The sequence below is a fragment of the Hypomesus transpacificus genome, chromosome 9 (assembly GCF_021917145.1).
Source record: "Hypomesus transpacificus isolate Combined female chromosome 9, fHypTra1, whole genome shotgun sequence".
Taxonomy (NCBI): domain Eukaryota; kingdom Metazoa; phylum Chordata; class Actinopteri; order Osmeriformes; family Osmeridae; genus Hypomesus; species Hypomesus transpacificus.
This window is the reverse complement of record NC_061068.1, coordinates 1,146,081-1,213,454: the sequence shown is the minus strand read 5'-3', so window position 1 is coordinate 1,213,454 and position 67,374 is coordinate 1,146,081. Positions and strand designations below refer to the sequence as shown.

The 67,374-nt window shown below is 45.5% G+C and overlaps 8 protein-coding genes and 1 long non-coding RNA gene across 17 annotated transcripts; 6 read left to right on the top strand and 3 right to left on the bottom strand.

Moving 5' to 3' along the window:
• Nucleotides 1–13,991: 13,991 nt before the first annotated feature.
• On the bottom strand, nt 13,992–19,622 carry LOC124470698 (proline-rich transmembrane protein 3-like). 2 transcript variants are annotated; one of them, XM_047024685.1, is made up of 4 exons: nt 19,537–19,622; nt 16,193–16,598; nt 15,968–16,048; nt 13,992–15,874 (listed from the first exon to the last, which is right to left on the bottom strand). In XM_047024685.1, the coding sequence occupies exons 2-4, from the start codon at nt 16,557–16,559 to the stop codon at nt 14,199–14,201; spliced, it is 2,124 nt and encodes a 707-aa protein (XP_046880641.1). In that variant the 5' UTR covers nt 16,560–16,598; nt 19,537–19,622; the 3' UTR covers nt 13,992–14,198. The 2 variants fall into 2 exon arrangements, with proteins under 2 accessions (XP_046880641.1, XP_046880643.1); XM_047024687.1 differs by having other exon boundaries at nt 19,549–19,617.
• LOC124470697 (transcriptional regulator QRICH1-like) lies at nt 19,587–26,548 on the top strand. 2 transcript variants are annotated; one of them, XM_047024683.1, is made up of 13 exons: nt 19,588–19,830; nt 20,814–21,091; nt 21,284–21,343; nt 21,430–21,570; nt 21,900–22,952; nt 23,161–23,314; nt 23,559–23,713; nt 23,946–24,060; nt 24,186–24,294; nt 24,770–24,921; nt 25,402–25,492; nt 25,592–25,775; nt 25,811–26,548. In XM_047024683.1, the coding sequence occupies exons 2-12, from the start codon at nt 20,843–20,845 to the stop codon at nt 25,773–25,775; spliced, it is 2,463 nt and encodes an 820-aa protein (XP_046880639.1). In that variant the 5' UTR covers nt 19,588–19,830; nt 20,814–20,842; the 3' UTR covers nt 25,811–26,548. The 2 variants fall into 2 exon arrangements, with proteins under 2 accessions (XP_046880640.1, XP_046880639.1); XM_047024684.1 differs by lacking the exons at nt 25,402–25,492; nt 25,592–25,775; nt 25,811–26,548 and adding an exon at nt 25,078–25,303 and having other exon boundaries at nt 19,587–19,830.
• Nucleotides 26,549–26,685: 137 nt separating this feature from the next.
• On the bottom strand, nt 26,686–29,378 carry LOC124470699 (mitochondrial RNA pseudouridine synthase rpusd4-like). The gene is made up of 6 exons (XM_047024688.1): nt 28,880–29,378; nt 28,573–28,777; nt 28,362–28,455; nt 27,780–27,930; nt 27,443–27,540; nt 26,686–27,239 (listed from the first exon to the last, which is right to left on the bottom strand). Exons 1-6 carry the CDS (start codon nt 29,283–29,285, stop codon nt 27,027–27,029), a joined length of 1,167 nt encoding a protein of 388 aa, XP_046880644.1. The 5' UTR covers nt 29,286–29,378; the 3' UTR covers nt 26,686–27,026.
• On the top strand, nt 28,685–32,139 carry LOC124470701 (WD repeat-containing protein 82-like). 2 transcript variants are annotated; one of them, XM_047024692.1, is made up of 9 exons: nt 28,685–28,823; nt 29,921–30,021; nt 30,175–30,241; nt 30,356–30,455; nt 30,543–30,659; nt 30,791–30,946; nt 31,135–31,204; nt 31,440–31,582; nt 31,755–32,139. In XM_047024692.1, exons 1-9 carry the CDS (start codon nt 28,753–28,755, stop codon nt 31,782–31,784), a joined length of 855 nt encoding a protein of 284 aa, XP_046880648.1. In that variant the 5' UTR covers nt 28,685–28,752; the 3' UTR covers nt 31,785–32,139. The 2 variants fall into 2 exon arrangements, with proteins under 2 accessions (XP_046880648.1, XP_046880647.1); XM_047024691.1 differs by lacking the exon at nt 28,685–28,823 and adding an exon at nt 29,430–29,795 and having other exon boundaries at nt 31,755–32,138.
• On the top strand, nt 31,817–37,279 carry LOC124470700 (twinfilin-2-like). 2 transcript variants are annotated; one of them, XM_047024689.1, is made up of 11 exons: nt 31,817–31,898; nt 34,381–34,458; nt 34,595–34,773; nt 34,985–35,080; nt 35,227–35,331; nt 35,606–35,620; nt 35,734–35,775; nt 35,873–35,998; nt 36,110–36,260; nt 36,401–36,522; nt 36,968–37,279. In XM_047024689.1, the coding sequence occupies exons 1-11, from the start codon at nt 31,817–31,819 to the stop codon at nt 37,133–37,135; spliced, it is 1,164 nt and encodes a 387-aa protein (XP_046880645.1). In that variant the 3' UTR covers nt 37,136–37,279. The 2 variants fall into 2 exon arrangements, with proteins under 2 accessions (XP_046880645.1, XP_046880646.1); XM_047024690.1 differs by lacking the exon at nt 31,817–31,898 and adding an exon at nt 32,281–33,437.
• Nucleotides 37,280–38,029: 750 nt separating this feature from the next.
• Nucleotides 38,030–40,866, top strand: LOC124470702 (cytokine-inducible SH2-containing protein-like). The gene is made up of 3 exons (XM_047024693.1): nt 38,030–38,634; nt 39,090–39,256; nt 39,550–40,866. Exons 1-3 carry the CDS (start codon nt 38,561–38,563, stop codon nt 40,062–40,064), a joined length of 756 nt encoding a protein of 251 aa, XP_046880649.1. The 5' UTR covers nt 38,030–38,560; the 3' UTR covers nt 40,065–40,866.
• A 1,543-nt stretch (nt 40,867–42,409) lies between these two features.
• LOC124471938 (transforming protein RhoA-like) lies at nt 42,410–45,075 on the top strand. Its single transcript, XM_047026608.1, has 5 exons — nt 42,410–42,575; nt 43,321–43,478; nt 43,604–43,724; nt 43,997–44,127; nt 44,417–45,075. Exons 2-5 carry the CDS (start codon nt 43,323–43,325, stop codon nt 44,588–44,590), a joined length of 582 nt encoding a protein of 193 aa, XP_046882564.1. The 5' UTR covers nt 42,410–42,575; nt 43,321–43,322; the 3' UTR covers nt 44,591–45,075.
• A 91-nt stretch (nt 45,076–45,166) lies between these two features.
• Nucleotides 45,167–49,916, bottom strand: LOC124471932 (transmembrane protein 43). Its single transcript, XM_047026601.1, has 12 exons — nt 49,633–49,916; nt 49,094–49,243; nt 48,710–48,844; nt 48,482–48,576; nt 48,181–48,230; nt 47,868–47,937; nt 47,661–47,731; nt 47,390–47,517; nt 47,168–47,242; nt 46,701–46,802; nt 46,434–46,551; nt 45,167–45,735 (listed from the first exon to the last, which is right to left on the bottom strand). Exons 1-12 carry the CDS (start codon nt 49,642–49,644, stop codon nt 45,533–45,535), a joined length of 1,209 nt encoding a protein of 402 aa, XP_046882557.1. The 5' UTR covers nt 49,645–49,916; the 3' UTR covers nt 45,167–45,532.
• A 6,591-nt stretch (nt 49,917–56,507) lies between these two features.
• On the top strand, nt 56,508–64,998 carry LOC124471944. 5 transcript variants are annotated; one of them, XR_006956576.1, is made up of 3 exons: nt 56,508–57,172; nt 60,192–60,598; nt 64,083–64,998. It is a non-coding gene; the product is annotated as an uncharacterized LOC124471944 (long non-coding RNA). The 5 variants fall into 5 exon arrangements; XR_006956574.1 differs by lacking the exon at nt 56,508–57,172 and adding an exon at nt 57,665–57,915; XR_006956575.1 differs by lacking the exon at nt 56,508–57,172 and adding an exon at nt 57,665–57,915 and having other exon boundaries at nt 60,192–60,795.
• The last annotated feature ends 2,376 nt before the right edge of the window (nt 64,999–67,374 follow it).

Below are 67,374 nucleotides of genomic sequence, written 5' to 3'. Positions count from 1 at the left end.
CTGTGGATCTGAAGGTTCAGCCCTTGTGGCGGTTGTTGGGGACGGTCTGGGGTACCCAAGGTACGGAGGGAACCATGGGAAAGGAGGCGGGTCTGCAGCAGTCTTGGTGGTTGGCATCTGGGGATTTAAAAGTGCAGCTCCTGTAGTGGCAGATGGAAGGGACCCAGGGTACCCTGGAAACTGGAGGTATGGAGGGGATCCGGGGGACCCTGGACCCTGAGGGTATGGCGGGGAGCCGGGGGACCCTGGAACCTGAGGGTATGGCGGGGAGCCGGGGAATCCTGGACCCTGAGGGTATGGAGGGGAGCCGGGGGACCCTGGAACATGAGGGTATGGAGGGGAGCCGGGGAACCCTGGAACCTGAGGGTATGGAGGGGAGCCGGGGGACCCTGGAACATGAGGGTATGGAGGGGAGCCGGGGAATCCTGGACCCTGAGGGTATCGAGGGGAGCCGGGGAACCCTGGAACATGAGGGTATGGAGGGGAGCCGGGGGACCCTGGAACCTGAGGGTATGGAGGGGAGCCGGGGAACCCTGGAACCTGAGGGTATGGAGGGGAGCCGGGGAACCCTGGAACATGAGGGTATGGAGGGGAGCCGGGGAACCCTGGAACATGAGGGTATGGAGGGGAGCTGGGGAACCCTGGACCCTGGGGGTATGGAGGGGAGCCGGGGAACCCTGGAACCTGAGGGTATGGAGGGGAGCCGGGGAACACAGGCAGCTCCATTGACTCAGAATCAAGAGGGTCTTCAGCAGTCTTGGTGGTTGTTATCTGGGGATTTACAGGTGCAGCTCCTGTAGTGGCAGATGGAAGGGACCCGGGGTACCCTGGAAACTGGAGGTATATAGGGGAGCCGGGGTACCCTGGAACCTGAGGGTATGGAGGGGAGCCGAGGAACCCTGAAACCTGAGGGTATGGAGGGGAGCCAGGAAACACTGGAACCTGAGGGTATGGAGGGGAGCCTGGGGACACTGGAACCTGAGGGTATGGAGGGGAGCCGGGGAACCCTGGAACCTGAGGGTATGGAGGGGAGCCTGGAACATGACTGTATGGAGGGGACCCGGGGTACCCTGGAACCTGAGTGTATGAAAGGGACCCGGGGGACCCTCGGTAGAGAGGCAGCTCCACTGACCCTGAATCAAGACGGTCTGCAGCAGTCTTGGTGGTTGGCATCTGGGGATTTAAAGGTGTAACTCCTGTAGTGGCAGATGGAGGGGAGCTGGGGTACCCTGGAACCTGAGGGTATGGAGGGGAGCCAGGGGACACTGGAACCTGAGGGTATGGAGTGGAGCCGGGGAACCCTGAAACCTGAGGGTATGGAGAGGAGCCAGGGGACACTGGAACCTGAGGGTATGGAGGGGAGCCTGGGGACACTGGAACCTGAGGGTATGGAGGGGAGCCAGGGGACACTGGAACCTGAGGGTATGGAGGAGAGCCTGGAACCTGAGGGTATGGAGGGGAGCCAGGGAACCCAGGGTAGAGAGGCACCTCCACTGACTCAGAATCAAGAGGGTCTGCAGCCGTCTTGTTGGTTGGCATCTGGGGATTTAAAGGTGCAGCTCCTGTAGTGGCAGATGGAAGGGACCCGGGGTACCCTGGAACCTGAGGGTATGGAGGGGAGCCGGGGAACCCTGGAACCTGAGGGTATGGAGAGGAGCCGGGGGACACTGGAAGCTGAGGGTATGGAGGGGATTCGGGGTACCCTGGAACCTGAGGGTATGGAGGGGAGCCTGGAACATGAGTGTATGGAGGGGACCCGGGGTACCCTGGAACCTGAGTGTATGAAAGGGACCCGGGGGACCCTCGGTAGAGAGGCAGCTCCACTGACCCTGAATCAAGACGGTCTGCAGCAGTCTTGGTGGTTGGCATCTGGGGATTTAAAGGTGCAACTCCTGTAGTGGCAGATGGAGAGGAGCTGGGGTACCCTGGAACCTGAGGGTATGGAGGGGAGCCAGGGGACACTGGAACCTGAGGGTATGGAGGGGAGCCGGGGAACCCTGAAACCTGAGGGTATGGAGAGGAGCCAGGGGACACTGGAACCTGAGGGTATGGAGGGGAGCCTGGGGACACTGGAACCTGAGGGTATGGAGGGGAGCCAGGGGACACTGGAACCTGAGGGTATGGAGGGGAGCCGGGGGACCCTGGACCCTGAGGGTATGGAGGGGAGCCGGGGGACCCTGGACCCTGAGGGTATGGAGGGGAGCCTTGAACCTGAGGGTATGGAGGGGAGCCTGGGGACACTGGAACCTGAGGGTATGGAGGGGAGCCTTGAACCTGAGGGTATGGAGGGGAGCCTGTGGACACTGGAACCTGAGGGTATGGAGGGGAGCCAGGGGACACTGGAACCTGAGGGTATGGAGGGGAGCCTGGAACCTGAGGGTATGGAGGGGAGCCGGGGGACCCAGGGTAGAGAGGCAGCTCCACTGACTCAGAATCAAGAGGGCCTGCAGCCGTCTTGGTGGTTGGCATCTGGGGATTTAAAGGTGCAGCTCCTGTAGTGGCAGATGGAGGGGAGCTGGGGTACCCTGGAACCTGAGGGTATGGAGGGGAGCCAGGGGACACTGGAAGCTGAGGGTATGGAGCGAAGCCAGGGGACACTGGAAGCTGAGGGTATGGAGCGAAACCTGGGAACGAAGGGAACCCAGCTGACTCTGGATCGGTAGATTCTGCACTACTGGGCATCCAGGGATCAGTGGATTCATCACTTGTATCATTCATTGGGAATGATCCATGGAACCCAGGGTATGAAGGGAACCTAGCTGACTCTGGATCAGTAAGGTCTGCAGTACTGGCCATCTGGGGATCAGTAGATTTATAACTTGTAGCAGTCTTTGGGAACGGTCCAGGGAACCCAGGGTGTAAAGGGAAACGGGGGTATGAAGGGTAACTGGGGTACGAATTCAGCTCTGCCAACTGGGAATCGGAAGATTCTGCAGAGGTTTGTGCAGACATTGCGGTCATTATGCTGGGATACACAGGGGCCATTGGCAGAGCGGCATTTGGGCCGCACAGGCAGGATACTGCAAACTCTTGTCCATTCACCAGCAGGACAAGGATGTACGTATTATCCTATAAAGAAATGCAAGAAAGCATTAGAGAACCCAAATACGCACATGAAAAAATTCTCATGTGAGCAGAAGCGACTGTACCTCCTTCATGATGCAGGGTTCTTTGTACGGAGCACTGATCAATCCTCTAGAGTGTGATTGTGACACCACAGTAAATCCACAAAGTTCTCCGGATGACAGCAGGGGCTCCCATAAGTTAGAGACTAAATATAATAATTGTAGACATTACTCGGTCACATACAAAATGAAAACTGTTCCAACATCACAATACTGGTTGTCAAATTAAACAAATGGATTGTTCAACTCTTTAAATTGCAATGCTTGAATTCATGAGCCATCAACATCAACTGCTTTAAATTTACCTTTCACATTGAATGCCTCTGCCTCAATAGTATCCATGTTTAACACCATGCCATTCTTAAAGCAGGAGACAGAAGGGGGAGGAGGTGCCAGGGGACAATACATTTTCATGGATTCCCCCCACAGCTTTAGATGCAGTACATGATACCCATCCTGTTGGATGAGCATTTTGATTAACATTCAATGACTACAGAGGGGCCGTTTAAAAAGGTAGCAATCAGCCACATTACAAATCACCTGCTCAATAACATGGCAGCCTTTGTATGGAGCTACAAAGAGCACATCTTTGTGAGACCTTCTCACAGAGAATCCACACCGAGAAGGCATCCGAGTCAAGGGAATGAGAGACCCCTCACCTAGAAGGCAGAACCTCAGATTAAACTATACAATTTCCCTAGAAATCCACAGGATTGTGTCGTTAATCTCACCATTGTCAACCAGAAAATGGGGAGTCTTTACGCCCTTCACCCGCAAGGTCATAGCATCATCTGTACACTGCACCAAAGGTCCCATGCGTTTGAGTTTGGCATTCATCAACAGGTGCCAAGCTAAAAAAAAACACATTTATATACAAGAGAAAAGGTAAATGTCGTATTCTGTCATTTATCAAACATTTAAATATTTGAGCGACTAGTAAAACACGTTGGTAAAATTGACTACTCACAATTCAATCTCGTCGTTTGGTTATACTCTTTATAATCTGAATCAAAGGCAATCGATCCGTTTCGCGTAATGACGCCAGCAGTGGCTGCATACTCTTTTGCGTCACTAAGACCTTTTTTATACGTAGCCCCGTATTCCCTCGGATCGATCTCTTCATTTGTTTCCTTATATGTGGTCGTATTCATCAAACTTCCAGATGAAACTGCAAAATAATGTCAAAATTGCCAGGAACAAGGAGCACACTGCATAATTCCAAAGCATCATGTTGAAATGTCTTTCAACGCAAATACCACTGACATTTACCAAAAATACACAGCTTTAAACTGGTTGCTCCAATTACACGACCAATCACATTTGAGGAAGGCTAATAATGTAAACGCACCTGAAGTGCATTTCATTTTTCCAATTTCGGCGTGTTCACGTATCGGAATGTGCTGGCCTAAACATAGACGCTAACTAGCCTCGTGTTGGATTAGGTTGTTCATAGTGCTAAAAAAGAACACATTAGGGCCAATATTAAGAATCTTCTAGGGTATTTTCAGTTTTAAAATATGGGAAGAATTGTCAATTTTATTTGAGTTGTACAATTCTATTAAAAATAGGCCTATTTGTTTTTAGGTTTAGGATGTTTAGTTTTACGGTTCAATAGTGAACGATACAAGTTAGTGGAATTTGTTAGAACAATTTTATATGCAATGCACTACTAAAACACGCTGGGAAAAATGAGTAAAATTGACTACTCACAATTCAATCTGGCCGTTTGGTTATACTCGATATAATCTGAATCAAAGGCAATAGATCCGTTTCGAGTAATGACGCCAGCAGTAGCTACATACTGTTTTGCGTCACTAAGACCTTCTCTTTTATACGTGGCCCCGTATTCCCTCGGATCGATCTCTTCATTTGTTTGCTTATATGTGGACGTATTCATCAAACGTCCAAATGAAACTGCAAAATAAAATGTCAAAGTCGCCAGGAACAAGGCGCACACTAAAGGATAATTCCACGGCACCATGTTGAAATGTCTTTCAACGCTAAAACCACCCTGACATTGACCAAAAATGTACACAGCTTTAAACTGTTTGCTCCAATTACACGACCAATCACATTTGAGGAAGGCTATAGGCTAATCATGTAAACGCGTTTACATGCGTTTTTCTGATTTCGTCGTGTTCATGTGTCGTGTGTGTCCGAGTGTGTTGGCCTAAACATACGCTATAAACTTAGCCTTTCTAAAGTGTTGGATGTGGTTGTTCATAGTGCTAAAAAGAATAATATTGGCATTAGTGCCAATATTAAGAATCTTCTAGTTTTTTAAATTTGGGAAGAATTGTCAATTTTATCTGAGTTGTACAATTTTATTTAAAAAAACAAGCTTATTTGTTTACAATTTTTAGTTTTACGGTTCAATAGTGAACTATATAAGTTTGTGGAATTTGATTAAAAAAATGGCTACGCACAGTGCCCAGGATGATATAATTGACAGATTTCTGGAATTATAGATTCACAATTGAAATTCTCTGTCATCTCTGAAGTACTTGTTCAACCTACAAATACATCTATTCTAGTCACTTGTGCACGTCAAAATACATGTCCCATTATTTTAAACATATTGCCAATGCTGTGGTACATTCATGCAAATTATTTTGTAGCCTTCATTTGTCTGCTGTTTCCTACATCACTTGTAAATAACGAAACGGAATTTATTTTACTTACTACGAACTCCGGTGCATTAAGCACAGTACATATGCGTGTGTGTACATGTTTCATATATAACATTTTGTGTTCCATGATAGTTTATTATATATTTGGCTACATGTCTTTTGCACTCCCTCTCCTTTCACTTAAAACTATCCAATAAAGCATGAAAGATGCCCCCAAGTACACTGCTCAAAAAAAGTAAAGGAACAGTTTTTTGTCAGGGTAGGCTATGGCATTCAATAAATTGCTCTTCTCTGATAGTGATCTGGGCTGCGTATCCCAACGATGGAATAACGATCCATCGTTATTTATTACGTGCGTTTCCCAAACATGCTCGTAAGGAGAACCATCGTACGTGTCTTTTAAGTTGCAACAACACGCTGTCTATTGTACTGAAATGTGATTCTTCTGACGCAACTTTGAGACTTTAAAATTAAAACGTTAACCAAAATATTTGACGAATTACGGTACACAAAAAATATTTTCTGTCGCTGCAGAAAACTTTACATTCATTATAGGCTACTTATTTGAGTACTTTTCAATGTACATGATGCTACATGAAGGTAAAGACAATAAGGTGAACGTGCAAACTATTCTGCATCTGAGTTTTACACCGGTGTTAGGACCCTGCAATCAGCGACACAGGATGCTAAATACCAATAGGAGGTCTTGGAAATTAAGTGGGCTTGTCTCCAAATTGAGGTGAGGAAGCTCTTGTTTGAAGAAATGAAGTTCAGACGGCCCTCCATTTCTGTGCCTATTCTTCTGCCCAATCAAAAAGGTTGTGTCAAATTTAGGTTACCTTATGGCCTAAGCACACAATGTGTATTCAAAATAAGTAAAGGCTGAATTGTGTATTGTATGATATATTCAGTGTTGCCTGTCCAAACCTTACATGTTTACCTTATAGATCCATGTGAGGAGCAGGAGCAGGGAGAACAAACTCCCATAAAACAACTATTTCTCAAATTACTTGTGCCTTGGTTTGTAACTCTTCTTGGTACTCCACTTTCCATAGGCAAATATATATATATACATATGAGTCCTATATTTACTACTTGATTGAACTACAAGGTTAAAAACCATGCATATAAATGGTATCACACATGACATGTCCCAGCTAGCAGCCTAAATAATTCAATGTACAAATGCAAGCATCTCGATCCAACATGTTTACTGTCTTATTTTCTAGTGCTGACTATATCTACAATCTTGCATAGGCCAACAGCTTTCCAAGACCATGTTTGCAATCTCATAATTCTCACATATTGGCCACTGCATTGACATTGTGACAAATGACAAACACATAAGTAATGAATACCCCATGTCTTTAACATGGAATCATTGTTTCTGACATGAATAATCAACTCTACTTTAATTGATGGCTGATCAATTATACTCATTGTGAGTGTAAGATATGTCAGATGACATCATGATATCATGATGCTCCTGAACCACATAGAAGCAGACCAGGAGGTCCTTTGCACTAACCCCTGCAACCCAACTACTGGAAGTGTTAAGGCTAACTTTCAGCATTAGTCTAATGTAGTTTTCATGGTCGGCCTACGTGTGTCTCCACTGAGTCTCTGTGCTACGATGCATTTAGCGATCTACGGCTGGTCTGGAGCTCTCGATAATCTACGAGGATTTTTAAGTGCCTCTTTAGCTACGATGGTTACGGGAAACGGCCCGTAGAACTAAGATCCATCGTACGATGGACTCTACGATCAGTTTAGGCTTACGATGCTTTCAGGAAACGCAGTCCTAGTCAGTTAAGTAGCAGAGGGGGTTGTTAATCAGTTTCCGCTGCATTGGTGTTGATGGAATAAACAACAGGTGCACAAGCTCTTCTCCTGCCTGGCCCCCCAATGGTGGAACCAGCTCCCCACCTCCATCAGGGACACTGACTGTCTCCCCACCTCCATCAGGGACACTGACTGTCTCCCCACCTCCATCAGGGACACTGACTGTCTCCCCACCTCCATCAGGGACACTGACTGTCTCCCCACCTCCATCAGGGACACTGACTGTCTCCCCACCTCCAAGAAAAGGCTCAAGACGCACTTGTTCCAGGAGTACAACCGCACTTAGGAATGCTTGGCTGGACCTGTTGTTAGTTTCCTCCAGGATCACAATGACTCTTATTGTGTGACTTGTTGCTCTTGTAGGTTAGTTATAACGAAGTTAAGTCTTGACCCTCGCTGTGAAATATTTTACTATTGATTGTTCTTCTACAGGTACAGTACTGCACTTTTTTGTGGTTCATGTTGTTTTAATTTGTAACTTTCATAACTGCATGCTCTTATGGGTCTTCCCTTTTGGCACTTGTTTAGTTTTTTCACAATGTATGCTTCACGTTTTGGCTGCTTGCAATGTTTGGGACTACCTCGTTTTTACGATCGGTGACCTATGCTCTTTTGTAAAGCTCTCTCTTGGAAGTCGCTTTGGATAAAAGCGTCTGCTGAATGCATAAATGTAATGTAAATGTAAATGTAGTGGGGCAACAATGAATCAACCCCAAAACAGGACTGGTTTTGCAGGTGGAGGCCATTTCAAGTTTCTCCCTCTTGATCTCTTTGACTGGTTTTCCACTAGTGTTGGCTTTAGCTAGAGTCATTATCACTACTGGGAGCATGAGGCCATTTCTTAACCCTACAGAAGTTGCACAGATGTCAGATGTCCAACTCCTCCAGGATGGCACATCCACACATGCCGTTGCAAGGAGATTTGATGTATCTCCCGGCACAATCTCCAGAACATGGAGGAAATTCCAGGAAACAGGCAGTTACTCAACAATAAGTATAAAGAGTTCTTTCCCCTGGAGCACACTTCATGTTCCAACCGAGGGAAGCTGTCACTGTCTTGGTGTGTGGGGCTGCATCAAATACCCCCTTTTTTGCTCTGTTAATTTGCTGCACTAGTCCACACTTGACTGGTGGGGATCTCATTCTATTATGACTGTAACTGTTAGCTGCTCCTGGCATTCTCTAATCCCTGCTCCCCCCCCCCCCCCCCCCCCCCCTCACAGATCCCTTATGTTGTGGGGATTTGAGATGTAAGCACCTGCCTGGTCGTCGGTCTGCCAATGCTGGAACTGGTCGTCAACTGGAAACCAGTCTCCATGACGGCCAACAGCGAGTCTCCCGGTCCTGTCCTACATCTATAAAGTTCAACAATGGATTTTGGTGTTTCAAAACCCATTGACACTGTAAGACTGTGTAGCCTGTGTTCTGCTCCTTTCTGTCACCAACCGTCTCTGGAGGAGGGGATCCCTCTCTGAATTGCTCCTCCCAAGGTTTCTTCCAATTTTACTCCTGTTGGGAGTTTTTCCTTGTACATTTGATTGAATTTAGGAGAGCTGCACAGGGCCGTAGAAGGTCCTCAACCCATCAGCAGGACCGATATCTGCTGCTTCGTGCAAGGAGGAACAGGTTGAGCACTGCCCGAGCCCTACAGAATGACCTCCAGCAGGCCACTGGTGTGAATGTCTCAGCGTAAACAATCAGAAACAGACTTCATAAGGGTGACCTCAGGGTGCGACATCCTGTGGTGTGCCCTGTGCTCACTGCCCAGCACCGTGGAGCTCACTTGGCATTTGCTATAGAACACCAGAACTGGCATGTCTGCTCCAGGCGCCCTGTGCTTTTCACAAATGAGAGCAGGTTCAACCTGAGCACCTGTGATTGACGTAAAAGGGTCTGGAGAAGCCAAAGAGAATGCTATGCTGCCTGCAACATCGCTCAGCATTACTGGTTTGGTGGTGGGTCAGTGACGGTCTGGGGAAGCATATCCATGGAGGGACACACAGGCCTTTTTTTTTTTTTTACAGAGACCGTTTCTACAGTGTAAAGTCAAGTGTGCAGATAACCTTCTTGTAAGAGAAGAGCATTATACATCTATATGCAATCTCATCTTCAATTAATCTTTAGTTAGTCTAGAAAATGCATTCAATAAGGCAGTGCAAGTTGAAATCATAAACCTGAAGACAAGGAACATAGACTTCCTTTCAGGTTAGTAGAGATCTTCAGTGAGAGAGTCTGCATCAACCATGTCACCATTTTCTTCCAATAAGGGGAAATCCTGTTAATTTACAGACTGGGGCGTCAATTCCTAACAAGTCAACTACAGTGCAAATATCAATGTCAAACAAGACAAGTTTTTAATATGCATCTCCTGATTTTTAAAAGCAAAAACAGCATTGCCTTCTTCCTCAAATGTTTCCAACAAGTAAAACACTCAAATACAAGTACAAGGGATTCTTTATTTACATTTTCAAGTCTCATTGAAAAAAGAAGACAAGTGGGTTAAAAAAGAAGAATCGTTAAGAAAGTTTAGGGTATTTGGCTAAGAGTCCTTAAGGGCAGGTGGAGGAGGGAGAGTACCCTCGCTGTGAGGACCAAACCCAGGGATCCTACTCTGGTCCTCAGGACTAGTAGCAGTGGAATACATGGGGGTAGCCTCTGGAGCCTGTATAACACTGGACTGAGGGGAAGGATCATCTTGGTACAAGACATCATACATTTTAACAGGAGGCGCCATAATCTGACCCCACTTGCGCTTTGAAGGACGGTAGAGGGCTTTGAGACACCCAGGAGCTGCGGCAGAGGTGGGCACAAATCTTTTAGGGGCAGGTGTTGGGAACGGTCCAGGGAACCAAGGAAACATTGGGTACAAAGGGATACCTGGGAACCCAGGGTATGAAGGAAACCCAGGGTATGAAGGGAACCCAGGGTATGAAGGGAACCCAGGGTATAAAGGGAACCCAGGGTATGAAGGGAACCCAGGGTATGAAGGGAACCCAGGGTAGGAAGGGAACCCAGGGTATTCAGGGGGCTTGGGCGACTCTGGATCGGTAAGGCCTGCAGTAGTGGGGTTCTGTGGAGCTAAAGGTTCAGCCCTTGTGGCGGTTGTTGGGGACGGTCTGGGGTACCAAGGGTAAGGAGGCAGCCCTGCTGGGTCAGGATCAGAAGGGTCTACATTGGTATTAGTGGTTGGCATCTGGGGATTTACGGGTGCAGCTCCTGTAGTGGCAGATGGAGGGGACACGGGGGACCCTGGAACCTGAGGGTATGGAGGGAAGCTAGGGTACCCTGGAAACTGAGGGTATGGAGGGGAGCCTGGAAACTGGTGGTATGGAGGGGACCCGGGGTATCCTGGAAACAGGGGGAATGGAGGGGACCCTGGAAACTGAGGGTATAGCGGGGAGCCGGGGAACCCAGGATAGAGAGGCAGCTCCACTGACTCAGAATCAACAGGGTCTGTAGCAGTCTTGGTGGTTGAAATCTGGGGATTTACAGGTGCAGCTCCTGTAGTGAGAGATGGAGCGGACCAGGGGTACCCTGGAAGCTGGAAGTATGAAGGGGACCCGGGGTACCCTGGATCCTGAATGTATGGAGGGGACCCTGGGGAACCTGGAACCTGAGGGTATGGAGGGAGCCCTGGGGAACCTGGAACCTGAGGGTATGGAGGGGACCCGGGGGACCCTGGAAAGTGAGGGTATGGAGGGGAGCCGGGGAACCCTGGAACCTGGGGGTATGGAGGGGAGCCGGGGAACCCTGGAACCTGGGGGTATGGAGGGGAGCCGGACAACCCTGGAACCTGAGGGTATGGAGGGGAGCCTGGAATCTGGGGGAACCTGATTCCTGCAGTGGTTGGTGCAGCAGTTGTTCTGGTTGGTATCCAGAGATCCGCAGGTGCTGTTGGCAGAGCAGCATTTGGAGCGGACGAGCAGGATACTGCGAACTCTTGTCTATTCGCCAGCAAGACAAGGACGTAGTCATCATCCTATAAAAACGCAAGACGGCGTTAGAGAATCCAAATATGCCATTTTGATTTGTGACCAAAAGCTGGAACTGTAAACCAAACCTCTCTCTTAATGCAGGGCTCTTTGTACGGAACGCTGATCATCAATCCTCTAGAGATTGATTGTGACACCACAGTAAATCCACAAAGTTCTCCGGATGACAGCAGGGGCTCCCATAAGTTAGAGACTAAATATAATTGTAGACATTACTCGGTCACATACAAAATGGAAAATGCTTCAACACCACAATACTGCTTAACCTAAAGATGGTCACGTTTGAATGCTCATGAGCCATTAACATCAACTGCTTTAAATTTACCTTTCACTTTGAATGCCTCTGCTGCAATTTTACCCATGTTTAACACCATGCCATTCATGAAGCAGGAGACAGAAGGGGGAGGAGATGCCAGGGGACAAGACATTTTCATGGATTCCCCCCACAGCTTTAGATGCAGTACATGATCCCCACCCTGTTGGATGAGCATTTTGATTAACATTCAATGACTACAGAGGGGCTGTTTGAAACGGTCATCAGCCACATTATGAATTACCTGCTCAGTAACATGGCAGCCTTGGTATGGAGCTACAAACAGCACATCTCTGCGTGACCTTCTCACAGAGAATCCACACCGAGAAGGCATCCGAGTCAAGGGAATGAGAGACCCCTCACCTACAGAAGGCAGAACCTCAGATTAAACTACACAACTTCCCTACAAATCCACAGGATTGTGTCATTAATCTCACCATTGTCAACCAGAAAATGGGGAGTCTTTACGCCCTTCACTCGCAAGGTCATAGCATCATCTGTACACCGCACCAAAGGTCCTATGCGTTTGAGTTTGGCATTCATCAACAAGTGCAGAGCTAAAAATATTACATATGCATTTATATGAGAAAAGGTAAACGTGAAGGTCATATTCTGTCATTTATTAAAAGGTCAATATATCAGCGACTACTAAAACACGTTGGTAAAATTGAGGGCAATTGACTACTTACAATTCAATCTAGCCGTTTGGTTATACTCGATATAATCTGAATCAAAGGCAATAGATCCGTTTCGAGCAATAACGCCAGCAGTGGCTACATACTCTTTTGAGTAATTAAGACCTTCTCTTCTAAACGTGGCCCCGTATTCCCTCGGATCGGTCTCTTTGTTTTGCTTAAATACATTGGCATCTCTTAAACTTCCAGATGTAGGCCTAACTGCTAAACAATATGTCAAAGTCACCAGGAAAAAAGAGCACACTTCAGGATAATTCGAAGGCACCATGTCTTTCACCGCCAATTCCCCTATGACATTCACACCGCAGCAGAACTACACATTTTGCTGCTTTTAACTGCTCGCTCCTATTACACGACCAATCAAATTCGTGATTGGCCAGTATAGGCTAATAATGTAGCCTGAACTCAACTGAAGTGCATTAAAATCACCGGTATGTGAATACCCTGCATTAGTTCTAGTAACTCTATAGGTTAACGTTCGGTGGATTTGTTATTGTAAAAAATGTATATAAGCTTCCTCTTCAGTCAAAAACACAAGTAGAATTCAGAAATGTACAAATGCTAATTTGACTGTGACTCAATTGTTTATGATGTTTTGAAATGTGTGTTTCTGTACTTGTTGCTTGTAAAATATATATGCAGCCACTTTAGGCTACAACCTTTAATTATAGCTCTGGAAATTGTAAAGATTGCTGTCAGGATATAAAAAATGAAAAGTAACGATCGATTAGGACGTTACAATTCTATATTGTCCCCAAATTCAGGATAATCTTATGATCCAATTTTAAGAACATTCAGTCTGGTAATGGGACAGCAAGTCTACTATTAATATGGAGAACGTATGTAATAATTTGAGTCAGTCAGTAGGCCTATCAAAGCAAAAGTGTATTTGTACAGTATAGGTTCATGTTAGGGTTGTGCATTTTCCATAAACGATAGTTGAACACGTCAACAATCAATTCGATTAATCACAGGGCTCTCAAGTCTCAAGCATTCGCCATGAGACTCATGCATTTCAGACATTTCACACGCTGAGAAATAATGGATACTTGTCCCGCTACAATTCATGGACGAGGCGCAGGCATACTGAGATGATGGTTGTTTTAAAAAGTAAAAAAACAACCAGAAAACATCACCAACGTAACTGCCTAATGTTAGACATTTTGGATAAATATAGCGGAAACACTGTGGCGTAATTACTGCAATTTCTAGGCTAAAAATGGAGACGGCAAACTCAATACAGTCACCGGTAAAATTATTTCCTGCAATTAATCTATTAATGATTAATATCTAGCCTACTAGATACAAAACATGTTCATTACAGGTACATTCAAGTGTATTCCTTAATAGTTTATTAGCTTGTAAATATTATCATACATTAAAAGTAAACATCTGTTTAGGAAAACTTACAAACCAAAGCAATTTCTCAAGTTTTTCTAATAGTTGGCTACCATACGGATTTTAAAAGAACAAATGCATGACTTCATTCCAATGCAATCAATAATTGTTGAGCAGTGGTACATTTCCTGGGTCAACTCTGGAGTCAAGCCATGACTGCTGACTGTGAAAAGAGATATGGCTTTGTTCAAAGCTTCCACAGCTTAAAGGTCTGTGATGTCATCAGTACTTCCCATACTAGACCAGCCATTCTCCTGAGAGACGGCCCAGACCCCTGACATGTTGGACCTGGGTTCGTCCTCTCCCGGGGGCTCCAAGTCAGGGCAGGGTGATAGCTTCTGGTCCTCACCTGCACCCTCCGGAGGTTCTGCTGTCTCCTCTCTAGCATTGAAATGGTCAAGAGTTGTCGTTTCAGAGGCAGTCTCTAGTGCCCATCTGTAACCCACATTTGCAGGAGTGGTAGGTGTGCTCACACTCCCACTGTCCCCCTCCATGTTATGAGTCCAAGGAGGCGGTGGAGGTGTGAAGAGACTGCCCACGCCCAGCAGGTGTCCGTGATGAAGAGCGCTGTCGATGCTGCGGCTGAGGTTGATGGGAGACAGAGGACGCATGTCGAACTCTATGAGGGAGATAATGCACTCACGGTCGCCCACTCTTTGCCACAGGAGGGCGGCCTGTGAGTCACAACTGGTGCTGGAGGCAGGGCCACTCTTGTGTTCGGGGGTCATTTCACTCACACTGGTTGGTTGGTCATCATAAACGCGGCCCACAGCGACGTGTCCTCTTGATCCCTGATACCCTGCCCAGTTGTTCGGCAGAAGATCCACCCACCTTTTCTCAGACTTCCTGAATGGCTCTGTTCGCAGGTCTTTCAGCACGCTGTCAAAAAAAGATGCCCCCTTCACACCATTCAGCCTTTCCTGTCTGAGGTCGCTCCTTGTCCTGGTCCTCCCTGGCCTCCAGAAGATCCAGGAACCCAGCGCTAGCAAAGAGAAGCCCCAGGCGAGCTCCAGCACCCGGGCCCAGAACTGTCCCAGCCACCAGCCCCAGCCAAAGCGTCTCCAGTTCCCCAGTAGTTCGTAGAGCCAGAGCAGGCTGTAGATGTGGAAGCCGCAGCACAGTAACCCTAGGAGGGCACACACAGCAGTGACCCGCCTGGCACTTTCCTCAATCCTTTGGGGAGGATCCCACTGAGGGATGGGGGACCTGACCAAGGAACCCAGATGAGAGAGGGATTGTGTGAGGATCCCCAGAGAGAGCGGCAGGCCCCAGCAGAGAGAGAGGCTCTGGAGCACAAGAGGGAGAGCCGGAGCCAAACTCCAGGAGAAAAGATCCGCCGACAGCAACAAAACGCAGTGCAACACAGCCAGACATCCGACGTAACAAGGGTGCTGCAGTTTGAGGGGAAGCAAAATCAATTTCCCCCCTCTGAGGGTGACCAGAGCCAGGGCCACCTGCGCCCAAAGCAGCAGAGGCAGGGGCAGGTTGTGGAGTGTTGTAAGAACAGGCCGAGGAAAAATCTGCCGTGTGCCATACGGGTCAACGAGAAGGTGCACAGCCTGCAGAAGACTTGACAGCAGCAGAAGGCCATTGACCAGACCCAGGGCACCACAGAGGGGGTAAAGCAGAGTGGATGCACCCATCATTCCTAAAAGTGCCCCACTAGCCAGTAGCAGGAAGAGACCAGCAGATCCAAAGACATGGAGTTCCCAGGCAAAGGCCAGTGTGCGACTCAGGTCATCCCAGAGCAAGTTGGTGCCATTGGGGTTGGTGGAGACCACACATGGGCTTAGCCCCAACACACAGGGGCGACTTGGTCCAGTGAGGCCTTGATTTGTCATCTGGCCAAATATACTGTAGCGGACCACAGAATTCTTGCCTAAGACAGTGACAGAAAGAGAAGAATAGATGTAGCTGTGAAAACTTCAATGATATGTTTAATATCAAACAAATACACAACAAGTATGCATACCCTTTTTTGAGTCTTCAGACAAACTAGGGTATGGTGACTTGTTGGTTTGTGGGTCAGGAATTGGCTCAGAATCGTCCTTCCCTGTAATACATTGAAAGGGTGAATGAAATTGTAATTCTACACTACAATTGTAATGCAGAGAAACTGCAATGATGGTTTATGAGCCTCTTAGAACCCATATCATAGAGTGATACAGCCATACAGTACAGTACTGATTCTACTCACCTGTCACAAACTCATCATTGACCAAAAGGGGTGGACGCTTTCCTAATAGGTCACCCACTGTTGTCTGAGAATTTGGTGTCATTTCATTGTCTTGGACTGGGTGACTTTGCTTTGACAGATCTGGTAGACTGATGGTGAGTGTAGTGGTCAGAGAAACTACCTCAGTTACAACCACATTTTCATCCTCATTCTTTTTCAATGTTTCATCAAAGAGGGCCTCGTGTTGATCTGGTCCATGGTGCTCCAAAGGCCTGAGTGTTGATGTTGCAGCTGAGAGCCAGAGGTCAGTAGGGACCACCCTCAAGATGCTTCCGTGACAGCACTGCAGCAGAGCCAGCACCACGAAGAGAGGTGAGAACAACTCCATAACTCAGTGTTGTGTTTATTTACAGATCATATTTAAGACCTGCGGAAAATCACAAAAGGAAAAGGCCACAGTCAGGCGTTAAAGAACAAGTAGGAAACAATTAATCTGAAGAGTTTAATTGTTGTTAAGTTCAATAGAATTCCATGGTCGTGACTTTTTTGACAGATCACCACACGTAAATATCTCTGAAGAAACCAGAGTTAAAAGCCCACATTCAACTATTTTGAATGTAATCGACCTTGTGTATGTCCCTGTCTTATTCTACAGTAACTTCTGCATACATGAAAGGGTTCTAGGAGTAATTGAGAAGAGCAGTAGGCTGAGGATAAAGTAGCTTGTAAAGACAGAGGTCAAAGGGTACCAGCTTTCCAGATCATTAATCTGTGTGTGTGTGTGGGAGTGGTTGTGTGTGTGTGGGAGTGGTTGTGTGTGTGTGGGAGTGGTTGTGTGTGTGTGGGAGTGGTTGTGTGTGTGTGGGAGTGTGTGTTTTTGTTTGTGTGGCTTACATGCATGCGTGTTTCACTGTGTACATTCTTGAACAACACTTTTCGGTTACTTAGAAAGCTAAACATATTGGCAGATTGCAGTTAAAACTGATTTCTGCGATTTGGAAGTTTGCCGTCTAGGTTACACAGGATATGTGGGGTAGTTCGGGCCCAGGTTCGGGCAAGATTGGCTGGGTGTGTCTGCTGACAACTAGTGCGACCACGTCTGTTGCATATGTATAAAATATAATCTACTCCATATGAAATTCTATCAGGTATGTATATGGCAATACATCACACATAAAAAGTATAGAAATGTAAATGTCGGATTCCAAATTAATATAAACATAGCTATAAGTGATATCCACAGCATTCTAATATGTATTTTCTTTTTTTTTTACCAAATGTGATATAATGACAAGAATTTAACAAACACAAATCAAAACTGGCTTTCAAATCCTTTGTCAGTCCTCAATACTTGAAATGAAATAATTGTGCACGGTATGTTTCGAAAAAACATAGTCATAGCACATTCAAATTCATTCACTTGCTCACTCACTCAAAACTAATTTATTTTCTCCTCATTTCATTTACCTGCCAGAAGTAAACAAACCAAATGTACACCATTGAGAGTCAAATTGAACACTATTAAGACCAACCTGTGAACTCTTGATCTCTGCTTCTTGTTCAGTGGATAATTAGCTAACATCCTCCTTCCAGTGGTCTTGTACTGAAGTGAATATCTCTCATGTACTGAAGACATCGTGAGAGGCAGGTACTGTGCAGTAAAAGCTGCCCTTACTGGGATTAATCGAGTCAAGACTTGAAAATGACGTTTAATCACTGCACCGGCTGCTTGCTTGGCAACCTCACCACTTATCGTCCTCAATTGAAATGTGCTGTTTCTACTGTTCTATGAAACGTGTTTCTCGTATATAATCTTTGGTCACCTTTGGGGTATATCAAAATGACTCTGTGACAATAAATGACCTTTTTGAAGTGATTGTAGTCACTTTATTTGTATTTCCTCTCTCCCCCAGAACAGATGTGTCTCGGTAATCCCTTCATTCTAAGGATTAAACTAAGACCATTAGTGGCACACAAAGTCAAGAACTAGCTCAAAGTCAGAAGCGCACAAGGACAGAAGTAAACTTTTGATGCCAAGTCGTGGTTTATTTATGCTAGGGCTTAGCTCAAACATGACATTGATTTTAAGAGGGCAGATGTCACACAAAATAAGATGTTCCTTAAACACAAGAAGCTAACAAAATGTATGATAAAATATATCATAAGATGTGATGAATCGTAACATCTGAAAACATGGCAATCTGTAATGTCTGACCGGGTGTGTGCATCTCTTCTGTTTTGTATCTCTGTGAAATAAAGACTGGAAAAAGGTTTTGGGTATCGCATTGCTATGTTTAAAAGGTGTTAAAGGATTCAAGTCAAAACCATATCCACTGGATCACAGAAAGGGTAAAAGACACAGTGTGGGAATTAACTGTTTCCTGTCTGATATGAAGATGGGGTAATGTGTGCATGCAACACATCTCTTCAGGTCCACCTTAAGAGAGCGGAGAGGCAGCCTGTTGTGGTGAGAGTTGGGGGAGGCTCTCACTGGGTCATGCCTGGCTCTTTAAGGCAGACTGTGGCAGTTGGATTTTAGTTTTAAAGGCACACACACATTCAAATGGTCACTATTAAAGTCATATGGCTACATGAACTGAGGTGGTAAAGTGGAGACAAAATACAGTATAAAGTATAAAGTGGTTGCAGCATGCTGATTTTAAATCGCATATCTCTTGTATATTGGAGGATGAGAAAATGTTCTTAGTTTAGCATTGACAATGGAGATGATGTTGGCTGTAAGAAGATACATTATATGAATGATATGTTTGAATTCTAAACTGTTTGGTGAATAAAACAGTTGACACCTGTTAAAAACATCAAAACATCAATTTAAATATTGCGTTAATTATTTTTTATCTCAATGCTGGGGGTAGTTACCGTGACCCACATTCATCTCTTCAATTATACACTTTAACAAAAAGACAGACACGTTATTGATATTATGTGCTAAGTGGCTTCTCCTTTGAGTCACCGTTACTGGGGAAACGGGCCTACATAAAAAAAAAGTGATAACAGGAGCAGGGCAAGCAGCGGATAGGAATACTTCACTCCTGCCTTTAAGTATGATTGACCCAGGTAGCGCCAATAAGTGGGCCACTATTCAATAACTAGTCTACTGGAAAACATTACAGTGGGCTAAATGTGTGTCCCTGAAGTTTTAACCAAAGCGGCAATAAATAAATAAATATTAAAAATTCACATAAAGTGAAAATAGCTGTATAGGCTGTGACAATGCATTGACTTTTAATCTCGTGGTGGAATTATAAAATCGGATGCATCATTATTTAAAGTAGCATAGCCTACAAACATTAGACAACGTTCTCTAAATGTAGTTTGTAATGATTATGAGATATGGTCCTCACCAATGACAGTACCTTCCCATTACAGGCCGTGCTCGTTCCCGCAAACATGAAAAGTGATTTGTCGTGTGTGCACGTCTGGATCTCAAACCATAGCTGAAAGAGCATTTTCATCCGTTTGATGCGGCCGTGCCTTCGTAGAACAGTCCGTGGATTCACGTTCTTTCTGCAGGCCTACTTCCGTCATTTTGTCTAAATATTTGATCATGGTTAACACTATTTCCATGAACAGTTACAGAGCACATGATACAAATTGAATATTTTTAACATTCGAAATTGCACTGGAACGATCATATCGTGAGTGGGTTTTTGTATCTTTCTTGTCTAACAATGTTGTCGAAATAAGAACACGTCACGCGCTAGCCAGTTAGCTAGCCTTCTACGTTACTGCAGACAACATGTCATTGTTGTAATTAAATGCAACATTATGTACAGCTACACAAATGTAATGTATCTGGTAGCAATTGGCATGTGCATAGCAAAAATGGGTTGGCGTTTATCGAGTTTTATTTTGAACGCCGTGCCTTGGCGGAATGAAGAGGTTTTGCTTTTTTTAAGGTAGCATGGCAAGATGTAGCTAGTTTGCTAGCCTTATTGCTAGTGGAACGTTGCTAGCAGCTAGCTAGTGCCGCTTATGGTAATGTGCTTAAACCCGATTGTAGCGTTGAGAGGCGATAGTTTATTTTTGTGGAGTGTGCACACCCCTTCATAATGTGTTTGTAACAGGAGACGTCATATTTGGGAGCTACTAGTTGGAGAATAAAGCGATTGCTTGTTAAATTGCTAATTGCCTTCTCGCTAAGCTAACTGATGACACAAGCAATATATTTTCTAGATAGCTAGTTAGCTATGTATATTTGACTAATTCATGAAGGTGGAAAGCCATCCAGATTTGAGTTATGTCCCCTTACAGTTGTCAATGTAACCTTAACCCAAGAAAAGTGGGTTCCTCACAAGCCACCACGGACTATATCTGCTTAAAATACTACTAGTCTGGACAGTGTACAGAGTACAAAGTTCTTGACGAGTGAGGGAATTGTCTGCACTTTGTCCAAGCTTCACTTCTACCAGTAGAAAGTCGAGGGCTACTGTACATCAATCATGCAACACTTTGGCTATCTAGTGATATATATATTTATAAACTGTAGGCTTATAAGTTATAGTTTCCCATTACAATTTCACACAGATGTGATCCATTTTGTTAAACAATGTTACATTGTTTTGTGTGACACCATTTGATTCTCTCCCTGCTTCCCCAATCGTACCCATCCCACGCACAGGCAAGGATAGCGTGTTGCTGTGACTTGTCATGAACGAGCCAGAGAGTGGAGTGGTCTCGTTCGACGAGTATGTTAGGCAGAAGGCCCGCAGTGTGCCCCAGCATCGGATGAAGGAGTTCTTGGAGTCTTTGGCCAATAAGGGCCCAGAAGTGCTCCAGGAATTTAGCCAGCAGAGCAATGCAGCCACTACCACCACCATGGTGTATCAACAGAGTGGCAACTGTGTCTACACCGACAGCACCGAGGTGGCCGGATCACTCCTGGAGCTAGCATGTCCAGTAAGGGTCATTTTAAACAAACTGAAATGTTTCAACCTTTCTCGTTTTTTTGTTGTTGTTGATCAGAGCTTACTTTGGCCTGGTTTTCAGTCATTATTTGTCATATTCTAACAGGAACCTTTCCTCTAATGTCTGTACTATGAAATATATTTTTAACTCTTTTGTATGTTGGTCCTCTCTCTGTGTAAACAGGTTCAGGTGACCTCGGCTCAAATGTCACCCCAGACATCTGAGCAGCAAATTCAAGTGCAAGTGAGTCCCTAAATATCTTTCTTAATCACTCTTTAAGAAACCTGCTTTGTGAATTGTATCCTGAACAGTCCTCTCCCCTTCCTCAGGTGCAGATACAGGGACAGCAGGGACAGGCTGTTGGTCAACTGCTCCAGGTGGCTTCCCCTTCACAGCAGGACATACAGGGCATCTCCACCGCCGCACAGCTCGTCCAGCAGGGAGAGCTAACTGAAGAACAGCACCAGCAGGTAGCTCAAATGGGGAGTCAGGTGGCTGAGCGGTTAGGGAATCGGGCTAGTAATCAGAAGGTTGCCGGTTAGATTCCCGGCTGTGCTAAAATGAAGGTGTGTCCTTGGGCAAGGCATATTTCTCCCTACTTGCCTTGGGGGAATGTCCCTGTACTTACTGTAAGTTGCTCTGGATAAGAGCGTCTGCTAAATGTAAATGTAAATAATTTGCATAGTGACACATAACCCTCTTTTCCTGTATGTTTATATTTACCAAGTATCTCCACGTCATTAATTGTTGAGTTTATCTACGCCAAGTTGGACTAGGATCGTATTTTTGTCTGTTGCAGATTCAGGCTCAGTTGGTTGCAGCAGTAGGCCAGCAGATTCAACTTCAAGGAGGCCAACAGATTCAACAGATTCAGTTACAAGGAGGCCAACAGATTCATCTTCAAGGAGGCCAACAGATTCATCTTCAAGGAGGCCAACAGATTCAGCTTCAAGGAGGACAACAGATTCAGCTTCAAGGAGGGCAACAGATTCAGCAGATTCAGTTACAAGGAGGCCAACAGATTCAGCTTCAAGGAGGTCAGCATATTCAGCTTCAGGGAGGCCAACAGATTCAACAGATCCAGCTCCAAGGAGGCCAACAGATTCAGCTACAGAGCGGCCAACAGATTCAGCTACAAGGCCAACAGATTCAGCTTCAGGGTGGTCAGCAGATCCAACAGATCCAGCTTCCAGGTGGTCAGCAGATCCAGATCCAGACTGTGGAGGCCATGTCTCCATCCCAGCAGCAGGGCTCTCCCCGGGAGGCCGAGAGGAGGGCCGGCGCCTCCCCCACTGTCCTCCAGCCAGCCAAGAAGCGCAAGGTGGACGTCCCCATCGCGGTGTCGTACGCTCTTCCCCAGGGACAGCAGGTGGCAACCGTCCTGGCCATCCCTCAGGGGCAGCAGCAAAGCTATGTCTCCCTCCGTCCTGACCTGTTGACTGTGGACAGCACACACCTGTACAGCACTACGGGCACCATCACTGGGCCCGCAGGGGAAACCTGGACAATCCCTGTTTACTCCACCCCCCAGCAGCAGGGCGTGGCCCACATCGCCATTCCGCAGGAAGCTTATAACACCGTCCAAGTGGCGGCCGGCCAAGACAAAGACAAGATGGCCGCCGTCTCGTCGGCAGGGTCGGTGGCGGTGCATTCGGGGGGGGCGGTGACGTCGGGGATGCAGGAGGAGGTGGTCCAGACGCTGTTCCCGGCGCAGTTCATGAACGGGAACCTCCACATCCCAGTGGCGGTGCAGACGGTGGGCGGGGCCTACAACACCACCCAGTCGCTGCACATCTGGGACCCTCAGCAGCAGCACGGCCAGGGAGGAGAGGAGCAACAGCTACACCTGCAGGTCAGAACAGGGAGCCGTCAACCCCCCCCCTCTGTATGTCGCCTTGCTGAATCCTTAAGGTTACACCTGGTTTGTTTAAGGAGGGACGCTGGGTTGTGGGTGATGGCACACTCTCCGACGAGCAGGGGGTTGTCTGTGCAGGAGGTCAGGGTGCCTTTTTAAAGGGGCAGAGTTGGTTTTTCATCAGCGTGTGTTTTACGCCGTTCAGGCCGAGGCGGATGGACAAACGGAGGCGTCCACTGAGCTGCTGCTTCCTGTCTCGCTGAAGCCGGAGGAGGGCCTGGAGGTGTGGAGGCTCTGGGTCCAGCGCAAAAATGCAGAGCTGGAGAAAGAGGAGAAGCAGAAGCTTGCGCCCATTGGACGTGAGTCTTCACCTGGTCGCACATTGAATTTTACTCTTCATGGAATATTGGTCTCAAATGTGCCGTGTTTCTTTGTCCTGCTCTTTCTCTCTCTGTCCTTCCCCCTCTATTTATCTCTTTCCTCTTCTTTTTTTTCTCTCCCTCCCCCTCTTTCTTTCTGTCTCTCTTTCCCTCTCTCTCTGTCTCCCTCCTCAATCTAATTCCCCCTCTCTCCCTCTCTCCTCCCCCCTCTTTCTCCCTCTAGGTCGTCAGCCCATGCGTTTCCAGGAGGACCTGGTATCAAGTGCAGTGGCTGAGCTCAACGTGGGGCTGGCCCTGATGACCCAGGAGGCCCGAGGGCTGGAGGGAGAGCAGTTTGAGCCGGATGCTCTCTACTACGTGTTCCTCTGTATACAGAAGGTGCCGCAACCCTCCCTGACGTTCCCATTACGACTGCAGGAAATCCTCATGTACACTTGCGTAGTACAGGGGCCTAGGTTTCATTATACAGGGTTGGGACATGTCCTACCCACTTTTAGAAAACAGCAAATCTGCCCCCCCAAACACACACATTTTCAGTAAGAACGTTTTATTTAATGGCCGCATCCTCAGTTATACGTTAAATTGTTTCTTTTTTCTCCCAAATTTGTAGTATCTCTTTGAAAATGGACGAGTGGATGACATTTTCTCCGATCAGTACTACACACGTTTCTCCCAGTGGTTACACAAAATCCTGGATGACTGGAGACCAACTGTCCACCCGTTGGGTAAGTCAGTAGGCATCGCCCTCGTTGCTCCTACCACATGATTTTGCCGATCTAAAGGACTGTGGTCGGTTGGTTGTTGGCAAAGTGCTGTCTCTGTGGTGACGTGTGACGTGGGTCCTCCTCAGGCTACTTCATCCCCAGTCATGTGACCGAGGAGATGTTGTGGGAATGCAAACAGCTGGGCGCCCATTCACCAGCCACACTGCTCACCACGCTCATGTACTTCAACACTAAGTAGGTCATTGCAGTCGTTCATGTCTTGTAGCTTTGCTCCACCAAAATGGGTGATATGCATCCATATTTAAGAAGAAATTGACTTTTTAGGGAGATAAGTGATCGGTTAATAAAATGATCAATATTATTTGGGTTAGTAATTAAATGTGAATACTAGGGGTGGGAATCTTTTGGTACCTCACAATTCGAATCGATTCTTGGGGGTCACAAATAGATTACAAATCTATTCACAATTTTTAGTGATTTTTAATTAAAAAAAAATGTTTTACATTTGTGAATTGATGTGAATAGCTCTAAGACTGAATCATAATTCAAATGTGAATAGATTTTTTCTCCCACCCCGAGTGAAGACATAAACACAAGCTCTTTTATGATCATTATAATTTGTACCAAAAACGCTGGTGGTCGTCTTTGTTTGATGACATGACGACGCAGTGGGGACTCCAGATTCCGTGTTTGATGGCTCGTCTTGCAGGTATTTCCACCTGACGACAGTGGAGCAGCACATGAAGGTGGCGTTCTCCAAGGTCCTGAGGCACACCAAGAAGAACCCCTCCAACCCCAAGGACAAGAGCACCAGCATACGCTTCCTGAAAGGAGTGGGGCCTCACCAGATCGGCCAGAAAGGTGATTCAGACGCTCTCCTTATCCCAGGGGTGTCCAATCCTGGTCCTCGAGGGCCACTGTCCTGCATGTTTTTCTGCTCCAGCACACCTGATTCAAATGAATGGTCATTACCCTGGCTTCCACAGAGCTTGATAACGACCCATTCATTTGAAACAGGTGTGCTGGAGCAGGGAAACATCTAAAACATGCAGGACAGTGGCCCTCGAGGACCAGGATTGGCCACCCCTATCTTGTACCACGCTCAACCAGAGTGATCCGCTTTTGCAGCAGAAGCTAACGTTCAGCCTCCGCGTGAAATGTGTGGGGGCCCAGATGGCTGAGCGGTTAGAGAATCGGGCCATGCCAAAATGACGTTGTGTCCTTGGGCAAGGCACTTCTCCCTACTTGTCTCAGGGGGAATGTCCCTGTACTTACTGTAAGTAGCTCTGGATAAGAGCGTCTGCTAAATGACTAAATGAAGTACAAACGAATGTGTTGCAGTGACGGACGACATGTACGAAGAGCAGGGGGAGGATCCTGAGAACCCACTGCGGTGTCCCATCAAACTCTACGACTTCTACCTATTCAAGTGGTGAGTATCGTCCGTCCCGACCCCCTGTCAAATCACAAGCTTAAAAACGATGCCTTCGCTCACGCGAAGAATCCTCAACTGACAACTCTCATCTCTCAGTCCCCAGAGTGCGAAAGGGCGCAACGACGCCTACTACTTAACGCCGGAGCCTGTTGTGGCCCCCAACAGTCCTATATGGTACTCAACTCAGCCAATCACGAGCCAGCAAGTGGAGCAAATGCTCACACGCATCATCATGGTGCGGGAGATCCAGGAAGCCGTAGCGCAGGGGATCATTCACTGAGGAGAGGAGGGGCCGTAACACTTGACATTCCCCTGGACTTACCGGCCTTCCGCTCTCGTCTCTCTCTTTCACACAGTCCTGGCTGTGGCTTCCCTTCTCACTCCTGGAGCCTCAGCAACTCTTAAGGAACTCTAAAGTGGTCTTTAACTCTATCCCCAAACGGTCTCAGTTTACATCTACGGACGTGAGCGACACTGTTTACAAGAGTTGATTTCATGGCCTTTTTAAAGAAAAGAAAAAAAACAGACGAAAAGAGAGAGAAAAGAACATATTCCTCAGTTTTGTTTATCTTAATCATGACTGTTAAAATGATTGTCACCCTCATGCCTGATGCGGACCGACTGACTGATAAGTTTGTTCTTCATGCGTGAGGACACTCATCACCTAAGCTCTTTGCTTCACGCTGTTTTAAACGACAAAGAGCAGGAGAGAGTTGATCCATGCGGTTACTCATAACTCAGAGATCATTATAAACTTTCTGCGTCACCTGACATTAGAGGGTTAAACGCCCCAACTAACTCAGTCTAATGTATAAATATTGTGCGAATATATGGACATTTCTCCTTTAAGTCCCCCCCAACCTCCTCTCAAGTCCTGGACCCGCGACGGCTATTGGGTTCCCCAGAGCACGATGGATCACGCCTGAACACAGGATCTCAACAGACAGGACCCCTCTGCTCAATGTTTTGTTGTTTTTTTTTATATTGCATTTACGATCTCCTGTATTGATATTATAAGACTGACGGAGGCTCGAGCCTTTGTTTTCAAACATGTCTTTTGTACAGTGACTTGGTGCTTGATGATTATCAGGGTGTTCTCAGGCATGAGAAGGTCTCTGAGTTCTGATGGCGACATGCAATCTGATCATCTCTTAATGTGCAACATCCCAGAACAAACACTAGAAAATAGACCATTGCCACACCACCATGCACTCTGTTTTATAAACAAATATGAGAATAAGTTTACAGCACTGTCATCTGTAAACTTAGGTAGAGGATTTATACATTGAAATTCCAGATTTTGTTTTAAAACAGTTACATCAACATGACTGCTATTTTTAAAGTAACAATGACTTAATATTTCACAACAAATCAATTACGAAGTTACTGAAACTTGTGTGTGTGTTTAACCTCTGCTGACATCTAGTGGTGGATACAGTCCAACCATGACATCATCAGGATATACTACTTCCTGTATCATTCTGAAACTGGAATATTATGCTGGAAGCTACCGATCTGTCAGTGTCAAAAGTCACAGGGTCTCATCCGTCCTGTAATCTGGGAGGGAGATCTGCAGTTTCCGCAGCGTGCTGACGAAGAACCTGGTCAGGGGGCAGGACACGGTGATGTCGTCCTGACCTTTGAACCCTGGCAGAGTCAGCTGGCGGGCGTGCAGGTGAAGAGGGAGGTACCGCACCTTGCTCTGCTGAATCCCAAGCCTCTTTAACACAGCATCAGGTAATCTCTGGATACAAGAACACAGACAGGCACACGGTTCACTAATCTGGATCCAGCGTGTGCTTGGTTTGGGTGCACGGCCTGGTTTCCTGTCATGTCACCAGATATTAAGCTGCAGATTAACTGAAGGTCGTGTGCTGTTGTTGTGCGTTTTGACACTACTGAGATGATACAATGTTGTGACATGATACAGTGGTGGTGCTGTGTCACCTGAGGTGCCAGTTTGTTCCAGTGGGCGTATTTGTGGTCCCCGATGATGGGGCATCCCAGAGCATAAGCCATGTGGACTCTCATCTGGTGTTTTACTCCTGTGAAACAACAAACCAGGTCCATCTACTGTTTTAGTTCAGCCTTTTATAAGACATTGCGTGGTGACTTCTTTCTTCAGTTAAGCTCGAGACACTTATCTTATTTTTGAACCCACAACCTCTAAATTAGCAGTCAAATTCTCTACCACTGAGCTAACCCCCTCCCCCGGGCGGTTTGAGGTGTGACACATGGAGCAGACGTTTCATGCACCTAGAACACAGTCGAGAGCGCCTCTCACCAGTTATTGGTTGAAGCTCCACAAGGCTGCAGCCGTTGTTGCTCTCCAGCACACGGTACTTGGTCACGGCTCCATGAGCCTGCCGGTGGGCCCGCACCCTGGTCACCCCCTCCCCGCTGTCACTCATCCGGTACACGGGACTCAGACCCATCTGTAAGGAGAGTCAGATGGCTGAGCGGTGAGGGAGTCGGAATAGTAATCAGAATAGTTGCCGGATCGATTCCCCGCCGTGCCAAAATGACGTTGTGTCGGGGACTCGGGGGGAATGTCCCTGTACTTACTTTAAGTCGCTCTGGATAAGAGCGTCTGCTAAATGACTCAATCTAAATGTAAGGGAGAGACGACAGCCTGAATGTTTTTTTTTTTTTTTTGGGGGGGGGGGGGCTTTTAAGCTATTTATTCATTCATTGATAGGACAGTCAGAGACGGGAAAGCAGGGAGAGAAATAGAAGGGGAGGAAGACATGCGGGAAAAGACCTCAGTCTAATCCAAACCTAAGATTTGAACCCAAGTCCCTAATGCCGGATTGCCCCCTAGTGGACTGTTTCTGCATCAGCTACTTGTCAACTGAGGAAAAGTTACCTTGAAATGAGGCTGGGAGCCTGTGACTTCTCTCTCTATGACAGGGATGTCGATCACGCCCTCAGACGGCACGGGCACGCCCACGGAGACGACCCTAGATGGACGGAGGATGGAAGAACATCTAAAACAAAGTCTCCCATCTCAGTGATGGTGGGCATCGGGAAACGCCACACAACTGGTTTGTGAATGTGGCGGCTTCGCCATGACTTACAAATATTTTCTCTCCACCTGATGGTGTTTGTGGAGGTCCTGTATGTGGATTGCCACCTCCTCGTTTCTGGTCAACAGTAGTGCGCCTGTGATCTCCTTGTCTAATCCTATACAGGTATGCAGCTGAGATCCACCTTTCATTCCGTCCATCATCTTGGCGAGGATTGGGAGAACACTGTATATGCTGTTCTTGGCCGCTGAGCCCTCTAAACAGAAATGGAATGCAGAAAGATTAGCCTACATTGTGTTTCGGTACATAGGTGTTTATTTCCGATTAAATGTATAAACTCAGTTTGTTACTACATTACCTTGTACAGGCACGCCATAAGGCTTATTGATGACAATCAGTTCCTGGTTTTGAAAGATTATACTTTTGTGGAGGTGCTTTGCCAGCACGTTTGGGTGAACATTTTGCAGCTGCTGGCTCAATTGTCTAAGTTCAAAAACGCTCTTTTCCAGCGGGGACTTTGGGGCACTCGTCTTTTCTTCTTGCACTTTCTCTCGTCGGATTTTTTGTGCAAGGTCAATTGCCCTCAATGGAGGCTTGTTCTCGGTTTGTTTTTTCGGAGCAGTGACATGTGTCCGCGCGAGCATGGATGCTACTCCCGGCAATACACAACAGCGTGTGCGTGTTTTGATTATACCATTTAGCATTTTTGATAGGTGACTCAAGTCATAGTTGCGAGCAAAACTTACCGCGCTGTAGCTGTTCATCACTACTCTCTACTAAACGACATGTTATTTCCATTTGTGACTAGACTCACCGTGTAGCGCCATTGAAAGTCTGTGTAACCGGAAATGATGTATGTTTACATCCGATCTCCGAAAGGAATGTCTACTTTGTTGCAATAAATATATTGCAAGTACCGTGTCCATTTAGTTCAGTCATAGTTACGAATTATTGAATGGATGTATTATACATGAAATAAGGCAAACGACCGTGCATGATGTGGAAAAATGCAAATATGTGACAGAGACTGAATGGCACATAGTCTACCGCAATGGGCAAATTGTTTTGAAAGATTATAGGCCTATTTACGTTTTAATTTTAGTGTAGGCAGAAATGAAGATTAACGACCGTGTGTTGCGAAGCTTTAGAGTTGCAAGGATCTACCGGGAACATTCAGAAAAAGTCAACTGTGTGGATTACAGCCCAAATGGCGAAAGTGCAGTATCCAGCAGTGATGATGATTCCATTGTGTTGTATGACTGTCGCGAGGGAATGTAAGCTCTCATCATTTTCAATAATCACATTATTTGTTTTCTTGAGGAAATCGTTTCCTTTATAGTTTGTTCCCTCGTGCCGCCTTTAATTGAGATATTACAATTTATTTCCGGTTTCTCTTTAGACCTACTCGGACTCTTTACAGCAAGAAGTATGGAGTGGACCTCATTTGCTATACGAACAGGGATGCCGACACAGTGGTCTACAGCTCTAATAAACTCGACGGTGAGAACTCAGTCACAGGCCGCCTGCATGGTGTCCCACTTGTTGAACACAAATACGTGTACTACATAATTAGCTGTGTAACATGATGATGTGTATCAATTGAAATGATGTGCAGCATTTTAGACCATGTGTTCTTAATTGCGTGCCATGCAGATACCATCCGATACCTCTCCCTTACGGACAACAAGTACATCCGCTATTTCCCAGGCCACACTGCAAGGTGAGACGGTCCATAGGTGCTTACTTAGTAATGCAGGCCACACAGTCTCAACCCTTTCAACCATCTCAACGTTTTTATTGACTACTAAATGTTTCTGTCCATGTACAATTGCAGGGTAGTTGCTCTCTCCGTATCACCAGTGGATGATAAATTCATCTCTGGCTCCTTGGATAACACCATCAGGCTTTGGGATCTGCGCTCTCCCAACTGTCAAGTAAGTAATAAAGTGTGTGTCTGTGTCTGTCCAAAGAACAGTCCAGAATGTGTCCATGTCAATATTGTGTGTTTTTGTGTCCTTCAGGGCTTGACTAATCCTTTAGGGAAACCTGTATGCTGTTTCGATCCAGAGGGGCTGATGTTTGCTGCCGGGGTGAACTCAGAGATGATTAACTTGTATGACATTCGCTCTTTTGATAAGGTAAACTACAAGGCATATTGTGTCAAATAATTTTGGCGATTAATTATTTATTCAAAGTGATGCTCTTCATTATTTTATTCGTTCAAGCGTCTGCTGTAAGTCCTGTTCTGTTTTGCTCTTGTTATGTTTAGGGTCCCTTTTCTTCCTTTGAGACCCAGTTCAGTCGTGTTTGTGAGTGGACTGGGTTGAAGTTCAGTAAGGATGGTAAACAGATCCTTATATCCACCAACGGGGGCGCCATCCGTGTCCTCGATGCCTTCGACGGATCCGTGCTGCACACTTTCTCTGTGAGGAAACCACCGATACGACACATTTCTATTTGTGTGTATACATTTCTATGTTTTTGTGGATTCATAATGCCAAATGGACACTTGCTTAGTGTCCGTAAACATATTTTGTGTGGAATGCGTTTTGTGTGAATGCTTCATAAAAAGTAAAGTCGTTTTTTCCCCCCAATTTGTTTGTCTTCCTGTAGGGCTACAACAACACTAAGGGGATCTCCCTCGAGGCTTGCTTCACCCCAGACTCTAAGTTTGTCATGATTGGTGAGCACCGAACACTAACATACACCTCTGCAACATAACAAGCTCAAACATACTGTACCCAGATCTTTACAGTCCACTTCAATCTAAAACTAGTAACAACCCCATCTCTGACTACATGAATCAACACAATAGTACCAGTCTCTACAGAAGTCACGCCGACTATTCATGTTTGCCTTCATAAATTGATGATTTCCAAAGTCCAGTTGATCTGACAAGTGACCTGTTCCTAACCCAGGTTCAGAAGACGGCAGGATCCACATGTGGAGCACAGAGAGTGGGATGAAGATAGCCGTCCTTGATGGGAAACACTCAGGGCCCATCAACACACTGCAGTTTAACCCCAAATACATGACCTTCGCAAGTGCCTGCACCAACATGGTAAGATGCCTCCACTCTGCATGGGCTTATGTGGTTGCATGTTTCAGAATGCAATTGTGTGTGTGTGGGTCGCAATAACCACTGTTGTGTTCGTCAAACCCACTAAAGCAGTGAACTGCCCAGGTAAGCACTCTCTGGAAAATAGTGAATAATTGACACCCTGTTTTTGCAGGCATTTTGGCTTCCATGTGTGAACGACTGATCAAGGCCACAGCCAAACTTCTTGGAAGAACGATGCTGCCATTGTGGGCTGAGATGATATGCTTGATGCTTGTTTTTTACCAGTATGGACAGTTCACTATGGACACCAATGTATGTAAGTTAAACCTCAAGAGTCATTTTATAACTGAAGTGGTTTATATGACATTTTAACTTGTCAAGAGACTAAGGTATTATAAACGAACAAACTTACAGTATTCAAAGCTACAATTATTTGAATGCAACTCTGAAACACAATGTTAAGCCTACAATTTTTTTAAATTCAGAATACAGTATAACAACTTTTGTTACAAAAGTAAAATAAAATTATTTTAATCCTCCAAAGAAATGTATTGTTTTGATTCTAGTTTCTGGATTAGCAGGTGAGTCTTTATGTTTGAAGTTTCTCACAAGTTGTATTAGACTAAGGTACAGTCTTAGTCAGCTGTTTGCTTTCTCAAAGACATACAGTGTGCCTACTTGGTTGTGCTAAAAAGATGCAAAGGTCATTTTTGTTATCCATGTTTGGGAAGAGGATAGGAAGAGAGATGCTTGTTAGATTGGTTTAACGTTAGAGGATGTCAGTGGGTTCCTGTCTGTGTGCGATAGAGGGGGCCTATGTTGAATAATGTAAAGCTTCTTGGGTTGTGTACTCACTGCTGGTTAAATAATGAATGAGCCCATCACAGGTAACCTCACAGGTACACACTAATCTTTCTCTCACCCATCTCTCTTCAAGTGTGTGACCACAGGTGTATGTGCGTGTGTCTATGAGGGAAAGAGTTAAGTAATTGTGTGTGTCAGGGTAACATAACGTCTATCCCACTTATTGTTGCTTAATGTATTTCAACGACACACACATACACACACACACAGATTGAATATGAATTAGGTATATTTCGCAGTTTCTGTCTATTTGACATTATTGGTGGTAATGGCCATAAACCTCTTGACCCAGTGGGATAAAATAATTGGTTAAAAAGTTATTTTTTTGTTTGATCTTTGAGCAGGAGTCAAGCTTTTGTCACTCAGGATAAAATCACCTATAAATGTTGTAGTTATTTTATCTTAAGTGCAGTTTTGAAACGTGGGGGTCAACTTCACATGGGGTTTCGCATTTCTGTGAACGGCCTTTGTGGAATATGAGCTCGCGGCTTGGTCCGCCTGTTGAAATGATAGGGTTCGGAATGTGAGTAAGTGATCTGATGTCATCGTAGATGACACTTTATTATCAACCTACTGTACACCAACAAAACACATCCTGAAAAGTAGTGGCATGAAGTGTTTGTCATTTGGCCCGACCGCCGCACGCGAAGACTGTTCGGCCAACGAGGGCTTCAAATGGGTCCGAAGTTGTGGTCACTGATACGCGAAGAATTTTAGATCAGTGGTTAAGGCGGCATATCCACTAACGGGCGCGTTATTACTCATCAGCCACAGTTCCGCTGATCGAGTTTCAGACGTTAGGGATCTCCCTCCCCAGTCAACCTCACTGCGTTTATGTCACTGGCGCGTGTGAGTTGGTCCAAGAAGAACGGTCAAGCTGTCTGTGCAGGGCAACAGTCAGGCTACTTGACAGGATTCGAGCGAGACGCGGAGACGTAGCTGGAGAGATCTTTGGGCTGCCAAAAGATGTCCCACCAGACGGGTATCAGTGGTAGGTGACTTGAGTGCACCCTCCCAAAACCTTTAATGATGCACCCTCACAAAACTTTCAATTACCCTACTGTTGTATTGACGTACTAGAGTGTCACAGCCTATTGGAACCGTCCGTTTGATACTCTTTGAAGACAAAGGCCTACGCCGCACTGTCTCTGCATTACTTTTTTTTTTTACCTCCGTTGTTTCAGTAATATATACTTTGTATTTTTTTCTTAAAAATGCAACATTTCACCCAACGCTTCCTAATTCAGGTCGTTTACCTTCAAAGGGTCTTCGTCTAGGCCTTTAGATAGTAGTAGGCTACAGTTTTGAAGGAGGTTCTCAGTGTTTAATTGGCTTGTTAAAGCGCGCTGACAGGTAATACTTTGACATGGTCATCTTTTTGTTGTGATCATAATACGCCATTACCAACAATCCACATTATCCAAAAGGCATCAGTTCGACCCAAAGTCGTTCAACCAAAAGTTTTATGTAAAAGAAAGATATGAAGAAAGAAGGTATACAGTTTATGCGTAGGTTTCAACATGTGCGTAACTGGATAATGCGGCGACCATACCTCTCTCACCTCTCACATGATCCTACATCATTTATGAGGTTGCTGTGTTTGGTAACCGAGAGGATTGGGGGTGAGGATGAAGGTTGGTGGTGGACACTTCAAAATTAAACAATTTATTTTTTGACAAACAACCACAAATGATAGTCTTCTGTTAGATAGAGAGAGAGAGATCTGTGGTCAATGCATTGAAATTAGAAACCCCTTCAAAGTAGATGGACATATCTGAGGTTCCAGGCCCTTGTCTGTGTCACCAAATGCAATGCCTCAAGTACCTGGCTGTGGATCAAGTTTTGTAACAGCAAGTCTCAAGTTCTTTCTGACCCATCTCTATTTGTCTCTCTGTCTGTCTCTCCCCCCTCTGTTTTAAATCTGGTTACTATAGCAACATCTGAACTGCAGGAATTCTTGGCCAGGGCAAGGGGAGGTACCATCAGAATAGTCAAGATTGTCATCAGAGATGGTAAGTGTGTGCATGTGTGTGCAGTATGTGTGTGCGTGTGTGTTCAGTATGTGTGGGTATGTGTGCAGTATGTGTGTGTGCGCAGTATATGTGTAGTCTCAGTCTATAATGTGAGTTATTCCCTGTCTCATCACAGAGGAGTTGGTGGTTGGCTCATACAGAGAGCCTGTACAGAGCTGGGACAAGGATTATGATCACTTCCTGCTTCCTCTGCTGGTTGCCCAGGAGCCCTGTTACATCCTGTACCGCCTTGACTCCCAGAATACACAGGGCTATGAGTGGATCTTCATTGCTTGGTCACCTGACCAATCACCAGTATGTTATACTTATCAATCACTTATAAGTATAAAATCTGTCAGATTGATAGTGTTTCACACTTACAGAACCATAATTGATCAGAAACAAAAAGGCCTTGAAATTCCAAATTACGATAGACCCCGTGAAAAGCATTCACCTTTCCAGTGTATGAACCCAGTCAATCCGAGACAACATGCACACGTTGATCATCTCTACGTTCCTTTGTCAGGTGAGACTGAAGATGGTGTATGCTGCCACCCGCGCCACGCTGAAGAAAGAGTTCGGCGGAGGCCACATCAAAGACGAGATGTTCGGCACCAGCGAGGTTGATTGAACCTCATGGCTTTTGAGATGAAGTTGTTTTGAGATGGTGCCATAACCACACGCACGCGAAGCGTTGCAGCAGGTGACCCATGGCCTTTCACGCTCTTTCGTAATCGTTCCCGCCCTGTGTCTGTCTCCCTGTTCCAGGATGACCTGTGTTTCCAGGGTTACCTCCGCCACATGTCCTCCTGCTCCTCCCCGGCTCCCCTCACTGCGGCTGAACAGGAGTTGCATCAGATTAGGGTCACAGAGGTATAGCTCACTGGGCTCGGCTCCAGAACCAATTGGATGGGTGGGCAATTGGTTTCCACAAGAGGGCATTTGAACATAGCTCTCTTATAGAAAGTCTTATAACTAAAATAATGGGGGGAGGGGCAGAATTCCATAGTGGGGGAGGGAGGGGGGGGATTGCCAGTCAAAGGGCTCTGTGTGCTTAGCTCATGTGTTATGGCTGTGCAGATGTACTTTTTTTTTTCTAAGAATTTTTCCTTTTTCTTTCATTCTCTCTTCACAATGTGCCATCCAGGACAAAGTAGTGTGGGTAGGTGATCGTCTATTCACTATTTATAAGGGGTGAACTGTTGGGAGCGAGTGGGAAAACGAGACAGAGAATGTGCCAGACGGAGAGATGAACACATTTCTTTTCATTCACAGGATGAACGTAGGAGACAAAGTACACCTACGGCCAGAGCGAAGGTTGGTGTCCCTCTGGTGTGCTGTGATTTGAACAGGACGAGGGATCGAGTTCCATCCTTTTATCCTTGTGGTATGTTGTCGTTGTCTCCTTCTGCAGGTGACCATGGAGTTTGGCTTGGATAAAAGGCACCATAACATGCAAGGCTTGGTGTTTCCTCTTCAAGAAGACGCAAACATTGCTCTGGAGCAACTTCAGCAAAGAAGAATTAACTACATCCAGCTGGTACAATTTCTGGGTGGCTGAGGAAAACAAATACAGAAATTCAATACAAGAAAACAGACACAGCCTGCTCAGTGTCATTTATGTTTGTTTGTGTGTGTGTGTGTGTCACAGCGGTTGGACATACAGAAGGAGACCATCGAGCTAGTCCACACCAAGCCCACAGAGATACACGACCTTCCCCTCAGGATCCCCACCGACACGCCCAGATACCATTTTTTCATGTTCAAACACTCCCACCAGGGTCAACAGCAGGAGGCGTTGGGTCAGTAAACATGAAAACTAAACGTAAACACAAGTCCTTATACAGAATGGAATGTCAGCCAATGGTCTGGGACAGAAGTGTCTTAAGTATAAGGCTGTTATATATAAAAGACTAACTGACACTTACAATTCCTGTTTTAGTCTTCATTTACTCCATGCCAGGATACAGCTGTAGCATCAAAGAGAGGATGCTGTACTCCAGCTGTAAGAACCGACTACTGTTTGAGGTGGAGAGAGACTACCATCTAGAGATCGCCAAAAAGGTACATCATTATTATCACATACAGTGATAACATGGCTAATTGTAACCAAGAGAGTCCACTGTACCACTGTGATTGAAAATGTCCAGTGCAAATGAAAGGCAGCCAGCCAGACCCAGTATATGTCTGTTTTATTCTCCTGAGACATAGTAATTCTTTCACGTCCCCTGTAGCAGACTTAGGTTTTGGGATAGTAACTTTGCAACTCTCAAAATGCTCTTTGTATTTATTTATCAATTTAGTCTGATATGATGTTACAAACATGAACGACCTAGAAATAGCACACAAAAAATCCATAACAAAAAAACAAAAAAATCCATATGTGACATACATTTTCCTTCAAATATGTTTATCAGCCAAAGACTTCAAGTGTAAACATGGGGGAAAGCGTTTTAACTGCGGTCTCAGGAAGATATGTTTGTGTGCGCGCGTGTGCATCTGCCTGCAGATGGAGATCGACAGCGGGGATGGCTTGACCGAGGACTTCCTGTACGAGGAGGTCCACCCCATGGAACACACCCTAAAGCAGGCTTTTGCCAAGCCCCGTGGCCCTGGAGGGAAGAGAGGCAACAAACGCATCATCAAAGGCACAGGAGAGAATGGAGAGGAGAGCTAGATACCCCACAGGATGCTGCTAATGCACACTCTGGCCCTCCCTGCTGTCTTTATGTTCTGTCTTCTTCCTTTACCTGGAACTAAAAGTCCTTGAGATACTATTATTGTCTCGTATCCCCTCCCTAAAAGGCCTAGTGATAATCAGCTCCATTACCTATTATCATGTATTTTATTTCACATATTATTTTAACTTAAAATAAAAAATATGTTTTCTGTATTTTCATTTCTATTTTGTATATTTGTTAATTAAGTTTGGAATTAACAAATACAACCGGTGGACAACTGAAATAGATGATTTATTGACTAAAAATTAATTGAACCCAGAGGGTAAAATTGTACCAGTACAGAAACAAAAAAATTGACAACAAGGAGCATTTACCAATAATGAAAAGCAAGAACAGCAATAACTCAAGAAATACAAAAAATAGTTATAAGATGCACGCAGGTTGTGCTCACACTGTCCACGATAGCAGATAGGCTAATATGAATGTTTAAGGTAGGCTACCCAAAGATTGCCAGGAGCCATTAGTAAAGAGTCAAGAAGAGATTAAGAGGTCAGCAGTAGCCTCATTTTGATGTAGTCATGGTGTTCAGCAGATCAGACGATCTGTTTGTTTGTGGCCTTGATGTTTTGAGTCAATTCAGCCTGTTGTCTAGGTGCACTCCCACGTATTTGTATGACTGGACTGTCTCAACAAAATGTCCCTAGCACATAGGAGTCAGCGAAGCTTTGTTCCTCCTCTTCCTGGTCCCTTTAAACTGCAGGTGATTCGGTAGACACCAGGTCCATGTACACCTGACCCTGTCCCCGTCTTTAACACATTCCATATGTACATGTGTTAGTGACAGAAGGGATGGGGCCACAGAGAGGAGAGAAGTAGGGAGGCTTGACAATGGAAGCCGATTTCACTCAGCCGAGTTTCCCGGGAAGCGCCCTACTTGGAAGTCATCAGCTGGGAATTAATTGTGTCGACGCTTACTGACTGAGCCGCCCTGGTCGCGCGGCCGTGAGGCAGAAAGAGCACGCGCTCAAGTCAATCGAAACATTGCGCAGCTCAGCAATGCAGTTCCGCGTAAACTGTTGGGCAATGTGCAGGAACCACACTGACGCGAGCGTTGAAATACAAAGCTATTCTTAGAAACAGATTCCTAGAACTTCCCTCGGTTTGCAAATCTGGATTTACAAATTGAAGCGTTTTCTCGCCCCATTATTATTCTACACAAGGCATTCAACGATAGAAGGTCTCTGTTGCAGGTATCGTATTTTGAGTGTTTTTGTTGAGGCAATGTTGTTTCAGTTGCTATTGTTGCAATGAAAACCTTTTTTTTCCTAAAAGAAGGAAAACTTCTCCGTGTACTTTTCATCGTGTAGAACTATAAATCGACTTTGCTGACATGGCATGAATTGGTGACTATTTCAAGTTAGATGCCCGACTTTTTGGATTCAAATTCGATTACACTAAATGGGATTCTATTCGTTATGATTGTGTGTGTTCAAAGGTGAGTTGATTCTTAATTTCTTATTCAGCATGGCTTTGTTGGCTATTTCGATTGCCAGATTGCATTTCGTTCGTATTAATTATTCAAATTGTATGTTGTAGGCACAATTTTTGGGGGGGCAAAAGCATTTTGTTGAAGTAGCCATCGTATATTAGAGGGAGCGTAATAGCTTCACTTTTTATTTTTTATACTTGTTCTCGTAACATTTTTATAATACTTGTACTAAGTTGTTAATTAAACTAGCCCATACATGGATATTGATGATATTATAATACCTCAACACCAATGGAGTTACAAATAATTCTGCATGGGGGTCAACTGGTAAGTGATATATGTCATCAGAAGTGAAAAGACCGTATTAGCTTCCATGATACAAAGCTGAACAACAGGCTGTGACATTTGTAGTTTGTTGCACTGCCACATTTAAGGCCAATTCTTATCTCTTCTCATCTCAGGGCTATCTTCCCAGTGGCACCCACAAAGATGGTTGCCAGGGGGATGACCATGCAGGACAACGGAGAGCAAGGGGATTTATGTTACCATCACCCAAGCTCCACACTTTGGGACCCCGCAGAAGACTTGCGTTGCATAACCACCACCTTCCAGTACCTTCATACTTCAGGTACAGACTGTTCTCTGTACAAAGCTATCCTTCAGCATGTGCAGCTCAGCCTACACGTTTGCTTGTGCATGTCAGATACTCGTAAAAAGCGTCCTCTGTCATACTGAATTCTCAATGGACCTATTTAGTAAAACAAAACAAGTAGAGACTCACAGAGACTAGTTTAGATCAAATAAAAAATGTATTTGTATAGCCCTTTTTACACACAAGCATGTCACAGAGGGCTTCACATACGCCCATAGAACTGCCTTTAGATATAAATTAGTAACCGCTACATGTGTTTTGGCGTCCAGGTTGGTACTGGGGCTCCATGTCTGTCAGCGAGGCTAGGGATGTTCTCCAGAAGGTGTCCGTGGGGACCTTCCTGGTGCGCGACAGCAGCCACCCTCTCTACATGCTCACCCTGTCAGTCAAGACGGGCTGCGGCCCCACCAATGTGCGAGTCGAGTACAGCCGCGGCCTCTTCAGACTGGACTCCAGTTCCCCGGGGATACCTCACCTGAAGTCTTTCCCAGACATCGTGAGCCTAATACAACACTACGTGGGCTTCTGTCAGAAAGACACAAGCCAGAGAGCTGAACCCAAGGAGGACTCTCTACCCAAAGCCAAACTAGCACCACCCCAGCCCACAACTACGGATAGCCCAGTGTTACTAATGCTGAAGCACCCCCTGCACAGGCCCCAGGCATTCCCTTCCTTGCAGCACCTCACACGCCTGGCTATCAACCAGACCACAGACTGTCCAACTCAGCTTCCACTCCCATGTCCACTGGTTTGTTATCTACAGGAATACCCATTCAAGTTATGAAGGCCAGTTTATGAAAGGCCAGTGTAAGACTGAGCCATTTCCAAAGGGGCGATAATCAGCCCAGAAGTTCTCACTTAGATGGGAGCAGAGTTTGTCGTCTGATGGAAAAGACTGTCTGAATCACCACAAAATGAAGTTAGCAATTTTCGCAATTGTGGCATTTGCTGGTTAGCCAGTGGTGTTCACGATGTGTTGAGCTTCATTTTTTTCTCACATACCCATGAACTTTAATAATAACACTTTTTATAACCATTTGTACTGTTCTGAAAAAACATGTATCATACACATGTAGTTTGTTGATATGAACAAATGTCTTGTAAACAATTACAAAGTCTGTTTTTCAACCTGGTGATTTGTTTTATTTTGTTAGCCTGATATCTAAACTACTACTGATTGCAGGAGGATATAGCGAGAAGCAAATAATGTCAGTGTGTATCTGTTTGTCAAGGAGAGAGATGTTTAACCCGTTTTCATGAAAACACATGAACCTGCTGAACTGCTTTGTCAATATTGGACTCATATTCCACATTCCTGGCAGAGCACTCATCTGGGTCAGACATCCAAATCTTAAATCAGTGTAGCATAGCATTAATCTTCTTTACCAATGATGTTCTGGTTATTAACTTCGTATGAACTATATAATTCCACATTTTAAATCCCACTCGCATTCAGATGCATGTCTTCTGCAACACCAAGAGCAGGGGAAAGACATGATTTCATTGTTACTGTTGAATGGAACAATTCAGTTACTACTGTTCATAATATCGAAAACCTTAAACTGAAAGGTTGATGCTGATGTGAATTTGTTGACAAATTCGATTTTTTTCGTCCGAATTTAAGCATAAAATGGACATGTGATTACGTTAAGAATGAGACACTGCTTATCGAATTTCCATGAAAACGTTCTGCATGAGTTGGTTTCCATGAAGTGGATTTAAGCAGTGTTGAGAAAGCTTCTTATCAGGATTAGAGCTGGAGCCCTGGTTATTAATACCTTAACAGAGGACACAGTGCTCTCTCTTTGTTTCTTTACCCACTGCCACAACATACACATTTTTTAAGTAAGGTTCCCAAGTTAAATTTGGTTTAGAAACCACATACACAGGCTAAGGCAGGGGTACTCAATTAGAAACTCAAAAGGTCGACTCACCACATTTCCATTCAGTCGAGGGTCCGGAACGGACCATGGTTTATTTTTCTTGCCCTTACCTCTCTCTTGCCCTTACCTCTCCCATTGACTCCCATTCAAAATTGACTTAGGTTTAGGCACAGTGCCCATGCCCCTGGGCATAGACCAGAGTTCGGGGGTAATTTTGTTCAATGTCTATGCTTTGTGTCATAGTGATGTTTCACGTTAGCTCTACCACTTTTGACAAGGGCAACCATCTCATTGCAGATTAAACACATCGGTTTTGTGCTCCCCACCGGCAACACAAAGCGTTCTTGTCAGTCCATTCTGTCTGAAATTTGCGATTTTTCGGAATCAACTTTTCGCTGGGTTTTGTCACGCCATTATTTTTGCTAAGGAAGAACAGGTAGGCTAGCTACCATTAGCAAATCGATTAGCCTGCGTTGTTGCGAATGACACACAACCTGCATGACCCACAGAGGTTGCGGCCAACCTTGAGTGAGTGAGTTGTCATGGTGATTGCTATTACAGCTCCTGATTGGATCTTTGGATTGGACACAGAAGATAGAAACCACATCTAGTAGGAAAACCATAGACATAATAAATAGCGTACAGGCTATAAAAAATGTGCCGGTTAAAATGGAAACGTTCCGTCAAAATGAATCAACTCCATTGGCTAATAATATATCGGCTAAAGGTCCGGGTCCGGATAGGAAGCCGCCTGGGTCCGGACTCGGACCGCGGTCCGCCATTTAGTGACCCCTGGGCTATAGGTAGCATAAACATTGATTTTAGCAAATGTTATTTTTTTTTTTGTAGATTATTGACTTTAATAACTTTAAATAATCAACATTTAAACATTTGATGATATCAATGTTTATGCTACCTGTGTTAACCTTAGGATTAACACCTTACGGTTAACACAAGTGCAAAATAGGAATTAATAGGAATTGATTCCCCGCAAAATCAAACTGGGTTACTGTGTACTGTCTCTCAATAATCAAATAATCACCGGCAGCACAAATGAATTAATGCTATGTTAAAGTCTACGTGGCGAGATTATTTTGTATGAAGTCTATATGCTACATTTCACTACAATGACAATGTATCCATATAGAGTTTTAGCATCTGCATGCCTTTAGTTGAACTTAGTTGTACTTTTTAAGAGTGTAGTTAGCTAACTAATTTAGCTACATCTCTTCCAGCTTCATCGAGTCATCCACCGCCAGCCGCCTGTCTGCCTGACTGAGACTAGAGCGCCTACAACCTAAACAAGCCAGTAAGCTAGTCCTAGTTCACCAGCCAGCTTACTGTACTGGCAGAGCTGTTGTGTTTAGAAAACATATTGTTAGTAACAGCCAGCTAAACTATCCATTGCCCGGGTAAGAAAAACCTCCGTAATATGCTTAATAGCTATTTAGACATTTGCTTGGACACAAAGTACTTGCGAGTCGTTTTGATAACGTATCTGGTAGCTACTGTAGCTTCTTGCTAAACAATTATTTGCTAGCAGTAGCCTGCTTTCAAAACGCTGCATATCTAGCTAGCTACTTAGCCTCGTCTTTACTTCCGCCTAGTGTATGAGATGTTTGTTGGTTTATAAACAGCTAGCTGCGGCTGTTATTGTTTTCCTCAATCTTTTAACTTGCTATAATTAACTCCAGATAGTTGTAGACAGCAAGAACACTAGTAAAATAGACATAGCGTAGACATAAGAAACAACATAACTTTTTAGTAGCTAATGTGCTAGCTCGTTAGACGAACTTTTTGTTGCCAGCTAGCGAGCAATGCAGCTAGCTCAGTAGCTTGCAAAGTTAGCAACGTACAGTACCGGCTTAGCTAGCTATCTTGCTGTCTCACTGCTGGTAAACTAGCTAGCTATTGCTAGTTTGATACATATCTCTAAGTGTAGCACTAATGTACATGACCATCTATTTAAAACTGGTTTCAACTAGAATTATATTGACATACGATTATTGTTTTTAGACTGGAAAGGACCATTGGATGATCATGTAAACATAGATCAGACACAGGCACACCTCTGATGGTAGCTGTCATGCCCAGTAATGACCTCATGCCCAGTAATGACCTCATGCCCAGTAATGACCATTTCTCCCTCTCTTTTAGCAATGGCTGCAATTCGAAAAAAGCTGGTCATAGTGGGAGATGGAGCTTGTGGAAAGACGTGTCTTCTCATTGTGTTCAGTAAAGACCAGTTCCCAGAGGTCTATGTGCCCACCGTCTTTGAGAACTACGTTGCTGACATAGAAGTTGATAGCAAACAGGTTGGAAAACACCCTTTCCATTTGTTTGTATTCAACCATAAATGAGCAGTTTTAACATGGTTTAATTTCCAGATGGTGCATCTCTGATCTTCCTCATGGCTGTTCTGCGTGACGTCTTTTGACAGGTTGAGTTGGCACTGTGGGATACAGCAGGCCAGGAGGACTATGATAGGCTGCGCCCACTCTCGTACCCCGACACTGATGTCATCCTCATGTGCTTCTCCGTCGACAGCCCTGACAGTTTGGGTGAGTGTATATACATGCCACCATTTTTATTTTATTTAAAGTAAAGCAAAAATGCTTTTCTAAAAAACTATTCTAAAAGACTAAACCAAAATGTTCTCAACACTGAACTTTTATACTGACGCACATATATAGAAGAAAAATATTGGGCGCCAATAACTTATACACAGCACCGTTCATCCCCACAGTTAGGTTCCACCCTAAACCCTCGATCTGCTAACCGATTGGCCCACTTCCTCGACTGACCAATGATACTTGATCTCTCCTCTCTTCAGAGAACATCCCAGAGAAATGGACTCCAGAGGTCAAACACTTCTGCCCCAACGTTCCTATAATCCTAGTTGGCAACAAGAAGGATCTACGAAATGACGACCACACCCGTCGGGAACTTGCCAAGATGAAGCAGGCAAGTTTGAGTGAAACCACTTGAATCAAGTCAAATCAGCCCTCCTATAAATACATACCAGCCGCACTATCAATTTGCTAAACTTTCTGTGGAGTATCTGAGGAAACCAGCGTTTTAAGGTAGGGGATCACATGTTTGACCCTCCTGGATAGGTCTAGTAAAGGTGAAAGCATTGCAACACCGTGACACCTAGAATATTTGCAACTCTCACTCACATGTCTAACATAGAGCTCAGCTAAATGTAATTGAGCATGTGGCTCCGTTGACTGACCAACATGTTGCTCTACAGGAGCCTGTGAAGCCGGAGGAGGGGCGCGACATGGCAAACAGAATCAGTGCCTTCGGATACATGGAGTGCTCTGCAAAAACAAAGGATGGTGTGAGGGAAGTGTTTGAAATGGCCACCAGGGCAGCACTGCAGGCACGGCGGGGCAAGAGGAACAGTAAATGCCTTTTACTGTAAAAACAAAAACAAAAACGGAAGTGTGATACCCGCTTCGACGTGGGAGGCAGGGGGATTGACAGGAGACGAACGACTAAGTCTACTCCTCACATCGAGACTGTGCTTAACACCAGTTTTTTTTGCTAAAGGTGTAATGCTTTTTAATTTCTGTCTTAAACAAGGTAGTCAGTTTTGTCAGTATTCAATTATAAAGGTTATGGATTTTTTTAATGTACTTTTAACATGAGTAAATTTGCCATATCAACTCCTCCCAAGTTGTAAGATAAGTGATCAGCCAAGGGCCATATGTCATACCTGCCAATTACATGAGCCCATACACTGTGACCTATAGTTAGTTTAATTAAATGGCGGAGCACATGAAGTCACAAAGAATGCGCTTCAGGCATAACACCATGTATTCCCATGCAGAGACTGAAAACTCAATTTGTTAAAACACAAAAGGAAACTTGGTAACTTTGTGAAATAAATAACTTTGTAAGAACTTGGAGGTGGTTGAAGTTACTAAGAGTTGGCCTGGTTACGTTTCATGCGCGATGATCCTTCTTAACAAAATTCTACCATTCTGTGGAGACCACCTGTACAAAATGGTATTTTATTTATGGATGTCATATACATTCAAGTGATAATATACACATGATGACATCGCCAAACAAACCAAGGTACAATGGACGGGGCATACAAATCATTAAGTCGATCAATTATGTCTTTGGTGTCCAATTAGGTTGCCCGTGGCAATACTGTGAAGATGTACAACTGTATTTCACATCTAGTAATTTCCCTTCAAAGCGAATATTTTATATCAAGTACTGTTTAAGGAGTCTATTATTCTGTCTTATAGTGCTAGCTAAAGTCGAGGTGAAAAGGTCATGTACTGTCTATCGTAGGAATCTCTTAGCAACAGGGAGCCAACGCATGAAATCCGAAAGCTTTTGAGGTCTGCTGTCATTGGTTCTTCTTTGCTGGGACTCGGGAGCGAGCCATGAGGATCGGGACCAGAGCCGCCGCTGCCAAAGCCACAGCCACCAGGGGGCGGTAGAACAGCCACCCTGCAGCGATGGTGAGGAGGGAGAAGGAACAGGAGACGCACAGCGCAAACAGCTTCAACCCCAGGGACACCAGCTCTCGAAGGACGGGCACCCAGTCCACTGCGGGGGAAACATCAACAGATTTATAGAGACAGATGCTGGTAGACAGGTTGAGGAGGGGCATGAATTGCCCCCCCCGCCTGTGCTTATATGTGTGTTGGTTTATGAGAGGCAGAGTTGCGTTACCCAGCGTGTGTGTTGGTTTATGAGAGGCAGAGTTGCGTTACCCAGCGTGTGTGTTGGTTTATGAGAGGCAGAGTTGCGTTACCCAGCGTGTGTGTTGGTTTATGAGAGGCAGAGTTGCGTTACCCAGCGTGTGTGTTGGTTTATGAGAGGCAGAGTTGCGTTACCCAGCGTGTGTGTTGGTTTATGAGAGGCAGAGTTGCGTTACCCAGCGTGTGTGTTGGTTTATGAGAGGCAGAGTTGCGTTACCCAGCGTGTGTGTTGGTTTATGAGAGGCAGAGTTGCGTTACCCAGCGTGTGTGTTGGTTTATGAGAGGCAGAGTTGCGTTACCCAGCGTGTGTGTTGGTTTATGAGAGGCAGAGTTGCGTTACCCAGCGTGTGTGTTGGTTTATGAGAGCCAGAGTTGCGTTACCCAGCGTGTGTGTTGGTTTAGGAGAGGCAGAGTTGCGTTACCCAGCGTGTGTGTTGGTTTATGAGAGGCAGAGTTGCGTTACCCAGCGTGTGTTTGTTTATGAGAGGCAGAGTTGCATTAACCAGCGTGTGTGTTGGTTTATGAGAGGCAAAGTTGCATTACCCAGCGTGTGGACGATGCGAACAGTCAGACTGACTCCGAGGAACATGAGAGCCCAGCCTGCGGCTCTGAGGCCCCAGGTCACCATGCTGTTGTGCTGGTGCTGCTTCTCAAACACCTCCTGCACACCAAACAGTAACAAGAATCCACAAAATTGATCAGTGGTCCTCAACCCTGGTTCTAGGGACTGCATGTTTTAGATGTTTCCCTGAGAACCAGGGTTGAAAAACACTGAACTAGATCAAACCACACAGTACCAAACACACCAACCTGAGCAGACAGTTCCTGCAGGTAAAGGATTTCCAGAGTGTCTCCTGCCTGGGTCTTAAAGGGCATCAGATTCACACCTTTCTGCATGCCCACCACACTGACCTGCAGGACAATCACAGGGTTCCCGCTAAATGGTTTTCGGCCAATAACAATAGACAGCTATTGCTAGTGGTCTAGTCACTGTTACCACAATAGACCACTAGTTCACTGTAAACAACCAGCCAGCGACATTACATTTTACATTACATTACATTTAGTCATTTAGCAGACGCTCTTATCCAGAGCGACTTACAGTAAGTACAGGGACATTCCCCCCGAGGCAAGTAGGGTGAAGTGCCTCGCCCAAGGACACAACATCATGTGGCACGGCGGAGAATCGATCCGGCAACCTTCTGATTACTAGCCCGACTCCCTCACCGCTCAGCCATCTGACTCCCATTAATACATATGAACCACTTAGCACTCACGGTTTGGGCTGGCCCAGGGTACGATCCCTCCCCACTGAGTCCTGCGTATGAGAAGCTCACACGCACATCACCCACCTGTTTACAGAGCACAGCGTGAAGGTGGTTAAGGACATTAGACTGCGACTAGCTGCCTAAAGATGTTCTGTACAGCTATGTTTGGGTGTCATTGTTTAGGTCATTCAATTGTGAATTGGAGTGAATTTTGTGCAGATGGAAGCTGACCTCGGGTCGGCGAGGCTGTTGGGTGTGGTAGAAGTAGTCTTCGTCAATGGTGAGGAAGTTGTCCGTATCGGAGGGAGGGAGCCCCTTAAGACTTAACGTTTGGAAGTTCTCAATCTGATCCACAAATCCTGTTGGATGATTCAAACATCGTACAAACCCGTTCAGGGCATTCAATCTGAACCAGCCAATAGACATGCTGCAGCCTGACAGGTGATGTCATAATGTACAGTGGTAGACAGTATCTGTCATGAGTTCTGTGATAGTGAAGTACCTTTAGACAGAGAAAGGGGCCCAACCAACACATTTGGAGCCACCACTGTCACACTCTCCACTGCCATGGCACTGAAACAACAGAAAGTCCATGTTAGATGTTCATGTTAGATGTTCATTTTAGATTCACATTCACCATTAACCACAGGATGATACTGTATATTTGACAAGATATGGGAGGAAGGATTAATAAAAACGATTGTGGTACCTTGGATTGATATGGCCAATCTCCTTATCAAAATTCCTGCTGTTGATAAGATCAGATTTCCATTCTGTATCTGTAGATGGGGAATGAAACGTGTGAATGACAACTTGCTGTCCAAAAAGTTGAATTTGATTATTACATACAGTGTGCCTTCCACATGACCTCATTGGAAAAAAAATATCATACTAAGTGGTTATGATTGGACACCAGTTTGTTCCCCTGATCTTATCATGATAGTCAAACCTAACCCCACCAGATTTCCTGTGAAACATGTTTAAGGGTTTGTTAAGGTTGATCGCTGCATCTGAATACTCACTGTATGTGTACGTAGTCTCTGATTTGGTCTCTCCATCCTCTACAATGTCTCTACAAGGAGATTAGCAAACAAGACAAACACACTTAACCATTGAAAAGCAAACCAGCCTAGCAAGTTGTAGACCTTACACATGAATTTAGTCAGGCTACGAAAGTAGTTTGCGGTGGCAGTTGTGCCAAACATAGGTGTGGGCAACTCTAACCAACAAAGAGACAAGTCTACAATCTTAGCATTGTTTTCATCTTCACTTACAACAGAGTGCTGCCCCACCCTAATCTGTGGGCCTGGACTTCTGACTCACTTGCTTTCCTGATATTCCACCCACTGATACATCTCCACCTGTCTCTTCAGCTTCACAGCCTGGACCGCTACCCTGTAGTTTGGGTCATGCAGAGGCTGCAGGTGAGAAAGTAGGTGTTAGACGTTAAGTTAGAGGTGTAGGACACTTGTCGGAGTGTGGATGTAAGGGAGGAGGCTGTTGAGCGATGAGATTAGTGAAGTGGTTTTAATGGGAGTGGCTGTTCTGTACCTGGGAGGTGCGTAGAGGTGCAGACAGATGGACCAGGTGGTTGTTGTTGTGGTCGGCTGGGCTGGAGAAAGGGTTCAAGGAAATGACCAGGGAGAGACCCTCTTCCAGAGACTTGGATGTTTGTAATGCCCTTCCCTTACATAGATATATTTTGAGTTTGACAACTGACACTTGGGAAAAGCAGACCACACTGCTATATGCTAACTCTGTCACACACTACATATTGGTGTAGGTGCAGTTTTATGAGCATATGTGAAGCCCTTGGTGACATAAAAAAAGGGCTATACAAATTACATTTGGTTTGACTACGGTCATATGTCTGTAAACATACATAACACTTGACAACCGTATGCAATTATCCACCTTCATCAACGGTTTCCTCACCTCATTTGTGAAGAGGACATAAAATGAAAGGAAGAAAACGATTACACCAACAACCATTCCTCCAGCAGTGTCGCTCAGCCGCTCCAGGAATCCAGGCTTGGAGCGGCTGGATATGCGTATGTGCTGGTCATGATGTTCCGCACCGGAGAACTAGGGAATACATGGCGATTGGGAACATTCAAGTTTCACGTTGTCCCAAAAACAACACAGAGGTAGGCTAGTCAGGTTCAAATTGCAGAGCAATGTTAGTCAAGTCACCATCTGGAAACTACACTGTGAACAAGACCATAGCCTACACACATTTTAAACCCGCACTCATGCAATGTTATTTACTCTAATCTGCTTAGAAAAAGTGGATCAAATGGACTTCATATGGAATTGTATATCTACAGTGGCCATCTAGCAAAAATGAATGACTACACCAGATGCTGGTAAATGTGCTAGCTTAGCTTAGCCTACTCGCAAACACAACAATTACAAAACAAGAAACCTTGATTCGAAGTCAAAATTGAGTGCGTTAAGATAATAAAGTAACCTACTGGAGCCGACATGGTCTCTTCCTAACTGAAGAACGTAGCCTATACGCCCAAAACGTAGACTAGTGTTATCTGCAACGAATTGATTCAGTTGATCGAAGAAGTTTGTGTCGCAACCCGGCGTTCACTGTAATTTAAACTAACGTGTCATTTTAAACACTGGTAAACTCGAAAGTTTTATTGACAATTAAAATGAAAGACCCTGCATGACAAATCGCATACTTTTTATTTGTAGACTACTGACTTTAACTTGGGGGGGGAAATGCTTTACGTCTTCCTGTGACGTGTTTGGTTCAGGACGCTGTAATCTTAGGCTGTAACGACAACGGCAAAGCAGAATAGCCATCTTTTTTTTTTTTTTTTTTAAATGTCAGCTAACAAATACAATGACAGTAGATGAGAATCATCTTCAAAATCTAATTAAATAATATACAACTATAAAGAAAATGACAGAAAACATCTTATATAAATGCACAAACAAATTTGTCAGCATCAAAAAAAGATATGCACACAGGTTATACTATAATTAACATAACTTTTCATGTAATTTAACCAGTTTTGACACTTTTTCCATTATGCCTAGGTTTGAGTGTTTTCATGAGGTAATTGACGTCATTTAGAAAATGAGCAAATTTAGGGACTATAGAGGAAATTTACATTTATGTATAAACAATTTAGCTAATAAAATTAAAACATTCCCTATGTATTCAAAGAGGAAGCTAAAAGAGTATGAATGTTGCAATGTATGGTTTGTACATTTTCAATAAAAAAAATATAAACACCAAAAAAGAAGCCAAAGAGGAAGTTGGTATACAGAGGGCTGCCCAGCGGTCTACAGTGTCTGCTTTCCATGAAAGCGTCTCATGCAGATAAAGACAGAGTATTTTCTTCAGCATCCAGCTGTCTGTATTTTACAATGTAGACAAAAGTATAGATAGAAGAAGGGTAGGTAGGTAGACGGATATAGAGAAAGTAGATAAAGAAGAAGGGTAGATATAGGAATTCTTAAGAAGAACCCAGGATGTTAAGGTGTGAGAGAGGCTGCTGAATTAGTGGTGTTGATAACTGTAGTTCTCCTAGCCAGCCGCAAGGTGGTGCTGTTTCTCCACATACTGGAGCCAGTCTGGTGAACAGTTCACACTGCAGAGGGCATGTTATCAAACTGATCATTTTTGTGATAAACACGTTCATTGTCATAACTTGTATCATCCCATGAGTTCTCTCATAGGATTATATATTTGTTTGTGTTTTTAAATGAGGAGGATAGGAGAGAGGAGAACAGAGAAGACAAAACAGAGTAGTAGCCTAAAGCAGAGCAGAGAACAGTAAAGTGTAGTAGAGTCCTCATCCAATGATTCATAGATTTTTTCAACGTTTCAAAACTATTTTTCCAAAACTATTTTTCAACCTTGCCAAAAAAAAAAAAAAAAGTTTTTTTGAAAATAGTCTCAACTTTTTAAAACTTTTCTTTCACACACAGTGAAAGGAAAGGAGAACAGAAAAGCCTAAAACAGAGTAGTTTAAAGCAGAGCAGAGTACAATAAAGTACATCAGAGTAGAGTATTTTTCTTGCTGCCTTCTGCTTGCTCCATGGTAGCGTCATCTTACGTTTGTTGTGTGTGATAGCCAGGAAATGAAAAACCACCAAATGCAGATTAAAACCAAAGTAACGAGCCTGTCTTGAAAATGTAAGAAGTAAAAACTACAGATATTTGTGTAGAAAAAGGTAAGGAGTAAAAGTAAAAAGTTGTTTGAAAAATAAATAGTGAAGTACTGAAATTAGAAAAATCTAAGTGCAGTAACAAAAATATTGGTACTTTGATACCTCTTACAATTGATAGCAAAAGTTGTAATAAATTCATTACTGATTCCGTATATTGTGAGAGTTCTCTGTCCTTTTGAACAATTTAGGACAATAAACCCATATATCGTCTCCCCTCTCTCCTCCCCTCCCCCTTCCCCCTCACCCCAGCCAGCCTGTTGACTGTAAAAAGGAGTCCATGCTAATAGCTTTGCTGGCATTTCTGTAAACGCTTGACAGTAACATGTCACTTGGCAGATGGCCGAGAGAAGGCCAGCGACCGGAGGGAAATTGCGTCACCATCTTAAAGAGACAGAGACCTTTTAAGGTAAGAGTCTGTCTGTGCATTTGTGTGTGCATGTCTGTGTGTGCATGTCTGTGTGTGTGTTTGCTGGTGCCCGTATTAGTTTAAAGGCAGGATGGTGGTAGATTTAGCTACAGAAAGAACGTAACAGGGTGCAGGTCTAGGAAAACACACCAACTACTGTAGCAAAACAACAGGATGACATGAAAACATGCAGCAGCACACCCTTCCAGTTTCTCGGAGTTCCCTTTGGCTCATTTAAAAAAACAGTATTAGTATTATCTAAACCGTTTGATGGGATATCCCAACTCTATTGACATTCTATATGAGAATGTCATTTTTGTCAAACTGAATGTTATTGCTATCACACTGAGGTTTTTAAGATACCCATTTCAACAGTAGGTAAAAGTGTACTGAGGAAAGTTACTGTAACACTGTACAATACTGTAGGCCATGGAAAAAGAACATACATTTCACAACTGTTTACATGTAAACGTTTGTTAACACGTCGACAGAAAATGCACATGTCAATTTTTACACGTTTCTTACATGTTAAGTGATTTACAGTGAACAGAAAATTTGTGGGAGAAGGAGGGGGCAGGGCGGGGGGAGGACAGAGAGGAGGAGAGGAGGGAGGGAGGGAGGGAGGGATGGAGGGAGGGAGAGGAGGGAGGGAGGGAGGAGAGGAATGAGGGCATGTCAGAGTGGGACTCCGGAGCTGCAGCTCCACGTTTCTGAGGACGTGAACCCGGTGAATCATCCGCGGGGAGGGCCATAGCACAGGAAAGCCAAACAATGGAGAAGAAACAGGAAAGTCTGGGTTGAATGAGTCCAGCCCTCAGGAGAGAGGTAGGGGGGGAAATACTGAGGTAGTGAGAAAGATACAGTGAGAGAGAGAGAGAGAACATGAGAAAGCAAAATAGGTAAAGGAGAAGGAGAGACATACTGGAGAGAAAGAGAGGGAGAGAGGGAAAGGGAGGGAGAGAGACAATGACACGATCCACTAAATATGGATCATGATATGTTGGACCCTAACCCGGGGGACCGAGTAGGAGTGAAGGAGCTCATGTTTCACTGCATGCACATGGACATGTAGTGAGGCTGACCTGGATCACCCTCAAGACAGTTTCCTGGAACAAGCATAACCCTTTCTTCTTCACAGAAGTCTTCGGTTAGACAACTTCTACAATGTCAAATCAGCTCAAAAGCAAAAAAAAAAGAATCCTTCTTTCAGGCCCTGCCTGCATCTCCGTCCTCATGCACGTTGAAGCTTCAACAGTGAAACAGGATTGAAGGAAACATGGTGGATGATTTGCTCTGTCTGAGGCATCTGGGTTGTAGGAAGAGGAGTGAAAATGAGCATATTTACCTTGCGGGAATTCTTTTGTGGGGTAACTTCAAGTGTATTTGTAGGGCGTTTTTGGGAGGTTAGGGTTGGAAGTACTGTTTGTGTTTAAAGTACATTAACGGTTAAGGTTAGGGGTTAGGGATGACATGACATTGAATGGGAATGAATTGTCAGTCCTCTCTAGGTTTGTAAAACACTTATATGCGTGTGTGTACATATGTGTGGGTGTGTGAGCATGGGTGTGTGTGTGTGTGTTTGTGTGTGTGTGTGTGTGGGTGGGTGTGTGTGTGTGTGAGCGTGGGTGTGTTTGTGTGTGAGTGTGTGTGTGTGTGTGTGGGTGTGTGTGAGTGTGTGTGTGTGTGGGTGTGAGTGAGAAAGGGCAGTCCGTTGTTGTTAAGTTCCCAGTGGAGAGAATGATTCCTGGCGCCACAGAGACCATTAGGCTCATAGATTCCCCATCACACAGACACACACACAGACACGCGCACAAATACACACACAAATACACACACAAATGCACAAACGCACACATACACGCGCACACACAGAGACACACATGCACTACACACCCATAGGCTACAGTCATTAAACATCATTACAGCACAGAGACCATTTGTGTAAGCAAAACAGAATGGTTTGTAAGGCACATTATCTGACAATCAGGCCCAGCATAATGTATGGCTCTGTTTACAGCTGTGACAGCAGGGAATGTGAGGTCACTGCTCACCAAAATAGATGTGATTAAGTCACATGGTGCTGACGAATAGTATATCCACAGTATATCTATGTGTCTATAGTATATATCTATCTCTCTCTCTTTCTCTCTCTAAGAGAGCATACTGTATTTACCGGTATGTTCATAGTATTTCTACTTATGTAGTACATCTATAGTGTATCCATACTTATGTAGTATATATGATATCTATATGAAATGGTATATCTATGGTATATATATACGTAGGTTGTATATCCTTAGATGAATACTACAGAACAACAATGCAGTCAACCTACTGTTCACAAAGACATGGTGACGCGAGACCTAACCGAAACCTGCGGGCACACAGTCGCTCGGTGACCTCAGAGTGATGCTACCCTGCACCGACATCACTCATAGGCAGCTGATGACACAGACACTGTTTAAATAAAGCTTTATTCACAAAGTTTTTGTGTCCCATGGCAGTATGTGCTCATCCGTGAGAAGTGCTCAGCATTTGCAGTCTGTGTCAAAGCAGAGAAAACATCCTGTTTTGCATAGAATTAACGGAGTGGTCCCTCTTTTTAAATTCAAAGAATGTGTGTGTAACAGGTGTTAACTCATTGTTCGTCGCAATCTCCTCCTCCCTCACTTGCCCACTCCGGGGTTTGTGTGTCTCTACTGTGAGGGAGAGAGAGAGAGGGGTGAGAGAGAAGAGGGGAGAGAGAGGGAAGGAGGGAGAAGGATAGAAAGAAGGAGAAGGGGAGAAAGAGGGGACAGAGAGGAATGAGAGAGAGACGAGTGAAAGATCAAATAAAGACCAAGAGAGAAACAGAAAGATGGAGAAAGGGAGAGAGGGAGAGAGCAGAGAACGAGAGGCACACTCATGCAGTCTGAGGATGTCGTCTTGTTCTGTGGTCTGCAGCTTGTGGAACTGAAAAAAAGTTATTTGGGGGAGAGAAACATGCCCCCAAATGACCTCTGGTCAGTGGGATAGCTGTAGCTGCCTGGCCCTGATGTGACCCTGATGTGACCCTGACCCTTCCTCTTCAACTGTTAATCCATGAGCCACGTGTGTAAAAAAGAGAGAGAGAGTTAGAGAGAGTGTGAGAGCGAAAGAGAGAGTTAGATAAAGAGAGACAGAGATGTTGTTTCTCTGTGCCTCCACAGTCTCCTGTGGTTGACACAGCCATAAGAGAGGGCACTGCCCAGAGCCTGCCAGAGAGAGCAGAGTATAGTCGAACAGAGAAGAGTAGAGTCGAACAGAGCAGAACAGAGCAGAGTATAGTCGAACAGAGCAGAACTGAGCAGAGTAGAGTCGAACAGAGCAGAACAGAGCGGAGTAGAGTCGAACAGAGCAGAACAGAGCGGAGTAGAGTCGAACAGAGCAGAACAGAGCAGAGTAGAGTCGAACAGAGCAGAACAGAGCGGAGTAGAGTCGAACAGAGCAGAACAGAGCAGAGTAGAGTCGAACAGAGCAGAACTGAGCAGAGTATAGTCGAACAGAGCAGAACAGAGCAGAGTAGAGTCGAACAGAGCAGAGTATAGTCGAACAGAGCAGAGCAGAGTAGTCAAATAGAGCAGACCAGAGTAGAGTCATTGTAGGAGTGGAGAGGAGCACAATAGAGTAGAACAGACGTTAGTACAGCAGAGTAGAGGAGAGCAGAGCAGAGTAAAGCAGATTTGAGTACAGCAGAGTAGAACAGAGGAGAGCATGCGGTACTGCTTCGTAGAGAAATCCCCTCTGCACGTTAGAAAGGAACTGCACTCTTTTGAACCACTGCCAATGGAGGCTGGCCCAAACCGCGCAGCTGAAACTTTTACAAGCTCACTGCTCGCGAACAGGAAAAGAGAGACACAGAGAGAGATCTGTAGAGAGAGCTCGGGTGCTCCTCTCTCCTGCAGTCTTTGACCCGCTTGAAATATCCGCCTGGAACGGACCTCTATCGTCATTTGACTTGTCCAAGAACGACAACAACACTACAAGCAAACACAAAGTTCTCCTTTTTTTTCTTCTTCCAATAACCCTAATGTACGTTGAGGAGAAAGGAATGCTCTAGAAGGAAATACATGTTTTTTTTTTAAGAAGCTAAATAACAAAAGAAACGATGACGTCATGGCAGGGGCTGCCCTGGATAATGCCTGACGAGATGCGAGGGGAGAGGAGAACACCAGCCGACCCGAGGGGGGGGGGTGGGAGTGTGAGTGTGAGCGGGAGAGGGAGAGGGAGGAAGAGAGGGAGGGAGGAAGAGAGAGGGAAGGAGAAAAAGAGGGAGAAAGAGAGAGAGATGCAGAGAGAGGGAGGAAGAGGGAGGGAGTACAGTATATACCCCTCGTGGCACTCTGACAGTGGATTATTTTGGTGACTAACGTTTCTTGGCTCCTCGTGCAGAACCATGACTGTGGGATTGTTTTTTGCTGTGTGCCGTTTCTCTCCCCAGACTTTGGCCCCCTGCCTCACCCTGGACTCCCTCTGCCTCACCCTGGACTCCCTCTGCATCACCCTGGACTCCCTCTGCATCACCCTGGACTCCCTCTGCCTCGCCCCTCTGCCTCACCCTGGACTCCCTCTGCCTCACCCTGGACTCCCCCTGCCTCACCCTGGACTCCCTCTGCATCACCCTGGACTCCCTCTGCCTCACCCCTCTGCCTCACCCTGGACTCCCTCTGCCTCACCCTTTTGCCTCACCCTGGACTCTCCCTGCCTCACCCTGGACTCCCTCTGCCTCACCCCTCTGCCTCACCCTGGACTCCCTCTGCCTCACCCCTCTGCCACACCCTGGACTCCCTCTGCCTCACCCTTTTACCTCACCCTGGACTCTCCCTGCCTCACCCTGGACTCCCTCTGCCTCACCCCTCTGCCTCACCCTGGACTCCCTCTGCCTCACCCTTCTGCCTCACCCTGGACTCTCCCTGCCTCACCCTGGACTCCCTCTGCCTCACCACAGCTCGGTGCAAACGTGAGACACTCAAGACCTTCGCCGCAGTTGTACGAAACAACAGTTTAAATTTTTTATTTCACCCCCACCCCTTATTCATTACAAGCTCATCTCAATAATTTAGCAGGGTTTATTCAAAGGGTTTTTGAAATGTTTAAAAAAATTTTTGGGGGGGGAGGGGGGTCAAGTAAGCACAAACGAACGGCACCAGAAAGGCAGGCAGGTGCAGAACAGCTAAGACGTTGGTGGATTGAAGCAACACAGGCAGCCGTGAGGCATGGACTACCTGGGACTCCCGCCAAGTGCTGACAAAAGGCTTCGCTACACCATCACGGATCACAGTCTTTAACACACACACGCACACACACTTTCTCTCGAAAACGCCTACGAAATATCTGGCAGGAAGATGATTTGCTATGATATGCCAATGGATTTTTGTCTACGTGAAAGAAATTGTGTAAGTACTACATTCAACTGTGATCTTTTTCTCAGCTTACATTGTTTACCTTATTCGTCGAACAGAGATGTGTTTTTACAACAAACTTCTCGCATGCTCTAACTGTGCTCTGTCTATCTGTGCTCTAACTGTGCTCTGTCTATCTGTGCGCTAACTGTGCTCTGTCTATCTGTGCTCTAACTGAGCACTGTCTATCTGCGCTCTATCTGTGTCGCTGTGTGTTAAATCAAGATGTCCTCAGACAGCCAACATCTGGTTTCAAAGGCCTCGTGTGGAGACGGTTGCTGTCTTCCTCACTCACAACCTTCCTCTTCAGAAGACCACACTTGACGATATCTAGGGCATGCTTTTGCAATCAGAGACGTTAGCATTTTTCAAAAAACGATCTACTCAAGTTAGCTGCTGTGACCTCACGCTTTCTTTCTTTCTCTCCCTCATTTTCTCCTTCTTTTCTCTCTCTCTCTCCGTCGCTTTCTCTCTGTCTCTCTCTGTCTCTCTCTCTCTCTCTCTCTCTCTTGGCAGCTAGGCCAAAGTGGGCAGGGAAGGAGGGAGGGAGGAGGGCATGGCTGTTCCAGTGGGGTTGCTTGCTAGTCCACCGCTCTGCCTTTCCCTCGGCGCACAGGCGAAAGAGAGGGATGTGGGATGGGGTTTTTTAGTCTCTGCTCTCACCCGCTCTTTCTCCTCCACCGCCTTGGCCTGCTTCCTGGGGTAAAGCCTGCAACTGTCCTGCTCCAGACCTCCAGGTATTTTTCTTTTCTCCATCCTGCGTCTCCGTCGGGGCCTCTTTGGCCGTTCCTCCTCTGGACTCGAACCTCAGTTTGTCTTCTGTAAATCGTGTCTCTGTGTTTCTTTCTATTGTCACCTTCTCCGTGAAGGACACTTCTGCATGCTTTCCTACGCCGCAAGGCCGATACACTCCGGCATTTCGGTCGGACAAAAAATAAATATATCCAAAAGATTTTTCTCTGGAACACTTACGAACGATTTTATTCGTTGGTGTCTGATTTCTAATCGACAGGGTAAAAGGCGTGTAAACCGGATTGGAGATGCGAATAATATATTTTTGGGGGTATGAAAGAATGTAATTGGTGTGTTTATGAACAGTGCAATACTGTATTTTAGACATCAAAGACAGATTAGTATAGAAAAAGAGGATCTCTGAGGTCTTGTGGCTGCTTCTAGAATCTACCTCGGGTGAAAGTGACCAGCAGCCTTTAGTATGCGGTACACACATGCAGCTGGCCCTGCACATAAGCAGTACACAGTTCGGATTGTCTAGATTTCTAACAAGAGAATCTACCAGACTAAATATTAGTTTTTGCTGCAGGTTAAAACAAACAAAACATAGAGCTGAGAGGAACTCGTCAACCATTCGTTCGAGAGTTGTTTGAAACTCTGAATGTCCACACTTACTAGGTACAGCGCAAGAATCAGACCACAGAGAAAAACAACCATATCATGAGAATCTGTAATTCTTTACGAGTTCAAAGTACGCTAGCAATGAGTGATACACACAGTATCAGTCTCTATCTGACTGGTGTAAATAGCTATAGGATGCTAATCAGGCTAGACATTTCCTGAAGTGATAAATGCTGAGAGAAACTAACAGTTTAACTGCTGTTGTTCAGTTGTAGGCCCGACCTGTGAAGAAACCAGTATGAACCAGATCATATCGATGCGAGCATTGTTCGGAGCATGAAGAGGCTTGCATTGTACAACTGCAAGGTCTCGATTTCAGCCGCCATATTGCGCTTCTCAAACTACCCAGTCCTTGGGATTCTTATTTGCTCGTTTGTCAAATTAGGCTGTCATCTTTTCGTGGACTGGAGCCAGAAAGGAAGAAAGGATGATGTAAAACGTGTGTTAGTGCGACAGTTCCACAGTCAACCTTTTATAAAAGCACTGTTCTGTTTTATCTCAGTCATAACAATGAGGATTTAACAACTTTGCAATGCACTTTCCTATAGGATACTGTTTGTCATTAATTGTGCATGTACGTAAGTGAGTGAGTGTGTGTGTGTGTGTGTGTTTATGTGTGTGTATTTGTGCCTGTGTGCATGTGTTTGCCGTGTTAGGAAAAGTGTGTGTGCAAAAATGAGGACGAACTGCTTGGTAGAAGCTGAAAGACAGACCAGGGGAGCTGGTTAGCTGGGGGGGGGAGGGGCAGGGGAGGCGAGGAGGGTGGGGCAAGGGAGGGGCCTGGGGGAGGGGTAGGCAGGGTTGCTAGGGCAGGGTTTAAGTCATGGAAAACAAGCTCCTCCCCCTCTGTCCTCAGACGAACTCGGTGTGTTGCGTGACTATATCATTTTTGGAAAGCTGGTCATATCCTCGGCTATTTGAACACCCCCCTCCCCTCCTGGTAACACTGATGCTGAGATTACTAGGAGCAAAGTCTCTGTCTTTATCAGGTCTTGTCTGCATACACAAACAGCCGTGCTTGATAGCACTCGAAGGCCACTTCAACAAGAAATAGCAGTGGTCTGTGGTTCATTTTGTATCAGTTGCTATTTTCCGGCCAACGTCTCTGCCTGAAGGCTTCTCACAGGGACAGACTGTAGTCTTGTGGACAAACTTAATATGACTTGGGCGTCCCTTACGGTACAGAGATATAAAAGTGTGCCATGTAGAACTATTTTACCTTTTACCCTCTGCTTAAAGGTTTGGTTCTAAATGGAAGTTCCTATATACTGTGGAATCACAAATGATTCTACCTGACTTGTAAAAAGTTTTGTCCGCTCCTAATACCTCCGCTACAGGGGACAAGGAATGGTTTTACATGTAGGGTTGAATGTTTCATGGTTTTCAGACACAAGACGACACTTCACTACAAATGGACCCACATGAGTGTGATATTTTTTTTGTTGGTGTTTGGAGTTGGTGTGTCCAAACATGATCGTGACAGTAGGAAGTGCTTCGGATAGTAATAGTATTGTGATAGCCCCTGTTCTATCACCTGTATCACATTAGCTGTGATTTCCTCTGAAGTATAACGTCTTTCTCTCTGCCGTATCACACAAAGGGCCTTGGCTTCTGCTTTCACCGTTGCCCCGGGAGACCAGGATGAAGTCAAACAAGGTCAAAGCTCGACTGACTTCCTGTTTGGAGACGGCTATTTTTGAAACAAGGGCGTTCTCCTCCGGAGAAGCAACTTGCACACGTTGTCCCCTGGACAATCCTCTCGGTCAACAATCATACAGAGATGGGGAACTGCAAAGTTCTGGATGACTTGTGTCAAACTTGAGTAAAGGAATAGGAGAACGCAGGAAACAGACCCGAAGAGATAGGATCCAAGGAATCTCTCGAAGTTTGGCCAAAGGTCGGTACCATGGCCACACGCCAAACTTTGGGCAAGAAGATTTTTGACGACACACAACACAACGCCTGTTTCAAACAACTCTGGATAAATCACCGGTAGATGCATCTCCCGTGAGTACTTCCTACACTTCTCAGGAATTCTTGCTCGAGGGGGGAAGTAAACGATCAGTGTACATTCTGTCCACTGTTAGTCAGGAGATTGTGAGTGCATCAGCTGTACAAGAGATGAGACACAACGAGCCCAGATCAACATTCCCACCATCAATCTGAAACAAAACACCTCCTCACCACAACAGAACGAGGCAGAGGTGAATCCCTCTCTCTCCCCCTACTCTCCTCCCTGTCTCCCCCCTCTCTCCCCATTCTCTCCTCTCCAGTCCCCACTATTCTACGGCCACGCCAGCACCAACCATGGTGTGCATCCCATAATAATCTTTGCCACAGTTGCTATGGTATTGTCTGGTGGTCACATGCCCTGCTTTTTGACATGGCAGCCTCTCATTGCTTGGCAGCCAGCACTCCCCTCCCCCTCCCCACTCTGGGTGCTGCCAGTCTCCCCTCCACAACATCCCAGCCACCCCTGTTTGGGCTTCATTCAGATTCCGCTTGGCACGCAGACAATGCCCAATTTCTTGGCACCAAATAGTGAGGAGACGGAACAGACGAGGTTCTACCAGCAGACTCCGTCGCTCCACCGTGCCGGCCCCCGCACCCCGCTCTCCGCGCCGGTGTCCCATGTTACGACGACCGTCCGTCCTCCGTGGACCGGCGCCAAAACACGATAGGTATTTTTTTTTCGTGCGTTCGCTTCAAAATAGCGGTCGCCAGTATTTACCTGGCGATAGCAATAGAAGTGCATGGTCATGCTTTGCAACTTTAATGGTTTAACTCTTCTTGATAATAGATAGAAAAAAGAAGAAGGGATTTAAAAATGGTGATGGTGTTGGCTTCCCTCTGTCTCTGTGAGGGTAGTGGCACACGGACAGATGTTCTGATGATGCTGTGTTGAGGGGAAGGAGGCAGACGACGGCTAGGAGAACAGGGGGCAACAGGGCGGCCATTTTCTTTTGTGTAATACAATCAATAGTAGCAACCTGGGAATTGTGGACTTGAAATTGGGCTCCAGCTGTTTAGACCAACTGGAAAGATCGCATTTCAGCATCGCTTTGTTGGATTTTTTGTCTCGCAAACTACAGTGTTTGTCTGTTTGATTATTTTGTCTCGAAAACATTCTTTGATGTGAAACCTTTCTTAGATCACCCTTATGTTTGCACAGCAGCACTCATATTTGTAGTTGGAAGTTTGCAAACAAGCCACAACTTTCACCAGGGTTTCTCAGAAGAAAAGCAAACGTCCCTTCCTTTTCTTCTGGTCTTGTCTGTACACTCTGTCCAGTCAGTGGGCTCTGATTCCATTTGCAGTCGTATTAATTCAACATCTCAATTAGGGCCCCCAGACCTGTGGCCCCGCCCCTCCCATCGCCCCGCCCCTCCCTCCGCCCCAGTGAGCACGCCCTGGCACTCTCACAGCCTCACCCGCCTGTCTGCCAAAACATTTCAATCACTGTCTGCCTTAATTAGGCCAAAGAGGAATTCAGTATGTTAATGAACGGCCCTGCTGCCTTTCAGCGCCTGTGGTTCACATTCTAATTTATGCAAAGCGTCTGGCTCTTTTCTTGGTCTGTCCAGCGTCTACCACAACAGTGGGTGCTGAGACACGAGGGCCCAGCCCAAGCAGGGTCTCTTGGGGGGGGCAACAGCTCAGCCCAGCTGTCCTCTTACTCCCTGGATGGCAGGAAACAGTGTGCTCTCGTGAAAAAAGAACTCGAAGGACTTAGATTTTAGATTTAGATTAGATTTAGACTTTAGACTTTATTTATTTTTATAAGTGAAGATAATCTGTTTATAGACAGGGCAGATTTAAGATATTTTTTAATATGTATGGGAAAAATATTGGCAGGTGTAACTGAAATTCCTTCCTTTAGAAAAATTGCTGACTCGTCTCTCGCAAGGTGTTTTTTGGGGGTGGTGGGTGCAGTGTGTTACAAAGTACCTTTTTTGAGAGATTCGAGGCACCTGCGCATCCAACAAGCTTTCCCTACCTTTGATTGGAAGATAAACATGTAACTGGGATGAGACAGACAGACGCAGATCGACGAGGAGCAGGGAGAGACTCCTGAGTCTTTCGCCCCATTGATGTAGTCCCTCACAGCTGCCAAGCAACTCCCTAAAATGGCCGAAAGCGCTGCCATTTTATTTTCATCATCCGTCCTGTCCTGTGCTTACCGTCTGTACAGGACGCCTCTCTCAGTGCTCAGTAGCTGGAGATGGCTGGGGGAAGCCATGTTTGAATTTGCCTATTTTCTGCCCGTTAAACAGCAAGCTTCTGTGGGTTTGGGTCGAGACAAACCTGGCCAAGTTTCGGAAGAAAATGGGCACTAGTTCTCGGCGCTGGTTTCCTTTATGACATGCCAACCTCTTTAGATGCCAGTGAGTTACGCTTGAGCTCGTACAAATTAGCTCACTTTCCATGGTAGCTACACGAGGATCAGTCTTCCCCTCTCTGGTCTTCAGAACGGATACCTTTGAAGATCTTCATGATACAGACTCACCTCTCACTGGAGGGCTGTCTAGACGTGGGTCCGATCACAGTCGGAGTTCGCTGGTTCCTACAGATCTGCTTGTGTCTTGGTAGTTATGTTGTACGCCTGTGTTGTGGTAGTGGATGCGTGAGCTGTCGGTGGTGTGATAGTTGTTGTGTGGTGTTAACCATATAGTTGTATGTTTTCTGGTAGATATTGTGTGGTATTTATCACAGAGTTGCATGTGTTCTGGTAGTTGTTGTGTCTGCCACAGAGCAGTGTCTGTCCTGGTAGTTGGTGTGTAGTGTCCTGGTAGTTGTGTAGTGTTTACAGCAGAGCTGAAACTGGAGAGGAAATTGCTCCTTGGAGGTAATTCCAAATAAAACTGTTACCAGACTACCTCGATGGAGGGGCAGTGTCATTTAAGCTCTGTTAGGGACTGTGTGTGTCCATGTGTGTGTATGTGCATGTGTGTCTGTACAATACTGTGTGTGTGTGTGTGTACAGGATGTGTTTGTTAGTGTATTTGTGCAAGCATGTATGTGTGTATGTTTGTTTGTGTGTGTGTGCGTGTGTGTATGTGTGTGTGTATGTATGGGAGTTGTTTTTGTGTGTGTACAGTTTGTGTGTGTGCATGCGTGTGTATGTTGGCATGCTTGTGTGTGTGTGTGTGTGTGTTTGTCAGTGTATCAGTCAGTAGCTGAGGTTGTCATGCTCCTGTTCCAACATGTACCATTCGACCAAGATGAAACCTTTGGGATCCTAGCATGACATGCGAGTTCTGGAATTCCCAGGCAGGGATTCTCCCAAGATTCTGATTCCAAACGACCTCCTTCGCACTACCTGGTCTCACTTCCAGAGGGGAAGACACTTGGCCTTCATAACCACACAGCGCAGGACTTAACCATGGAGAGGCGCTTGACCAAAAACTGTCAACGACTCTGTTCGAATGCACCTGTGTTTCCACTTGCAAATGGCGGATGAACTAAAACTTGTATTATTATTTCCCTACAGAACCGTGTTGGCCCCTCCCCTCCATGTCAACTCCACAGCCCTGCTTCTGTCCTTGAGGCTGAGGTAGTAGATTGAATAGTTGTGGGGTGTTTGTTCTCCCTTTGAGATAACTATACAATCTACTGTCTTTCCTAAGGAGACAGACTGATCATCTCTCAGGCCTGCCCGGGCCTCCTCTGCGGCTGTTCCCTCCACGAGCAGTGCTTCCAAATCGACATCCTGTCCTAGTGGATGTGGTTCACTTCCTGTTTGGAGAATGTGAGAGCAGCACAGCGTGCCAGTCGTCTGAAGGTGGACTTGGCGCTAGGATACGTCAGGAGCACGTTAGGTGTCGTCTCTGTTGTACCGTACAGGACTGACGAGCGTGCGGTTTGGAGTGAATGTGCTGTGTTTGAGTGCGTTATTGCGTTATTGTCTTGTTGGTTTCGTTGTGTGTTTGTGTGTGTGCATGTGTACGCGAGTGTGTGTTACGTGCTGAGTCTCTCGTGCCTCTGTCTGGCCTGACAAGGTGAGGTAGTAGGTTGTATAGTTTGTGGGAGGAATCGAATCCTATTCAGGTGATAACTATACAACCTATCACCTTCCTTGAGGGGCACAGCGATCGTTTGGAGCCAGAAACCCTGCCTTGTTGCTGCTGCTTCGCTTTGGACTAAGAAGAAGAGGATGGAGTGTTTATACAGCGTCTCCTTGCCATCTAGTGGCAAATGGGAACTACAACATCCTGTTGAAATCGAACACAATTTTAGTGATTTGTACAAGCAATCTCACTAAATCACCCTCTCTACTGCAGATGGAATGGTTTGACATGTGGTTAGTAGTTGTTCGAGAGTACTGTGTACTTGTTTGACATCACAACCGTAGAAATATTGTATATCCTGAATATTGTGACATTCAATTAAATAATGTTTGGATTCTACATGCCATTTTGTGTTTCCTGTGTGGTAGGAAATATTTTTCATATTATGCTAGTTACAGACTTAAGTCAATTAAGTCAACTATTTAGAAATGACAGTGAAATACAAGTCTGGACTCTCTTGATATATTGAAGATTAGATAGGGATTTTGTTATAAAAAAGAGTAAAAGCGTTTTATTTGTTATTTCTTTCACAAAGCATTCATAACTGTAGCGCCCCCTAGCTTGTCTTATACTATTTTGGAGTGCGCTCCCCGAATTCTTTTTAGTGAGAGGTCTCTCTCTCTTAAATTAATTAATCAATGCCCTAGTATTCAGCTTTAAAGATTCCTTTTTACCTTTTACTTATTACTATTTTCCCAACAAGAAGATACACATTAGCAGGAATGAAATACACACTTGCAAGTTTTCCAGTAAATACACGTTTAGTGTACTTTTAGTAATAACAAACACATTGACCATACATTACATGCAAAATACGCAACTCACATTCACACACACACTCTGGCACCTTCAGAATGATCCCCAACTAAAACCCGTTGCAGGCCTGATACGATGCTCGGGTGCGGTGAGACCTAAAACCAATGGTCACTTCACTCTATTGAGCAAAACAAAATAATGGTACCATTTGTAGTGTTGTGTGTCTCTGTTTACTCAGTGATACCTCACTCAAACCGCAGGACAATGAGGAACGGCAGTTGCTCGACGAGTAGCGAGCGTTGGTGTCCGCGTTCTTCCTCCAACGTGGCCAGAGGAACCGAGAGCATCCACGTAGCTCACGGCGCTATCTGTTTTTCTACGCTTCCACAAACTCCCGTGCAAATTGTCCCCGCGCTGGCAACAACCCACACCTGACTTGCCACGTTCAGCCGTGTTGGCCCGAACAGCTAGCTAATTCACTGGGTTAGTGAATAAACACTCAGTGCTAGCTAGCTACCTTACACACAGTAAGGTAGGCTAGCTGGAGCACTATTCTTTGCTTCTTGTCCGTAGAATTAATGTCTGTCTTCACTATCTCGCCGATAATAAAACAACAAACAATAATATTATTCACGTTTTCTTCTCTGTCACTCACACGCGGACTACCACATCTCTTTCGCCATTCTCCTTCCCGCTTCCTCTCTCCACTCCTTCTCACACTCTCCCCCCAATCCACTCAAACAGCAGACACGACCTCATCACTACCAACTCTTCACAATAAAAGATGTACCGTTCTAAATTATTAAATGTGCCATATTGCTTCTTACACAATAACCTTTTTAACTGTTAAAGATATCTTTTGGAATATAACATTTTAAACATATTGTAACGATGGCGCTAGGGGTCTATATTGGAGTGGATGCGTAATAATCGGACGCAGAGAAGAAGACCTTTTTATCCTGTGTCCCATACACCGCTCGACTACAGGTTTTATTACTACACCACCAATCACATGTGAATGCCAACAACAAGTCATTAACTCACATACAATTCACAGTTATGGCAACAACGATAACTTATAGTTACTAATATCCATACATCATCCACTGACAAACCTAATTGACAGAACAACAACACTCAACTCAAACATGCATACAACATTAACCAAACATGAAACAAGTATGTGAATTGCGCCACCCACAATCCTTTGCGCCAACAGCGCGAGTTAACACGCGACCAATCCGTGGGTCGCTACATAGCCCCCACCTGAGGGGTCAGTCGTCCCCGACAACCCCATCACCCAACAGGTAGTCTCTTAAGTGTCCTGGCCGTCCTGGAGCGCCACAGTCTCCCCACCAAGGGTGATGGCTGCCCTCAGGACATCAACATAGGCACCCCAACGGGACAACAGGTCCAGGCCGATAATGCACGAGTCCTGAATATTGGCAAGCCAGAACTCGTGCTCCGCCTCCTGGTTCCCAGCCTGGATCCGCAGATGCTTCTTCCCCTTTGTAGCAGCCTTCTCCCCTGTCACCGTCACCAGGTTCGTGTCTGACTTTGCCCATGCGCCGGAGAGCGTCCCCATGGTTCCTGGAAGGACGCCAGGACGCACCAGTGAGACGGTAGACCCCGTGTCTACTAGAGCTTGGCAGGGTTGGCCATCAAGCCAGCAGTCCAAATACAGTCCCTTAGTGTTGCCTACACGACCAATCAACAGTTCTTGGCTTAAGGGAGGGGCCAACGATTGGGGTGGCGGGCCCCTCACTGCGCCACCCCCCCGTCGTTTCCCGTCTGCTGTGGTGCTCTGGAGACTGGTGCTGGTGCTGGGCAGTCACGGGCAATGTGACCAGGTTCGTCACAACGATAGCACCGAAGAGTGGATCGAGGTCGACGGTTCCCAGCTGGGGCTGGCCGCCGCTGAAACTGCACCTGACAAACTGGCTCGGCCTCCTCACCCTC

Excerpts from the sequence above, each read along its gene's own strand:
- LOC124471938 (XM_047026608.1), top strand. The coding sequence starts at position 43,323 with ATGGCTGCAATTCGAAAAAAGCTGGTCATAGTGGGAGATGGAGCTTGT. Across the intron at positions 43,479-43,603 it reads TAGAAGTTGATAGCAAACAG|GTTGAGTTGGCACTGTGGGA; the intron begins GTTGGAAAACAC and ends GTCTTTTGACAG. Across the intron at positions 43,725-43,996 it reads CGACAGCCCTGACAGTTTGG|AGAACATCCCAGAGAAATGG; the intron begins GTGAGTGTATAT and ends TCCTCTCTTCAG.
- LOC124470702 (XM_047024693.1), top strand. The coding sequence starts at position 38,561 with ATGCCCGACTTTTTGGATTCAAATTCGATTACACTAAATGGGATTCTA. Across the intron at positions 38,635-39,089 it reads ATGATTGTGTGTGTTCAAAG|GGCTATCTTCCCAGTGGCAC; the intron begins GTGAGTTGATTC and ends TTCTCATCTCAG. Across the intron at positions 39,257-39,549 it reads CCAGTACCTTCATACTTCAG|GTTGGTACTGGGGCTCCATG; the intron begins GTACAGACTGTT and ends TTTGGCGTCCAG.
- LOC124470697 (XM_047024683.1), top strand. The coding sequence starts at position 20,843 with ATGAACGAGCCAGAGAGTGGAGTGGTCTCGTTCGACGAGTATGTTAGG. Across the intron at positions 21,344-21,429 it reads AGCAGCAAATTCAAGTGCAA|GTGCAGATACAGGGACAGCA; the intron begins GTGAGTCCCTAA and ends CCCCTTCCTCAG. Across the intron at positions 24,061-24,185 it reads ACCAACTGTCCACCCGTTGG|GCTACTTCATCCCCAGTCAT; the intron begins GTAAGTCAGTAG and ends GGTCCTCCTCAG.
- LOC124471932 (XM_047026601.1), bottom strand. Across the intron at positions 47,518-47,660 it reads GCCCCTTTCTCTGTCTAAAG|GATTTGTGGATCAGATTGAG; the intron begins GTACTTCACTAT and ends ATCATCCAACAG. Across the intron at positions 45,736-46,433 it reads TCGCATCGTCCACACGCTGG|TGGACTGGGTGCCCGTCCTT; the intron begins GTAATGCAACTT and ends TTTCCCCCGCAG.
- LOC124470699 (XM_047024688.1), bottom strand. The coding sequence starts at position 29,285 with ATGAACAGCTACAGCGCGGTAAGTTTTGCTCGCAACTATGACTTGAGT. Across the intron at positions 28,456-28,572 it reads CAGGTGGAGAGAAAATATTT|GGTCGTCTCCGTGGGCGTGC; the intron begins GTAAGTCATGGC and ends CCGTCCATCTAG. Across the intron at positions 27,240-27,442 it reads GGAACAAACTGGCACCTCAG|AGATTACCTGATGCTGTGTT; the intron begins GTGACACAGCAC and ends TCTTGTATCCAG.
- LOC124470701 (XM_047024691.1), top strand. The coding sequence starts at position 29,635 with ATGAAGATTAACGACCGTGTGTTGCGAAGCTTTAGAGTTGCAAGGATC. Across the intron at positions 29,796-29,920 it reads TATGACTGTCGCGAGGGAAT|ACCTACTCGGACTCTTTACA; the intron begins GTAAGCTCTCAT and ends GTTTCTCTTTAG. Across the intron at positions 30,456-30,542 it reads TGCGCTCTCCCAACTGTCAA|GGCTTGACTAATCCTTTAGG; the intron begins GTAAGTAATAAA and ends TGTGTCCTTCAG.
- LOC124470700 (XM_047024689.1), top strand. The coding sequence starts at position 31,817 with ATGCTGCCATTGTGGGCTGAGATGATATGCTTGATGCTTGTTTTTTAC. Across the intron at positions 34,774-34,984 it reads GGTCACCTGACCAATCACCA|GTGAGACTGAAGATGGTGTA; the intron begins GTATGTTATACT and ends TTCCTTTGTCAG. Across the intron at positions 36,261-36,400 it reads TCAACAGCAGGAGGCGTTGG|TCTTCATTTACTCCATGCCA; the intron begins GTCAGTAAACAT and ends TTCCTGTTTTAG.
- LOC124470698 (XM_047024685.1), bottom strand. The coding sequence starts at position 16,559 with ATGGAGTTGTTCTCACCTCTCTTCGTGGTGCTGGCTCTGCTGCAGTGC. Across the intron at positions 16,049-16,192 it reads CAATGATGAGTTTGTGACAG|GGAAGGACGATTCTGAGCCA; the intron begins GTGAGTAGAATC and ends AATGTATTACAG. Across the intron at positions 15,875-15,967 it reads GTCTGAAGACTCAAAAAAGG|GCAAGAATTCTGTGGTCCGC; the intron begins GTATGCATACTT and ends TCACTGTCTTAG.